This window comes from Malania oleifera, chromosome 13 (assembly GCF_029873635.1).
Source record: "Malania oleifera isolate guangnan ecotype guangnan chromosome 13, ASM2987363v1, whole genome shotgun sequence".
Taxonomy (NCBI): Eukaryota; Viridiplantae; Streptophyta; class Magnoliopsida; order Santalales; family Ximeniaceae; genus Malania; species Malania oleifera.
Window position 1 is genome coordinate 13,199,049 of NC_080429.1, and position 72,089 is coordinate 13,271,137.

At 36.7% G+C, this 72,089-nt stretch overlaps 1 long non-coding RNA gene across 1 annotated transcript; it reads left to right on the forward strand.

The window, feature by feature from the left end:
* Positions 1-25,386: 25,386 nt before the first annotated feature.
* On the forward strand, positions 25,387-31,032 carry LOC131145495 (uncharacterized). The gene is made up of 2 exons (XR_009134160.1): positions 25,387-25,511; positions 30,718-31,032. It is a non-coding gene; the product is annotated as an uncharacterized LOC131145495 (long non-coding RNA).
* Positions 31,033-72,089: the final 41,057 nt, after the last annotated feature.

Genomic DNA, 72,089 nt, shown 5'->3' on the forward strand with positions numbered 1-72,089 from the left:
ATATATGCTTTCTTGAAAATAAATTTACTGATAAATAATAATAATTTGCATGAAAAATAACTGCTTTAGTTTACTCCTATACGTGACACTGAAAGAAATCCCCTAAAATTTTTGGTCCTGCACTCACAGGGTTCCCCGTTCCACTCCCTGAAAACAATAACTCGCAGAACTAAACTTTGATATTTTCACGTGAATATCATTTTCTATAACTACAGTAAGACTAAATTTGGCATAAAAATTCTTACATTAACTCAGGGATGAATTTCAACTCGTTTCCACCAACGATCCGCTACGACAGATTTGGAGAGAATTTCCCAAGGAGCGTCGTGGTGGTCTTAGATCGTCGATCCGGCGAGTGACAGAGCCGAAATCGAAGAGAGAGGAGAGAGAAACCGAAGGAAGAGAGAAAAAGTGATTTTTTTCTTAATTTTCTGCGTTTAAATCCGAATTTTTGCTATTTATAGGGTCGGATTCGTCGACGAGACACGTCACCCCGTCGACGAGCCCTGTAGAAAGTTCGTCGACGAACTTACACCCTCGTCGATGAATTTCATACTTCCAAAAATCCTCTGCTAGTATCTTCTTGTCGACGAAACTTGTCTTCGTCAACGAGACCCTATGTTATCCTCATTGACGAATCCCCTGTATTCGTCGATGAGTCCTTAATTAAATTTCTCGGTTATTACTCTCAAAGTACGATGACGTCGACGAACGCTTCAGTCGACTACCTCCTTTTATTACTGTTTCCATTTCCCTTTCTCTCTATTTAAATACCATTATTATTATTCGGGTCATTACAAAATTTGTTGTATACGTATATGTAATAATCCAAGAAATTTTATCAAGGCCTCGTCGACGAACACAGGGGATTCATCGACGAGGGTACAAGAGGGCCTCATCAAGGAGGGCATGTTTCGTCGACGAGAAGATGTCAAGAGGCTATTTTTACAAGTTCTGAATTTCATCGATGAGGAGATTGTGTTCGTCGACGAACCTTCTTCTTGACATCATCAACAAGATGACGTGGCTCGTTGATAAAGTCCACAGTATAAATAATTCTAAACTCAGATTTTTATGCAAAAATTTTAGAGAAAACTTGTTCTTTCTCTCTCCTACGGTTCCTCCCTCTTCTCTCTTCGATTTCAGCTCCGTCGTTCTCCAGATCGACGATCTGAGGCCACCACGACGCTCCTTGGGAAGTTCTCCCTAAGTTTGCCGGAGTGGATCATTGGTAGGACAAAGTTGAATTTCATCCCAGATTCAGGGTAAGGTCTTTTTGTCAAAATTTGGCTTTCCAACAGTTATAGGAAATGTTGTAGGTGAGGAAATAGTAATATTCTATTTTGACAAATATTGTTTTCAGGGTATTGAGTGGGGAGCCCTGCGAGTGTAATGCTCATTATAGTAGGGGATTTTAGCAAGAATCAGGTAAGGGAAATATGCTATGTTAGGTAACTTCAGTATAATTTCAGTATAAATTATATGTTTTTATCAGGTTATTATTCAGAGCAGGAATTTATACATTTTATTAGTTATGTTTGAGATGTTCTAAATTATCATGTGACATGAGAATATGGATACAGTACAAAATCATGTTTACAATATTTATACGGAAACATGTTTTACAGTATTTTCAGGATTATGTTTTACAGAATATAAAGACAGGGAATAAGTTTTACAATATACCATGATTATACAGTTTTACAGTACCATAACATACAGATTTACGGTTAATCTTAGAAATACAGTTAATATAGTTACAGTTTACAACAACGTCATGGTTAATACAATTATTATAGAATCATGGTAAAACAAATAGTTGTATATAGAGATGTATTATATAGTATCAAACTCTGATCGACCATTACAGATACAATTTACAGAGTACGATACCGTAGCTATATACAATTCAGAGTGCAGCCACATATTCAGATAATACATGGTAGATAAGTCGATCGTGCCTATGTTGTGGACAGGCTCCCTATCATATATGGGTTGAGGAGGGTTGATATGACTGACGAAGTATAGTGGTTTATCCTGGTAGGCCAACTAGTGATAAATCCCGCCTATGGGCCGCACAACCCTGTCATAAGAGGTTAAGTCATGACATACAGCTATCCATCTAGGGAAGTTTTTCAGTTATTATTATATATATACAGTTTTACAGAAACAGAGAATATACTTATGTACATTAGAAGTATTATGAGTAGAAACCTTAAATACGAATATGTTAAGCAACATGGATATAGGTGGTGGTTTATATTATTTGTACCGTATTTACAGATTCAGTTATACATGATTATATAGAATCAGACATTTATAGAATTGTAACTCATTTGCCACACACTAGCAATAACAGGTTTCGTCTTACTGAGCGTTGTCACATCTAAATAAATTTACATTTCTCAGGTGATCCAGTTATTTGAGCAGATTAGGTTCGCAAATAGAAGGGGGTTATAGTGCAGGCTTGTCAGTAGGGTGAGTCTTATGGGGAAGGGAGTATTTTTGTACAGTCCTAGTTCAGTTGTATATGTATATTTTTAGAGCATTTTAGCGCTCTGGTATTGTGTATTCGTGATTATGATTATATGAACTCAGCTTCTCGCTGCTTAGGTTGATGGTTAAATTTAAACTAGAAGGGATCAGAGCAGTTTAAATTACAGTTTACTATATACGTAATTTTTTTAAAAAAAAAATTTTAACAAGTCGTTACAGTTTGGTATCCGAGCCTAGGTTGCTAGGTTCTATAAACTTTAGAGTGCAGCGGAAGCAATACCAGAGTATAGGAAATGATTTGAGGTTGTTCTGTAGTCTGGGTATAAGACTTTCCATGGTGGTTTTTGTGTTTTTCCTGGGGTGACGATTTCAGGAAAATCATAGTAAACTATCGTTAGGTCGTGTGTCTAGGTTGCAAACTGGATTTTGAATTAAGAGCAGGGAAGGTAGTTAGTTATGAATATAGGATTTGAGTGGAATAAAATATACTAGGTCTATGCAGGAGATAAGATTCTTAAAGTGTGTTCTTTGTCTTCGGGATGGACCCAAGAAGCACTGGCACGAATGCTAAGGGAGATAGGCCAGAACCTTCCAGCATGGGTGGCGGTGATACGGATGCAGTACTATGCAGCGTCACCCAGCAAGTGATGGCTGAGATGGCCAAGAGCTCAAAGGAGCGTAGCTGCACAATTGGGCAGTTTACGTGGATGAAGCCTCCATCCTTTGTTGGAGAAGATAACCCGATTGTAGTTGAGAATTGGGTCCAGGACATCGAGGAGATGTTGGCTGTGTTTCCTTGTACGGATGAGTATAAGATGGTATTTGTAGCATTTAAACTTATAGGAGAGGCGAAGTGCTAGTGGAGATAAGTGCAACTGATAGAAAAGCAGAGGTCGGTTCCGGTGCCAGTGACTTGGGACTGATTCAAGGAGCTATTCTTCGATCGATATTTCCCCTCGATTGTTCGGAGCGTGAAGGCAGCAAAGTTTATGCACCTGGTATAAAGGCAGATGGCTGTATCTCAGTATGCGGTTCGGTTTATCGAGTTGTCGCATTTTGCTCTAAATCTGGCACCTGATGAAGAGAAAAATGTAAGAAAGTTTGAAAAGGGACTGAGACAGAACTTGTTTAAGCAGGTTATTTGTTTCAAGGCTGAGACATTTACGGAGGTTGTAAACAGAATTGCGATCATTGAGAGTGGTATACATAGGGGTATAGCAGCATAGAGTCAGAGGCCTGCACCTCAGGGTTTTCAGGTTAGCTCTAGTAGGGGTTCATGAAGAGGAGGTTGTGATAGGGGAGATCAGTGGAAGACAACAGGACCTCGCAAGAATTAGGGTACGCCGACTTTCCCAGTATGTCAGATATATAGGAGATGGCATTTGGGGGAGTGCCGGGTAGAGAGAGATGTTTTCTATCGTTTTGGGAGACCCGACCACATGGCATGTGATTGCCCAGGACCGCCAAATTAGGTTCCAGTTTCCAGGCCTTATCGGGGACGATATCAGGCACCTCATGGAGGCCAGCAAAGGAATGTAGCCCCGGCGAGGGTTTACGCATTGACACCGGGTGATGCTGAGGCTACTATGGATGTGGTGACAGGTACATTTACTATTTTATCACATCTCGTTATTGTTTTATTTGATTCAGGTGCTACTCATTCCTTTGTCTCTATATCCTATGTAAAATTATTTGGAAATGAGACTCAGTTATTAGATAGAGAACTGTCAGTAGCTACACCGTCTAGGTCAATGATGAGGTGTAAAAGGGTACTCAGAGGCTATCCTATAGAAATTCAGGGAAGAGTACTACCAGCTGACCTGATCATGTTAAAGATGTGCGGGTTTGATGTATTACTAGGTATGAATTGGCTAGCAGTTAATTTCGCCAGTATGGATTGCCATCAGAAAGAAGTAGCTTTTAGACCCCCCTGGTGAGAAAGAATTTAGGTTTACTGGTTCACGTGTACGTGCGCCGTCGCAATTGGTATCTACTATGCAGGAGAGCAGATTGATCCTGGATGGAAGTCAAGGGTTTGTAGCTTTTGTAAAAGAAGTGACAGAAAATGAATCGAAATTTGGCAGTACACCAGTCGTGCGAGAACTTTTCGATGTATTTCTAGAGGAGCTACTTGGGTTGCCTCCCAAACGCAAGGTGGATTTTTCTATAGATTTGCCTCTATGGATAGCACTGATCTCTAAGGTTCCCTACCATATGGCTCCAGCTGAATTGGAAGAATTAAATGATCAATTGCAAGATTTGTTGGATAAGGGATTTATACGACCCAGTGTATCGTCGTAGGGAGCTCCAGTGTTGTTCGTAAAGAAGAAGGACAGGACTATGAGGATGTGTATTGATTACAGGGAGATGAACAAGGTTACTATTAAGAACAAGTATCCTCTACCCCGTATAGACGATTTGTTTAACCAGCTCCAGGGTACTCGGGTGTATTCCGAGATCGACCTCATATCAGGGTATCTTCAAATGACAGTAAAAGCAGAGGACGTCACGAAAACAGCCTTCAGGACCAGGTACGGGCACTATGAATTTCTCATTATACCTTTTGGTCTGACGAATGCCACAGTTGTGTTCATGGACTTAATGAATAGAGTTTTTCATCAGTACTTAGATAAGTTTATAGTGGTTTTTATTGATGATATACTGGTGTACTTAAAGAATTTTGAGGATCATAGGGTACACTTGGGGCTAATACTGCAGACACTCAAGGAGAAAAAGCTTTATGCCAAGTTTAGCAAGTATGAGTTTTGGCTTGAGAAAGTTGCATTTTTGGGTCATGTGATTTCAGGAGACGGTATTTCAGTGGATCCCAGTAAGATTGATATGGTGGTGAATTAGGTCAGGCCAAAAAATGTGCAAGAAGTCAGAAGTTTCTTGGGACTGGAAGGTTATTACCGTCAGTTTGTTGAGGGATTTTCAGCTTTGTCAAGGCCTCTCACACGTTTGACTAGGAATAATGTCAGATTTTTATAGGATGGAAAATGCGAGCAGAGTTTTCAAGAATTAAAGTAGTGACTCGTCACTGCACCAATACTGACGATTTCATCAGAAGGTGATGGGTGTGTGATTTACAGTGACACGTCTTTGAAATGGCTCAATTGTGTACTGATGCAGTATGGTAGGGTGGTAGCGTATGCTTTCAAGCAGTTGAAAGAGTTTAAAAAAAAACTACCCTAATCATGATTTGGAATTGGCTGTAGTGGTGCATGCACTAAAGATCTGGAGACATTACTTATATGGTGAGAGATGTGAAATATTTTCGGATCATAAAAGTCTAAAGTATTTCTTTACACCGAAAGAATTGAATATACGGCAAAGGAGGTGGTTAGAACTCATCAAGAATTATGATTGTACCATCAGTTACCACCCAAGTAAAGTAAATGTGGTGGCTGATGCATTAAGTCATAAATCAGAAGATGCAGCACAGCTAGCAGCAGTAGTTCAGCACCTAATTTAGATGGACTTGGAAAGGTTCGGTGTGGAATTAGTAGAGGATAATCCTCCGGTGCTTATTGCTAGTTTGGCTGTACAGCCTACACTATATGAAAGAATTAAAGCTACCCAGGAGGATGATCTAGTATTAGCAAAAGTAATAACCAGAATACAAGATGGTTAGGGAGAGGAATTCAACATTTCTGACGATAGGGCATTGAGATTTAGCACCAGACTGTGTGTACCTACGGATGACAGCATCAGGAGGACAATTCTAGAAGAAGCACATAGATCCTTGTACAATATTCATCCTGATAGTACGAAAATGTATAAGGATCTGTGGGAGTATTTCTAGTGGAGTGACATGAAGAGGGAAATAACATAATTTGTGCAGTAGTGCTTGACATGCCAGCAGGTTAAGGTTGAGCACCAGAGGGCGGCTGGTCAGTTGCAGCCACTTTTCATTCCTGAGTGGAAATGCAACCACGTATCCATGGATTTTGTTACTGGGTTACCATCGGCGCCGCATGATCAAAATGTCATCTAGGTAATTGTTGATAGGCTGACAAAGACAACTCATTTTCTACCCATTAGAGTTAGCTACCCTATGAACGAGTTAGTAGAGATTTACATACGGGAGATTGTTCGACCCCATGGAGTGCCGGTATCCATAGTCTCAGACCGTGATTCACGTTTTACATCGCAGGTCTAGAGGAGTTTGCAGAAGGCATTGGGGACTCAGCTAGCATTCGGCACCGCTTTCCATCTTCAGATAGACGGTCAAAAAGAGAGAACGATTCAGGTGCTTGAGGATATGTTGCAAGCATGTGTATGGGATTTTGGTGGTAGCTGGGCTCAGTATATGCCATTGGTAGAATTTACCTACAACAACAGCTACCAGGCTAGCATTGGTATGGTTCCTTATGAAGCACTCTATGGTAGGAGGTGTTGTTCCCCTTTATATTGGAGTGAGCTGGGTAAGAGGTGAATTTTGGGGCAAGAAATTATACACCAGGCGTACAATAAAGTTTGACTTATTCGAGATAAAATCAGTGCAACACAGAGTTGGCAAAAAAGTTATGCAGATACTTGTCGCCGGGAATTAGAATTTGAAGTGGGTGATCATGTATTTCTGAAAATAGCACCACTGAAGGGAATCATGAGGTTTGGGAATAAGGGTAAGTTGAGCCCTAGGTTTATTGGCTTATTTGAGATACTCGAGAAGATTGGACCGGTTGCCTATCGGCTAGTTTTACTACCATCTTTATTCAGAATTCATGACGTATTTCTTGTTTCTATATTAAGGAAATACGTCTCAGATCCTTCCCATATTATCAGCTACGCAGAATTGGAACTCAGTGATGTTTTAGCATACGAGGAAGCTCGAGTACAGATCTTAGATAGAAAAGAACGAGAATTGCGCAGCAAAAAAATACCAATAGTGAAAGTCTTGTGGAGGAATCACACGATAGAAGAAGCTTCTTAGGAGCTCAAAGATGAGATTAGATAGAAATACCCCCACTTGTTTAGTGGAATACAACAGTGATGTATATGTTAAGATAATAATTTTATTTTGTTTAATTCAGTGTAATTGTAATGTAGAGTATAGGATTGATAGTATTTTGGTTTTGGGGGAATTTTCTTTTATAGTTGTAATCTCCCAGAACTACCCATGTAACCACGGTATTCCTCTACCATAAGTGAAAGCAAGTAATAAAATAAGTAGACCGTTTTACTTTTAACGGATGATGAGTTGTATGAATAGTATATTTCAAGGACGAAATTTTATAAGGAGAAGAGAATGTAATAACCCAAGAAATTTTATCAGGGCCTCGTCGACGAACACAGGGGATTCGTCGATGAGGGTACAAGAGGGCCTCGTCGACAAGAAGATGTCAAGAAGCTATTTTTACAAGTTCTGAATTTCATCGATGAGGAGATGGTGTTCGTCGACGAACCTTCTTCTTAACGTCGCCGATGAGATGACGTGGCTCGTCGATGAAGTCCACAGTATAAATAGTGCTAAACTCGGATTTTTACACAAAAATTTCAGCAAAAACTTGTTCTTTCTCTCTCCTACGGTTCCTCCCTCTTCTCTCTTCGATTTCAGCTCTGTCGTTCGCCGGATTGATGATCTAAGGCCACCACGATGCTCCTGGGGAAGTTCTCCCTAAGTCTACCAGAGTAGTTCATTGGTGGGACGAAGTTGGATTTCTTCCCAAATTCAAGGTAAAGTCTTTTGTCAAAATTTGGCTTTCCAGCAGTTGTAGGAAATGTAGTAGGCGAGGAAATAGTAATATTCTGTTTTGGAAAATATTATTTTCAAGGTACTGAGTGGGGAGCCCTGCGGGTGTAAGCCCGTTATAGTAAGGGATTTTAGCAGGAATGAGGTAAAGGAAATATGCTATGCTAGGTAACTTCAATATGATTTCAGTATAAATTATATGTTTTTACTAGGTTATTATTCAGAGCAAGAATTTATACATTTTATCAGTTATGTTTGAGACGTTCTAAATTACCGTGTGGCATAAGAATATGGATACTGTTAACTTTGGTGTATTCCCAAGAGTGGGGGTGAATTGGAATTTTAAAAATTATTCCTAGGTTAAAATAGACATTAGTAGAATATCACAATCTAGGGTCTTTCTATGTAGTCCCGAATGCGCAGATAAATATAATATGCGAAAATTCAAATCATGTGCATCATTCACACTCTAACATACAAGTAAGGTAAATATAAACTACAGAAATATAAACAAACACACGATATGTTATCGGGGTTCGGCCAACTGTGCATACGTCCCCGCCTCTAGCTCGCAAGCCTGAGGATTTCATTAAAGGCTCACTTAACGAGTGGAGCGGCACCTAATACAACCAGGTCAATTAGCACAGGGTTGACCTCAACCTTTACAAACTCTCCTTACGGGGCAAAGAAGGTCCTATGTAACACCCCGACCCCGAGGGGCCTGGGATATTAACTTTTTACTACTAATTTACAGCGGAAGCAAATAAACTCAATTTTTATTAAACCAGAGCACTAATATTCCATATTACAATCATTTATTTCAAAAAAAAAAAGGAAAAATACACAAACATAAATATCTGAAACCATACTAATATTTCTAATCAATCTTTATTTTTCTAATCCCCACCCGCATGCTTGTTAAGCCTGATTCCCGACATGTCCTTCAGAGTTATCTGAAATAAAATATGATTAGGATGAGACGACGCTCAGTAAGTAAATAAGATTATTATTAGTGTGTGGCCAAAATGAGTTTTTAAAGAATTTCGTAAAACAATAATGAATATTATAACTTCAAGACTGCTTCTAGAATAAACATAAATTTAAAAATTTCTGCATAAAACTTTTGTCATCAATTTCAACAATAAATTTTTAAATCATATACTATAACTGCTAAATTAAACTTTTAACTTTAAAACTGTAAAAATATTTAATGATAAACATACATATACTTTTCCTTATACGTGTTCCTTAGATCGTCATTTAAGTACCAAAATGATCCTTTTCACGTAAACTTACACTTTTCCTTCAAATCATCAGTAACTTTGTACACATAATTAAATATGTATAAACATATATTATAAAAACCCACCCTTAGGCCTGTTTGCCGTAAGTCATGTTTACCCCCATGACTGGGTTGTGCGGTCCGAAGACTGGACTTAGCTGGCTGGCCGACCAAACTAAATCAACGTACGTAAACTTTAAGTGAGATTTTCCTTATTAAGTCCTGGACTTAAACCAGGTGTGCACTCAGGAGAAATCCACTAACATAAATAACCACTCTGTAAACAGTGTGGGTGCACTCTGATCCGTATAAACTTTAAGCTGCGGTACCGAGCATCTGTAACTTTGAACTTTCGTTGCCATAAGGGGTTTGAAAATCATCTTATTATAATTTATGCAATTTAAAATAATATCGTGAAAATCTCATCTTTACTCATATTTACATAAAAAAATATAACGTACAAATAAACTCATGCCACACAATTTTTGTGTTATAAATATATATAATTTTATTTTTAATAGAAAGAAATGCTGAAAATTTACCCGAGGGGATTGGAACATTTCTTAACCCAAAAATAGATGCAAGTATATTAAAGATAGAACTGGTATAATTAAATATGCGTAAAAATAAACTCATGGAAATTTTGTGGAACTAAGTAACATAATTAAAATTTACGTACAAAATAAACTCGGGTATGAATTTAAAATAAAAAGAAACTAACATAATCAAAATTTTACTTACCTTCTTCTTTTACCGTGTGCTACGAACACAATAATTATCTTTAAGAAATGAGATCGGAAAAAGTGGGTGATTGAGAATTTATTCAAAAATTCTCTCTCCACCACAAATTCTTTCACTCACTAATCCTTCTCTTCCTTGGAAAATTGTTGTGAAAAATGAAGGTTGAGAGCTCCCTATTTATAGGAAAATTTTGGGGAAGAAATAGAATTTGTAAAAGTGTGGGGAGATGGGTGAAATTATAATTTTAAAAATTAAAGAATGGGCAAAGGATGGGCAAGGTATGGGTTGAGTATGGGATGGGGATGGAGGCCATGTGGGAGTGCTTGCCACCATTCCCATTAAATAAATTCTTAATTAATTACTTACCTAATTAATTAATCAATTAGTTAATTAATTATTTTATTATTTTATTATTTTTCTTAATCATTATTATCATTGTTATTACTTTTAAACTATTTTTAGTATTTATTTATTTTATTATTTATTTTTGAACAAGAATTTAATTTGAATTTTGAAAACTCATGTGGGCCCCACACGGTCTTGTGGGCCCCACACAACTTCGAGACCCGAATGGATCCTACGTAACTCGAATAATTCTTATACGATTTTATGCATCCTAAATAGCTTCGAGACTCGTGTAAACCTCCATACGGCTTCGGGACTCATGTGGGCCCCACACAGTCTTGTGGGCCCCGCATATGATACTTACATTATTATTATTTTATCATATATTTCTACAAATTATGTCAGTCAAAACATTATTTTATGTACATATTTACGTATATAAACAGTGTCTACCCTGTTTATCCTATGAAATTCCATTTTGACCAGGCCGACCTCCAGGGAGCGACTGAGCCGCAATGGTCTCTGAGCACTCGCTTAGACAAGGTCTTTCTTAGGCATCAAACATGGAATCAAGGATCCTAACAGAGAAACACTTTTTTTTTTTTTTTAAATACTAACTATTATTATTATTATTCATTTTTTTTTTCTTGGGTTATTACATCCTCCCCTCCTTATAAAAATTTCGTCCTCGAAATTTACAAAGATTTAAATGAGTACCTTGTATAATGTTGTGCTTTTACCCGATCCTGCTATCGTCGAAAAGATGTGGGTATTTCTGGCGTATTTCTGCTTCTAGCTCCCATGATGCTTCTTCAATGTCGTGGTTGTGCCAGAGCACTTTTACCAATGAAATCTTCTTTGTGCGCAACTCCTGATCCTTCTTGTCTAAAATCTGGATTGGTACTTCTTCATATGATAGAGTGTCACTAACTTCTAACAACTCATAACTTATCACATGAGAAGGGTCTGGGACGTATTTCTTTAACATTGAGACATGAAATACATCATGAATTCTCGATAGTGCAGGAGGTAAGGCAATTTTGTAAGCGACTGGACCAATCTTCTCCAATACCTCGAATGGTCCAATATACCTGGGGCTTAGTTTGCCCTTCTTCCCAAACCTCATGATTCTTTTCATTGGAGCTACTTTTAAAAATATTTTATCCCCCACCTCAAACTCCAACTCACGTCGACGGGTATTCGCATAGCTCCTTTGCCAACTTTGAGCGGTTTTTATTTTGTCTCGGATGAGCTTAATTTTCTCAGAGGTTCTTTGTATAATCTCGGGACCTAAAATTCGTCGTTCGCCAACCTCATCCCAATATAATGGGGATCGACACTTTCGGCCATATAACGCTTCATACGGTGCCATCTCTATGCTGGACTGATAACTGTTGTTATAGGCGAACTCAACTAACGGTAGATACTGAATCCAACTTCCTTTGAAATCCAGTACACAAGCTCTCAACATATCCTCCAATATCTGAATGGTTCTCTCTGACTGTCCATCAGTTTGAGGATGAAATGCTGTGCTGAAGGTAAGTTGTGATCCCAAGGCTCTTTGCAAACTCTTCCAAAATTGTGATGTGAATCGTGGATCTCGATCTGATACGATAGAAACGGGCACGCCATGTAGTCTAACTATCTCTTGAACATATAATTCTGCAAGCTTGGTCATAGAGTAGTTAACTTTGATTGGAATAAAGTGAGCGGTCTTTGTTAGACGATCAACAACCACCCAGATGGCGTTCTGTCCATGGAGTGCTGGAGGTAGCCCAGTTACAAAATCCATGGAGATGTGCTCCCATTTCCATTCAGGAATGTGGAGTGGTTGCAGTGGTCCTGCTGGTCTCTGGTGCTCAGCCTTTACTTGCTGACAAGTAAGACACTGTTCCACAAATTGTGCAATCTCCCTCTTCATGTTATTCCACCAGAAAGACTCTCTCAAGTCCCTATACATCTTCGTGCTTCCCGGATGCACTGTATAAAGAGATCGATGAGCTTCTTCCAAGATTGTTCTTTTGATATCTTTGTCATTGGGCACACACAATCTAGTTTGGAATCTCAAAACTCCATCGTCAGAGATGTTAAAGTCTCCCTTCAGTCCACTCTGTACCTTACCCATAATCTTTACTAGCTCTGCATCTTCCATCTGTGTAGCCTTAATCTTTTCTTGTAAGGTCTGTTGGATTACCAGATTAGCAATAAGAGCTTGATGATTTCCTTCTACTATTTCCACACCAAATCTTTCCAGGTCCATCATAATTTGATGTTGTGTCACCATTGCCGAGACTGACGCATTCATTGACTTTCGACTTAATGCATCTGCTACCACGTTGGCTTTTCCTGGGTGATAGTTGATGGCGCAATCATAATCTTTGATTAATTCTAACCATCTTCTCTGTCTCATGTTTAATTCCTTTTGTGTGAAAAAGTATTTGAGACTTTTATGGTCTGTGAAAATCTCACACCTTTCACCATAGAGATAGTGTCTCCAGATCTTTAATGCAAATACCACAGCTGCTAGCTCCAAATCGTGTGTGGGATAATTCTTCTCGTAGTCCTTGAGTTGTCGAGAAGCATATGCAATGACCTTCCCCTGTTGCATTAATACACACCCGAGCCCTTTCCGAGATGCATCACTGTAGATCACAAAACCATCTTCTCCTGATGGAATTGTCAGCACCGGGGCAGTGATGAGTCGTTGTTTTAATTCTTGAAAGCTTTGCTCACATTCATTAGTCCATTCATACTTCACATTCTTTCTTGTCAATCTCGTCAGAGGTCCAGATATTTTAGAAAACCCTTCCACAAATCGACGATAATATCCTGCCAGACCTAAGAAACTCCTGATCTCATGAACATTCTTTGGTCTCGCCCAATCCACTACTGCCTCTATTTTACTTGGGTCCACAGAAATACCATCCTTAGATATCACGTGCCCTAAGAATGCAACTCTTTCTAGCCAGAACTCACATTTCGTAAGTTTGGCATAGAGTTTCTTTTCTCTTAGTATTTTGAGTACTAGCCTCAAATGGTTCTCATGTTCCTGGGGGCTTTTTGAATAAATCAAAATATCATCAATGAAGACCACCACAAATTGATCTAGATATTCATGAAAAACCCTATTCATAAGGTCCATAAAAGCAGCAGGAGCATTGGTCAGTCCAAATGGCATGACTAAGAATTCATAGTGACCATATCTCGTTCGGAATGCGGTCTTTGGAACATCTTCTGATTTGATTTTCACTTGATGGTACCCTGATCGGAGGTCAATTTTAGAGAAGACTTGTGTTCCTTGGAGTTGATCAAACAAGTCATCTATGCGAGGTATTGGGTACTTGTTCTTAATGGTCACTTTATTTATTTCCCGATAATCAATACACATTCTCATTGATCCATCTTTCTTTTTAACAAACAGTACTGGTGCTCCCCATGGTGACACGCTGGGTCTGATGAATCCTTTGTCCAGCAACTCTTGTAATTGTTCCTTCAGTTCTTTCAATTCTACTGGTGCCATTCTGTATGGAGCTTTAGATATCGGTGTCGTCCCTGGTAGTAGGTCGATAACAAACTCGATTTCGCGATCAGGAGGTAGCCCAGGTAAATCCTCGGGGAATACATCCGAGAATTCCCTTACTATTGGGATATCCTCGAGCTTCAACTCTTCCTTTGGTGCCTCCACCACGCATGCTAGGTACCCTTGACATCCATTCAAGAGTAATCTCTTTGCCTGGATTGCCGACAATATTTGTGGTGAAGGGTATACACGAGTTCCATTGAACTTGTATTCTTGTTCTCCAGGAGGTCTAAACACCACCTCCTTATTATAGCAATTTATACTAGCATAACTAGAAGTTAGCCAGTCCATCCCAAGAATTACGTCAAACCCGTGCATATTAAATACTACCAAGTTAGCCGGTAGTATTCTTTCCTCAATACAAATTGGATAGCCTTTAAGTATTTTTTTACATACTACCGACGTTCCCATTGGTGTACCCACCGATAACTCAGTCTCTAATGGCTGAGTCTCTACCCCGCATATTTTAACATAAGCTGTAGATATAAAGGAGTGTGTGGCTCCAGAATCAAATAATACTACTGCTTTCTTGGAGAATATGGGAATAATACCTGTCACCACATCACTAGTATTTTCGGCATCTCCTGGAGTGAGGGCATAGACACGTGCCTGAGTGGTGTTCTGTTGATTGTTGCTTCGAGGTGCCTGGTTGCCTCCTCTTTGTTGATTTTGTGGGCATTCTCGTTGCATGTGACCAGGTTCACCGCACCGATAACATACCCCTAGTCCGGCTCGACACTCTCCCCCATGTAATTTTTTGCATTTTGGACAAGGGGTGCCTTGTGCATTGTTTGGGTTTCTCGCTGTTTGTCCTCGCCCCACATTGCTGCTGCTACTATTGCTGTTGTTGTTGTTGCTCCTTTTCCAAGGTCCTTGATTTCTACCAGGGTGAGACCCTTGTGGCATGGGCCTCTTTCTCTGCTCGGATATCTCCGCACTCCTTTGTAGACTTTCTTCTGCCTTCGTTGCTTTGTTCACCAATTGGGAGAAGTCTTCGAGCTCGAATACTGTTACCATCTCATAAATCCTTGAGGTCAATCCTTCTTCAAATTTTCGAGCTTTCTTTGATTCGTCTGGAACCAAATAAGATGCAAAACGAGATAATTCAATGAACTTTGCTGCGTATTGTTGTACATTCATATTTCCTTGTTTCAACTCCAAAAATTCCCTGGCTTTAGCATCTCTGGTGGTTTTGGGGAAAAATCGTTCAAAGAAGACTTCCTTAAAACGCTCCCACGTAAGGACGGTTGGATTTGGTCCTTCCTCCAAGAGTAACTTTTTCGAGTTCCACCATCGTTTGGCTTCACCAATCATTTTATAGGCTGCATATAGCACCTTCTGTTCGTCCGTACAATGAAGGACTCGTAGTATTTCTTCCATTGCTTGCATCCAATCTTCTGCAGCAATTGGATCGGCTTTTCCCTCAAAGGTCGGAGGGTGCATTCGATTGAACTGTTCAACCGTACAACCTCCATGGGTTGGTGTATCATTCCGATCCTTGGAGTTCCGCAGAAGTTCCTTCATGACTTGTGCCACGTCACGCAACACTGTAGTAGCATTGATGTCTTCTCCATTGCGAGTACTCGTATTATTCTCGTTTCCTTCAACACTTACGTTGTTGTTCCTTGGGTCCATTCTGAGGGAAAGGACTAGAGTTATTTTAAAATCATAACCTCATTTTTTTAAAATTTTATCAAATTTATAGGCAAAAGAAAAACATCCTAATTTACCCGTTCTTACCCACATCATGGTTATGCCTATGCTCTGGTAAAATTATTTCTTAAAGTCTACAGAACCTATAACCTATTGCTCTGATACCAAATGTAACACCCCGACCCCGAGGGGCCTGGGATATTAACTTTTTACTACTAATTTACAGCGGAAGCAAATAAACTCAATTTTTATTAAACCAGAGCACTAATATTCCATATTACAATCATTTATTTCAAAAAAAAAAAGGAAAAATACACAAACATAAATATCTGAAACCATACTAATATTTCTAATCAATCTTTATTTTTCTAATCCCCACCCGCATGCTTGTTAAGCCTGATTCCCGACATGTCCTTCAGAGTTATCTGAAATAAAATATGATTAGGATGAGACGACGCTCAGTAAGTAAATAAGATTATTATTAGTGTGTGGCCAAAATGAGTTTTTAAAGAATTTCGTAAAACAATAATGAATATTATAACTTCAAGACTGCTTCTAGAATAAACATAAATTTAAAAATTTCTGCATAAAACTTTTGTCATCAATTTCAACAATAAATTTTTAAATCATATACTATAACTGCTAAATTAAACTTTTAACTTTAAAACTGTAAAAATATTTAATGATAAACATACATATACTTTTCCTTATACGTGTTCCTTAGATCGTCATTTAAGTACCAAAATGATCCTTTTCACGTAAACTTACACTTTTCCTTCAAATCATCAGTAACTTTGTACACATAATTAAATATGTATAAACATATATTATAAAAACCCACCCTTAGGCCTGTTTGCCGTAAGTCATGTTTACCCCCATGACTGGGTTGTGCGGTCCGAAGACTGGACTTAGCTGGCTGGCCGACCAAACTAAATCAACGTACGTAAACTTTAAGTGAGATTTTCCTTATTAAGTCCTGGACTTAAACCAGGTGTGCACTCAGGAGAAATCCACTAACATAAATAACCACTCTGTAAACAGTGTGGGTGCACTCTGATCCGTATAAACTTTAAGCTGCGGTACCGAGCATCTGTAACTTTGAACTTTCGTTGCCATAAGGGGTTTGAAAATCATCTTATTATAATTTATGCAATTTAAAATAATATCGTGAAAATCTCATCTTTACTCATATTTACATAAAAAAATATAACGTACAAATAAACTCATGCCACACAATTTTTGTGTTATAAATATATATAATTTTATTTTTAATAGAAAGAAATGCTGAAAATTTACCCGAGGGGATTGGAACATTTCTTAACCCAAAAATAGATGCAAGTATATTAAAGATAGAACTGGTATAATTAAATATGCGTAAAAATAAACTCATGGAAATTTTGTGGAACTAAGTAACATAATTAAAATTTACGTACAAAATAAACTCGGGTATGAATTTAAAATAAAAAGAAACTAACATAATCAAAATTTTACTTACCTTCTTCTTTTACCGTGTGCTACGAACACAATAATTATCTTTAAGAAATGAGATCGGAAAAAGTGGGTGATTGAGAATTTATTCAAAAATTCTCTCTCCACCACAAATTCTTTCACTCACTAATCCTTCTCTTCCTTGGAAAATTGTTGTGAAAAATGAAGGTTGAGAGCTCCCTATTTATAGGAAAATTTTGGGGAAGAAATAGAATTTGTAAAAGTGTGGGGAGATGGGTGAAATTATAATTTTAAAAATTAAAGAATGGGCAAAGGATGGGCAAGGTATGGGTTGAGTATGGGATGGGGATGGAGGCCATGTGGGAGTGCTTGCCACCATTCCCATTAAATAAATTCTTAATTAATTACTTACCTAATTAATTAATCAATTAGTTAATTAATTATTTATTATTTTATTATTTTTCTTAATCATTATTATCATTGTTATTACTTTTAAACTATTTTTAGTATTTATTTATTTTATTATTTATTTTTGAACAAGAATTTAATTTGAATTTTGAAAACTCATGTGGGCCCCACACGGTCTTGTGGGCCCCACACAACTTCGAGACCCGAATGGATCCTACGTAACTCGAATAATTCTTATACGATTTTATGCATCCTAAATAGCTTCGAGACTCGTGTAAACCTCCATACGGCTTCGGGACTCATGTGGGCCCCACACAGTCTTGTGGGCCCCGCATATGATACTTACATTATTATTATTTTATCATATATTTCTACAAATTATGTCAGTCAAAACATTATTTTATGTACATATTTACGTATATAAACAGTGTCTACCCTGTTTATCCTATGAAATTCCATTTTGACCAGGCCGACCTCCAGGGAGCGACTGAGCCGCAATGGTCTCTGAGCACTCGCTTAGACAAGGTCTTTCTTAGGCATCAAACATGGAATCAAGGATCCTAACAGAGAAACACTTTTTTTTTTTTTTTTAAATACTAACTATTATTATTATTATTCATTTTTTTTTTCTTGGGTTATTACACCCTAGGTCAAATTTATAAGGCTGGCCCCAACCTAATCCTTTTGGGCTAGATCGAACCCCCTCAGGCCACTCCTGGAAATACAATAGTATTTTTCACAATCAAATGGTACAGTGATTATGCTTTCATGTAAAGTAGATATGTACCCAATACGCGCAATCACATACACATCAACAATGTAGGAAATGTAAGCTCAGTGATGTATATTTTTGTGCAAGCTACACTCAACAAGATATGATCGCTAATATGCTAAAGAGTGTTCTAATCAAGTTATTTCTTTGAAACTAGATATATCAAATCTCAATACTAGATTAGGGTTTCAAAGATGCTGCAAACAATAATCAAACCAACTCAAAAATATTTTCCTCAATAAAATAGGCACAAGAGTTGTTTGAAAAATTATTGCTTGTAAAATCCTTTGCACACAAAAATATAGCTATAGGTGATGGAAGATCCATATGTTGTGTTACATAGTGTCACTCAGTAGGTGATAATTTATTCCATCACCTATTGAGTGACACTACTCAGGGTATCGACTCCCCTCTTCCTCAGAGCTTTATCACCAGGTCTATCTCGATTTCCTGAAATATTTAAATGATTGGGTGAGACACATCTTAATAAAACGAAATAAATTATCTATAGTGTGTGGCAGTATGAGATTCATTATATCATATCATATATTTGTTTCAATAATAATAATATCTCCTGAGAAAAATAAACCATTTCCACAATCATAATCATATAGGTATAAAACACAAGCTTTCAAAAGCTTTTATTTCCATTTCCAAAATCATTCGTTCGTAGCCCAAGTTTACCGGCGAAGTTCCTGAGAATAGGGAAGCTTACCCGCCCATACAAGTAGTTTCCCTCTGCCCTGATATCGTTTGTAGCCTAACCCGATTAACTTAAGTTCAGCTACAACCGATACTTATCAGAGCACTTATCTTACTCAATAAGCCCTCAGGCAGTTTGTTTTACTTCGCTTTAATTAAAATTCAACTCACACTATTTCATTTCTCCTTTCCTTTTCATTTCCATTCTCATTTCATTTCCATTTTCATTTCATTTCCATTCTCATTTTCTTTCCATTTCCAATTCCATATCTAGCTCTTAAGTGTCACTAGTTACCAATACATCTGTGTATGTACTCATGGGTTCCCTGAGGATATCTTTCCATATTATGCTTCCCACTAGGAATAGGGTTGTGTGGCCCGAAGGCTGAACCTAACCGCGATTGGCTGACCCGATTAGGTCAAATATCATTATATATCTCATGTCTGTAGTACGACTAGCCGGCCAAAAGCCTTGATCCGGACTTAGGGGGCACAACAACTCTCCTATACAACTTAGTCTACTATCACGCCACACATTCCACAAGCCCGTAAGGCTGCACTAACTCCACTAGCAACGGTATTGTGCTCTATATCACAACCCATCATTAGGGTTTCCATATCCATTCATCAAGGTTATCACTGCCACATACCAACAATCATTATGTGGTATTGGCTTTTCATCAATCACATGTCTGCATTCCTATTTCAGAATTTCATATTTCAATTCTTGTAATTCAGTATTCATATTGCAGAATTTTACATTGCAATAGTACATTTCCCTCATTCTCATGTTTCATAATCATATTTCCCATATTCACATTTCTCATTTTCATATTGCAAAATTAACATTGCAATATTTACATTTCATATATTCACATTTCTCATAATCATATTTCTTATATTCACATTTCAATATCAATATTGTAGTATTCACATTACAATACTCACATTCTCACATTCTCAATTTCATATTCTCATACCAATATTCACATATCATTATTCTCATTGCAGCATTATCATTGCAATGTTCACATTTTCATTATTCACAATTCATTTCATCATTTCAATGGTATTTCATCAATTCAATACTCATGCCATCTCATAAATACATGTACATATCTCATTTCACATAATTCACATTTCTCAGAAGATATGTATATCAGTACATTTCACTTTCATCATTTTTCCACATTTCAAATCTCATATATCAATACACATTTCATAAACTCATATTTCTCAGGGTAATTCATTTAACCCAATTTTAAACATTTCCTAATATAAATCATGTGTCACACAAATTTCATCTGATATTTATGTTATAATAAATTTAAGGTAAAATAACATACACCATTTTCACATATTTCTCAACCCATAATTTCCATAAAAAGACCACTATAATTTATTCCCCTTACTTGACTTACTGAGATTTCACAAAAACACCCAATTCCTACGCCTTTTCGTGTTCACAACCCAAAAAACTACAATTCACATTTTACCCAAATTATTCAACACAACTCATAGAATAACCTCCATTTAACATTTCCTAGATTTCATATACTCCAAATTAACTTAAAAACTCCAAAATATACTATTTACCCTAGTTTTGGGATGGTGTTCTGGAACCTCAAACTGAAAATCTGCTCTGCGTAGATTGCAGAGAATCTTCCTAGGAACCCCGTGGTGGTTCTTGATTGTCAATTGGGGCTGAAATGAAGTTGGAATCATAAAGAGAGAGTGAAGAGTTTCGTAGGGTTTAAGAAGAGAAAGAAAGAAAATTTATTTTGTTAAAGGAAGATGGCTCGCGGGATCCCTTATAGGACTCACTGCACTCTGACCCTCAAAAAACTGTCGCTGGTTTTTCTATTTAACCGGCCTAGAAATTACCGTTTACCCTTTACCGACCCACGGTAAAACCCCGAAACCGTCGCCAGTTATCTTCCTCCTTTATAAAATCATCGCCGATTTTGTCCTTCCTCAGCCAAAAATCTCTTTTTCCCAATTTTTTTATTATTTTATTTTTCAGGTCTCTACATGACCCGATTTTTGCCTTTGATCCAATACCTTCACGTATTTATCAATTATACCTCTACTTAATGTGATATGCAAAGATAGGATACACTTGGAACTATAAATAGGTTAATATCATGAGAACATATTAAATTATCTAAAACCACTAATGGGTTGTTATCATGAAAACATGACAATTAGGATCATGTAGCCGCCAAGGCTAACAGAGCCACATACCGAAACAGAGGTTATGAGCTTGATAATGTGTGCGCATGTGCTTGTGAGGTCATGTGGGTGCAACGTGAGTGGTGAGAGTGAAATGCGATGAAATTGTGTGATATGCAATATGGGGTAATGTGAGTGTAAGGTGAATAATATGTGTGTTGAGTAAATTCTAAACTGTATGTAAAATTTCAGTTGTATGATTTGAAGAGTGTGTACGTGAAATTATGTGTGGATAATTAGGTGAAATGTACAATTGAGCTTAATTTAACTAAATCGAGTTTTAATTTTTGAAATTGAAATTCAATTTTGCCTTAATTTAAAAATTAAAAGTTAATCCGGCTCAACTTTTGAAAATTGAGGTTTAAATTTGAAATTAAATTTCAATTACGCCTTGATTTGAAGATTCAAGAGGATCCTATTTGATTGATGAATCATCAGGATCTTCAGATCGGGATCCTACTTGGGATCTTATCGGTCCTACCGGAGTAACGGAATATGGATTTTTCCTGTCAAGGATTTTAAAGAAGAATGCCTAGTATATATTTTCAGTGACCCAAACACTTTACTTTTGAAATTGACACAAATTTTATCAAAATATTCCCCTAACAAGTTAGTAATCTCAACCTTCGATACATGGCCGTCATTGGTAATGTTGGACTCGAAGCAGTTGAGTATTGGGTCAGGTGCGCTATTAATCCTGTTTGGCTTCTTAGTTAAGTCTCAGTTGTCAAAGCAATTATGGTCTCCAGACTGCTCCGTGATTTTCTAAGAGCAGGAAGTGGTAGAATGCTGCTGTGTATTACCATACATGCTGTTGATAGCATGTAGAGTCACTGGTGAAAGCAGGTACGATGGCCTGGTGGGGATATTGAACTTTATATTGAAGCTAGAGCTAGACTTACTATTCACTAATCCCAGCCCAAGGCCAAATTGGTTCATTTGCTAGCAAGATTCTTTGAAATATGTTACCAACTGACTACGGCCAGTTTATCTTCATTTCTTTAGCATTTGAGGGTGCGGATGATGGACCCTTACCATGTGTCCGGATTGTAGTGGACATGGAGCCTTGCTATCTGTAGTGGTGAGTAATTTGTGTTGAGTAAATTTTAAATTTTATGTAAAATTTTAACTGTAGATTTGAAGAGTGTGTATGTGAAATTATGTGTGAAAAAATTAAGTGAAATGTACAATTGAGCTTAATTTAACAAAATCGAGTCTCAATTTTTGAAATTGAAACTCAATTTGGCCTTAATTTCAAAATTAAAGGTCAGTTGAGCTCTACTTCAAAAATTGAGGTTCAAATTGGATATTAAATTTCAATTAGGCCTTAATTTGGAGATTCGGGTTGAATTTGGTGGGATTGAGATTCGAGTTTGAATTTGAATTTTGTGAAGAATTGTTTTGTTCTCAATTTTTGTGTGAATTTCGGGTTTAAAATTTGATGGTTTTTCTGTGCTTGTTTGTGTTTTATAGGTGAGGGGTCGTAGAGATAGAAGCTTGAAAACGGAGTCTGCAAATTTGGTGATCAATTGTTGTTATTTTTGTGTTTGTTAATGATTTGATTTCTAATGCAAATGGATGTGATTGTGTATTTGTGAAGTTCACATTTTGAAGATGAGGATCAATACATGCACATAGTGAAAAAGAACAACCCTCCCAAAAACAATACCTACAACCAATCAAATCAGAACTACAAATCCAAACAATGCTAAATAAGAAATAAATCTAAACATACATATCAAAAAATATAATAAAATAAAATAAAATCAAACAATAAAAAAAATCAAAAAATCTAAACCTACCAAACAAAAATCGAGAGGTTGAACTAATGACGAAAGGAGTGAGACCCAACTTATGAACATGGTAAAAGACGTTGTTCTTCGTAGATGACATTATTTCCCATTTCTTCATATCTAGTAAGAAAATCAGCCGCACTATTACCTTCCCTATATTGAAGGATCACCATGGAGAAATATGATATTTAAAGCACAATGAGGTATAAAAAATTAGGGAAAAACAAATAATAAGCAAGTATACTCTTAAGTGATTTTTCTCATCTTTTACAAGTGTCTGGGATTAATATTTATAGGCTAAAACCAAAACTAACTGTTTTATGGCCGTTGGGGGAAGATATAATATTATATTTTGAAAAATTAGCCATTTTTGCCCTTTGAGGCGCTTTCTGTGTGAACACCCTTCAATTTTTTTGACATAACTTTTATTATAGAACTCCAAATTGGACGTCCTTGATATCAACAGAAAGCTAAGAAAACAATCCCATAACTTGTATGTTGAACACTTGCTAAGATAAGAAGTTATGGATTGAGAAACATGCCCATCAATGAGACGGAAGAAACATGAAGAGAATTTTTCTACTACTTACACCTTTCAGTGTTTTGACCATAACTGTTTCTATATAATTCCAAATTGGACGTTCTTAGTATCAACATAAAGCCAAGAGAAAATCGCACAACTTTTATGTTGAACAATTGTTAAGATAAAAAGTTACGGATTAAGAAAAAGACTCATTTCTACTGTCTAGTCAACTGCCCGATCAACTGACCCATTTGTAAAAGTTAGTTTTTGCCTTCTTTTAATTTCAAAATCATTTTAAATCATTTGTATAAGTTAGACATTTTATGAAAAAAAGGTTTTTCATGTTACTTGGAGGTCCTATGGTCAAACCAAGGTCATTGTTTGAGTTTCAAATAAAATCATATGATATGCATGCACATTCAAACTTGATTACTATTACAACACAAAAAAAAAAAGTAAACAAAAATCTTCATGCTTTACTCCTTCATACACCATGGAATACGTCAGGATCTATTCATTTAGGTGCTCTTATGACTTCCATATGACATTCGTCATTCGTGCTTCTAGAAACATAAACCTGTTCACACTTATTGTACAAATAAGATGATATGGTTTGTCATGATGAAAATAGGGATTAGACTAAAAAATCAACAACATATACGCGCAAATACGCACATAAATATTTATTAGTTCATAAAAAATAAATAAAAATAATTATTCTTAAAGATCACTATAAGAATATGTATATATGTATTATATCCTATTGATTGTTGCAAGAAATGATGTAAAGTTTTGTATAAGTGATTTTTTTTAAATTATCTATTCTTATTAAATTTTTATTTGGCTTTTATCTTATTCAATTTGTACTATTATGAATAAAAATTTTTACAAAGGAAACATATTGGTATTATTTCAAATATGAAATTAAAAATAAAAAATTTAAATTTAAAAAAAAATAAAAAGTAAAAATTTAAAACTAGAAATCTACTTGGTTAACATTCTAATTAAAACAAATTTGAAAGTTGATTGAACAAATAATCGATTTTATACTTGAATCAAGTAATAATTAAAAGTATAATAAAAAAATAAAAAATAAAAAATATTTAAATGTTGTAATAAAAATGATCATAATGATTTTATTATCAAAATTTGAGCTTTTACTTGCAAGAACAATCTTATTATATGTGAGAAATGAAATTAAAATAGTAAAAACATTAAATGATTTTAATTAGTTTTAAATTTTTTTGAAAGTTATAAATGTGTTTATTTTAATTATATTTCAAATTTATGGCTATTTTATGTTAATTTAATTAAAATTTATCCATAAAATAACTGAATCTAAAAAATTTGACTATACATATCAACCTATTTTGGCAACAAATTATCAAAATAATTTAAAATGATAAAAAATATTTTTAATTTTTTAGAATATCAGAAAAATGATTACAAAAGTAAAACATTAGTTAAAATGTGCTTTTATAGTCTAATTTCACAAAAGAATAAGATAAAAAGCATAAAAGAATGATAAAAATTAGTTTTAATTTAAAATAACAGAAAAATTATTACAGAAATTGAACATTAGTAAATTTCGCTTTTATAATCTATTTCTCATTAAAGAATAAAATAGAAAAAATAGAAAAAACATAAATTATACAAATCTAGTAAAGATTGAAAAAACGATGACGTTTAAGATGTGTGAAATCCCTTATTCCCCCACTGCCACCAGTCCTTCATCTTTCTCTCACCTCGCTCTCTCGCACGTGCGCTCTCTACATACCGTCGTCCACCCGCGTCGTCCTCCCAAGTTCCGGCGACGCATAACTTTCTCCGGCATCCTCAGGTAACATGTCCATTCATCTCTTCCCTCTCTCTCTTTTCACTGTTATTGTTTCTCTCTGTGCATTTTGCATTTATCTTTTTATTATTATATTATTATTTTGAATTTTCTTGTTCAAATTTTGAATTATCCACATCTTCATTAGAGCCCAGGTTAGCTCTGGTTTTACTGAGTTTTCTCGGAGGGCGTTGCTTTGCTGCTCTGATCTAGGGTTTTGGTGCCATTTTAAAGATATTTGTATCTGTAGACCATTTAGGGGACCTTCTGTTTTGATCAGAACTTACCCTCTTCTGCTCCTGTGATTACCCAGTTCCATTTCCACATTTTATATTGTTTGTTTAATGCATGACTAATTTTCTGGTTCACATGCGAGAAAAGTAGGGAAAAAATGAACCTGGAATATTTTGAATGATTTGTCATTGCGAACTTCATTTCTAAGATGACGCATTCCCTTTCGTTTTCATTTTTGTCAAGTTCCCACAGGAATATTATTAAGGGGTTGTTTACTATTATTTTTTATTTTCTGTGTTTTTTTTTGGTTTCTAATTAGTGAACAGACAATTTATGACTACGAATTTGTTTACATTGTTAATTTTTTATTCTTTAATTTTGGAAAAACATTAAATTTTTTATGAACTTTTGTTAATTAAATCATTCATTCTATACAATTAAAATTAACTAAAATAACCATTTAAAATATGTCTAAAATAAAATATCCATGGCATGTCTAAAAATTTGAAAAAATAATAAAAATTATTCAAAAAACCATTGTGGCCCTTTTTCGACTGTTATGTTTAATAGGATTGTTCTTGCGGCATCCGAAATTGTGTTTAAAAAATATGATAATATGTAAATAATTACGGCTATTGCTATTAGATATTTCTAGTTTGTATTCAACTGCATTTTTATTATTTTAATCACCATCTTCGATTATTATTTGATTCAAGGACAGCAATGAATGTGAGTTCAATTAGGTTTTTAATTTGCTTTATTTTTTTGAAAATGGCAAGCAAACAAATTTCTAGTTTCCTAGTTTTCACTTGGCTTTTCATTTTGGTCTCTGTTTCCATGATTTTTTACAGTGATACCAAATGGTCCCCAACTTATTATTGCTGTTATCATTTTAATGCACTTTGGATATTTTTTATTTTGTTTTATGTGTGACTTGCAAAGTTTACCACATTCTGTCTCGTGTGACATCTCAAAAGATTATGGTTTGTTTATTCTATGTATGAATAATTTTGGAAATGAAGTTTAGTTGGATGTGATTTTCATCTATCCAAAGATTCAGTGGGCCAAACTTAAATAATTGAGGTATAAGGGATTTGCCCATGATTACACTCTTTAATTGATTGACCTAATGATATGGTTGTAATTTGAAACCAATCTTCCTTTAAAAATAAAAGATAAGAACATTGTAAGTAAAGTCATTGCGACACACATCAAAGGAGTAGTTCCCCATTCAGGAGCTACTTTACCATATTCTGAATTCAATGGTTTTAATAAATTCCCTATGCTTGTTCGTCTTGGACCAAATTTAAGTGGATTAATTCCTACCTCACTGTTCACTTCTTTGAGCAGCAACCATGCACTTTTTGACTAATGTATAAAAGCTTTCTTTAAGTGGCATCCATACTTTTGAAATGATTCCTCCTCACTGCTCACAACCTAATGTTACTCAGGTATCTTTCAAGCTTATTTTTGATAAATGATTACTGTAAAAATGGATTAGGAACTTAGATGCATAAAATAACTATATTTATATATTAAACTATCGTACATAAAATTAAATAAATTTTAATTAGGATTCAAGGGTGGTGCCAAAGTATTAGATTGTTTTAAGAATGAAAATTTAGTTTTTTTTTTTGAAGTCTCATCTTCAAACAATAAAGTAGGCAGATAACATGTATTTTAAGTATATTTTGAATGAAAATGTTATTGTTTAATGAAAAATATTATTTAAATGAAAAATCTAAGCAGACCAATTGATTCAATTTCAGCCTGGTTGTTTATGATCAAACCTAATTCTGGATGTTAAATCGAGTTGGAGGCCATCTGCCGTCTGGTTCCTAAAATGGCCTGCTCGTTCATCTAGTTTTCAAAGAAAAATGCATCACAATTTAATTTTTTTTACTGTTAATGAATGTGCTGAAAATAGAAGGAAGCTTTTGGTTTATGCACTGGAAATAGAAATCAAATATTTGAGTTTGATATTTTAGCCACTAATGCAGACCTTTTCAGTTGCATGTGAAACGTGAGTCATGTGACTAATAAAATGAAGTTCAAATGATGTGCATAAAGTGAATTCGTTTTGAATTTTGTTGACTACAGGGAGAGCAAGGTTTCTATAAACTCTTTAACTTTTACTAGGAATATAAATGATCCTTGATGTTAAGAAATTTCACACCTATTTTTTAATTAATTTTTATTTACTAAAGAATGCATACACTAGACAAGATATAACTAAGATTTGCTTCAAATCCAAGTAACGTAAAACAATTGTGTGTGAGCATGTTAAAGCTTGATATGTATTGTTGGCTCAAAATCTAATAGCTTAAGCTTTTAGGCAAAGTGGTAATCTAACATGGTATTAGAACTTTGGTTACCGGGAGGTCCTGGGTTCTAGTCTTGTCGCCTGCATTTATTCTGTGGTGTTATTTATCATTTGTTTATCTCTCCACGTGCAGGAGAGTGTTAAAATTTGATATACATTGTTGACCCACAACCTAATAGCTTAAGCCTTTAGGTAAAGTGGTAATTTAACAAAGCAATGTGTCACGGACCCCCAAAATGGGACTCAAGTAAGGGCCGTGTGGCACTCGTTGAGAGCTCTCTCTCGACAAGTCAGCCAAGTCTCACACGTTCAAGCCTGCAATCATGAGCACCTGGTGAGTCTCAATACTTAAGACAACCAAGGAACAATAGGATATCACACGAGCAATATATTCTTATACACCGAATAAGACTATAACCATCAGAGACATCACAATCCAAGGCAACAAAATACCACAATCAAAGGGACTACTTATATTATTCAATTACAAGAGAATAATCATACATACGATCACACAGATAATCATATATTCATTCCAAATCTCTGAAGAATACAATTATAGCAGTATCTCACTCCCCCTTTTCCCCATTACATTGTCACACCCTAACACAATGCTTATTAATTAAGAGGATAATTTTGAAAAGGTTTTGAAAAATTCTAGAGAATTTATTGCAAATTTGGTTCTTTGCTTTTAATGTGCCAGCTTGTTTTCTATCAAAATAGGAACAAAAAAGAAAAACAATAAAGTAAAACCAGATTGTTATAAGCTAGGGTTTGTGTGTGCACGTGTGATTCCACTGGAGACTGACTGGGCCTGGGTTACATAGGGAAAGTAGTCCAACTCCCATCTGATACCCCTTCCCACCCTCTCCCAAGCTTAGAACATGAGACCTAACATGGAATTCTTCCAAGTTGTTTTATTTGAGGATAATGTCTAAAGGACGAGAATGATAATGTTTTAATTAGAGAAGAATATATAAAAGAGAGGTGGTGGAGAAACTTTGATAAGTTTTTAATGAAAACCAAAATGAAAGATTGAACTTGGAACTTACAAATGAGGAGAAGACTAAAAATAGGAGATTTATTCGCAAAATTAGAGTCCTTGAAATTAAGATGACATTAAAAAAATGAAGAGGGGGAAATCTATAGGACTAGATAAAATACTAATTAAAGTTCGGAAATGTTTAGGGGATAAAGGAATTATTTGGTTAACTAATCTATTCAACACTACTATAAAAATCAAGAAAATGTCAGGAGAATGGCGGAAAAGTATGTTAGTACCTTTGTACAAAAACAAAGACGATATTCAAAACTATAATAATTATCTTGGAATTAAAATTATGAGTCATATGATTAAATTATGGGAAAGGGTAATTGAACATAGAATAAGATTAGAAACAAAAATTTTAGAAAATCAATTTGGTTTTATGCCTAAGAGATCACAACAAAAGCTATTTATCTTTTAAGAAATTTAATGGAAAAGTTTAGGGAAAAGAAGGACTTGCATATGACTTTTATTGACCTAGAGAAAGCTTATGATAGAGTACTTAGGGAAGTTCTTTGGTGAATATTAGAAAAGAAAGGAGCTTGCAGTAGATATATGGAGGTCATTAAGGATATGTATGATAGAGTAGTGACTAGCGTTAGTATTGTGGGAGGTGATTGTGGAGAGTTTTCAATCACAATAGGTGTACATCAAGGTTCTACTTTAAGTCCTTATCTTTTTTACTTTAGTAATTGATGAACTAACCAAGAATATCCAAATTGAGATCCCTTGGTGTATGTTGTTTGGAGATGATATCGTGTTGATTGTTGATAGTAGAAGCAGAGTGGAATCTAAGTTAGAAATTTGGAAAGCCACATTAGAGTCTAAAGGGTTTAGGATAAGTAGGAATAAGACAAAATATATGAAATTTAATTTTAGTAATGTAAGGAGTAGCAATAGAGAGATGATCAAATTGAATAATCAAGAGATTAATAGCATTGATAAATTTAGATATCTTGGATCTATTATGCAAGCTGAAGGGGAAATTGAAGAAGATGTAGTATATAGAATTAAGATAGGTTGGTTAAAATGGAGGAGTGTGTCAGGTGTGTTGTGTGATTTTAGAATACTCTCAAAATTAAAAGGAAATTTTTATATACGGCTATAAGGCCAGCTATGCTTTATGGTTCACAATGTTGGGCAACTAAGAAACAACATGTATAAAAAATGATAGTTGTTGAGATGCGTATGTTAAGGTGGATTAGTGGGTTAACATTAAAAGATAAAGTAAAAATGAGCATATATGCAATAATTTAGGTATAGCACCGGTTGGAAACAAGATAAGGGAGGGGCGGCTAAGATGGTTTAGGCATTTGAAACGCAGACCCAGTAAAGCACTTGTGAGAAGGAGTGAGTTATTATTTCTGGCATGAAAAGCAGTGGAGGTATGCCTAACATAACTTTGAATGAGATAGTGAGGAAGGATTTAATAGCTCTTAAATAAAAACGTTTTGGATCAGGTGAATTGGTGGGAAAGGATTCATGAAGCCGACCCACCTAGTGGGACTTAATGCTTCTTGTCGTTGTTGTTATATTTGAGTATAGATAGTACAGGCTATACAATTTTTTATTGGTTTAGTTTCTTATTGTGACTTTTTCCTTTGATACAGGTTGGAAGTTGTTACAAGATTAACCCGATGATTCGATGAAATAATATATTTTTAAAGCCATCTTTGAGTAGTTAAATTTAGCAGGGAATATATTGAAGAAGAGGTTGGTTGTTATTGACTTATGCACTAGAAATGACTACAAATTTATAATGAGTTATATTGATGGTCATGGAAGATAAAGGGCTTATCTTTTTTATTTATGTCTTGCCATTGTCCATTTAGATTGAAGTTATAAAAACATTAACTCAACTTGAATGTAATGTGGGTCCTCGTTCTTGAGATAATCTTTTCAGTTGCAGGGTCTTTTTAAACTTATCCAATTACTTCTTGATTGTTGTTGGTGCACTTTTAGCCACCAATTGGGCTATCTGTCAAAGCTCGAGGACCGCTCTGTTTTGTTTGTTGGTTCTTTGGTTCTCCCTTTCTTTCATTTTTTTTTTTTTTGGGTGATACTTTCTTGCTTAGCATATTACTGCTTGATTGCTGCATATGGGGGGACTGGTTGAGATGACAAATTTTATTCTAAATGATAAATTCTTATAACTATTTTAATTTAAACTTTCTTTTTAAAAATTAAAGCATTATGATGATTTAATGATTCTTATTTTGTATCTCTAATTGCGTATCAATAGGGAACCTAACTGTTGAAGGGGTTTGCAAAGACTAAGGGGTGGAACTACGCTTTGCAAGTATATCTAAATTAATATATTTCCTTTTCTTTGGAATGTTGAAAAATTTTATTTTAGCAAATCATTAGCATACAAAGAGGGTGAAACAAGACCCTTACAGAAATCAGAACTAATATACATGAACTAATCTGAACCGAGAGCTCCTGAAAATTGAGAAACTCAGAACAGGATGCAAGCTTGAATTCATGTGCCACCCATAACCAAAGAGGTTCTTCATGATGGATGAGTAGACTTTAGGCTTGCTTCTTTCTTGTCCTTTAAAAGCCCTCTGATTTCTTTTCTTCCAAATTTTCCAGAATGTTGAGCAAGTAATTGATTTCCATAGGATTTTCCTGCCTTGTTGTATCTTGGGGTTTTGTCTAGTGTGTAAAAAAACCACTGCTGAGTATGGAATGACTCATATGATTTAGCATTCTTTACCAAAATTATGAAACAAAGGAGCAATGAAGGAGTAAGTGGTTGACTGATTTTGAAGTAGCTTTGCATGAGTAGCATCTGCCCGTGTACACCATCCTCTCCTCTGTAAGTGGGCAATAGTCAATCGTCTTTCCCAAGTAATCAGCCAGGTGAAGAAGCTTATATTCATAGGTGCACCCTTCACCCATATTAATTCTGTTGGGAAATTGTGCTGCAATTTGCAACAGCTAATGGGTGTAGACTGATCTCATTGAGAAGCACCCTGAACCGACATAGGCCAGAGCAATATATTAACACCTCTTACTCTGTCTTTGCTGAATACTGCAGCCTGATTAGGGTTGCAACTTCAGCTTCCTTCATGCCTCTGGGAATCTAGTGAACATTGTGTTCCAGAAAATGGTTCCTGTGGTGCCTTATTTTTCTGAAAAAGTTCAGTTCCCCCTAATCAGGGATCTTTCCAAAAAGAAACAGAGTTGCCTTAACCAATTATAATTGAGGCTACCTGACAGAAGTATTCTTGTGCTGGGAGAATCCCCTTCCATAAACCAAATCCCTGAGGCAAAACCAGTTGTTGGTGAAAGCAAGCTTCAGCTCTATTCTCATATTTTCAATGTGCCTTCTTTTTTCTTGAGAAATTCAGTGGAGATTTGGTGAATGACTGCATAAAATTCTCCATCCCCCAACCCCCCCTCCCCCCAACTAGGGATCTTTCCAAAAAGATATAGATTTGCCTGAACCAATTATAATTTAGGCAACCTGACAGAAGGATTCTTGTGCTGAGAGAATCCCCTTCCATAAACGACATCCATGGGCAAAAGCACCTGTTGGGGAAAGCAATCATCAGCTCTATGCCCATAAATGGTTCTTCTTCTCTTTGAAACACCATAACCATTTTCTAAGAACGAATTGGTTCATTTAGGGGAATGACTGCATAAACTTCTTCCCCCCTGACCTTTCCAAAAAGAAATGGAGTTGCCTGAACCGATTATAATTTAGGCCACCTGACAGAAGTATTCTTGCGCTAAGAGAATCCCCTTCCATAAACGACATCCATGGGGAAAAAATACCTGTTGGGGAATGAAAGCCTCAGCTGTATGCCCATAAATGGTTCTTCTCCTCTTTGAAACACCATAACCATTTGCTAAGAATGTATTGGTTCATCAAATGTAGAGACTTAATGCCTAGCCTCCAAGTCCTTCGGCAACAAGACCTTAGACCAGTTAAGTGTGTCTCTCTCCACATGACAAGTAGACAATGTGTTTTTTATCAGTGTGAGCCTTAAATCAATGAGGCATAGAAGTCAATACGGGGGTATGTGGGTAACACAAGTTAGACAATGTGCTTTTTATCACTGTGAGCCTCCCTTTGCAAGACAAGTTGTTGGCTTTCCAAGAAGCCAATCTTCTTTCGAACCTTTCCACTGCCAATTTCCACAAGATTTTGTATTTAGAAGTTGCAATGATGCAGTATGAGCTTCAAGGCCTGTGATGGAAATGTTTGACATTTTTAGGATTTTTGGGCAATTTTTATTTATTTATTTTCTAGATTCTTCAGGTTACGCTATTTCTAAAATAGTATTCTTTTATTCATCTTCCATTGTTTGGGTTTGAATTCATTCGACTTCGACGACTTTCAGAGGAATCATGAAAACTAAGGTGTAGTCCCAAGAGGGGGGGAGGGGGTGAATTGGGTAATTTAAATTTTCTTTTAATTCTTTTTAAGATTCTTAACCTTTTGTTGATTTAACAATCACACAGCAAAGTGTTTACTTATTCAATCCTCAAACCAAAACACAATTTATTAAAACTTAATCACCCAATCAAATAATTGATTTACCAAGTATAAGTCAATATATGCATCGCAGTACTATCAAGATTAATTTAACCTTTAATACTTGGTTAGCTTAACCATAACTTTGGAATATCAACACACCCTAATCAATATCAAACTTTAAACCATTCAACCACAATATATTCAATCAATATATGAGCTTCAGCTCTTAGATAAGTTTCAGCCTTTGTAGCCCTGTGTATATGAAATTTGATTTAAGTCCTGCAGAGAATGAATTTGATCTTTTTTTATGATAATCAATATAACATTCACACTCTTCCCAAAATTCAGATTTCGAATAAACCTTCCGTTAATAGGTTTTGAGTTGTTAACCAATTAACGTACTCCCTTAAGGTTTCTGCAAATTATTGATCAACCAACGTACTCCCTTTCGGTTTCTACAATCCCAAAAACAAATTAAATTTCAGCTTATTTAAAATCCAATTCACGTAGTTTTTATGATTAAGAAATATAAATCATCCACGCAGTTAATTTATGTTGAAAATAAAGAGAGTAAGGAAAAGAGAGTGATACTGCATTTTTTACGAGGTTCGGTTTATCCCCAGCCTATGTCCTCGCCTTAGGCAAACTACCTAAGGATTCCACTATACCAGTTCCTTTCCGGGCGGAACAAGACCGTTATACACTCCTTTCAGTAGGCTAGAGTAATGACCTCTCCAAGTGATACCTCACGCTTGGTCAACGATCCAACAACCTGGAATCGTCTAGCTTAACCATAACTTTGGAATATCAACACACCCTAATCAATATCAAACTTTAAACCATTCAACCACAATATATTCAATTAATATATGAGCTTCAGCTCTTAGATAAGTTTAAGCCTTTGTAGCCCTATGTATATGAAATTTGATTTAAGTCCCGCAGAGAATGAATTTGATCTTTTTTTATGATAATCAATATAACATTCACACTCTTCCCAAAATTTAGATTTCGAATAAACCTTCCGTTAATAGGTTTTGAGTTGTTAACCAATCAACGTACTCCTTTAAGGTTTCTGCAAATTATTGATCAACCAACGTACTCCCTTTCGGTTTCTGCAATCCCAAAAATAAATTAAATTTCAGCTTATTTAAAATCCAATTCACGTAGTTTTTATGATTAAGAAATATAAATCATCCACGCAGTTAATCTATGCTGAAAATAAAGAGAGTAAGGGAAAGAGAGTGATACTGCATTTTTTACGAGGTTCGGTTTATCCCCAGCCTACGTCCTCGCCTTAGGCAAACTACCTAAGGATTCCACTATACCAGTTCCTTTCCGGGCGGAACAAGACCGTTATACACTCCTTTCAGTAGGCTAGAGTAATGACCTCTCCAAGCGATACCCCACGCTTGGTCAACGATCCAACAACCTGGAATCGTCTAAGAACTACAAGAAATACGAAATAAATGCTGCGTACAAGAACACTTTCCAACAAAGAAGATTAGTACAAATTCAAAACTATATACTTCAAAGTAATACAATACGAAATTGAAATTGAAGTTCAAGGAATTTTATCACCTGCTATTTCTTTCAATGAGTGAAAGATTCAGACTTTGAGCGCACAATCAGTGATTGAGAGTCAGCAAATCTCAGTGGATTTTGTAAGCTATATGTGAGCAGGAGAGCCTTTGAAAGATGAGAGCAATTTAGAGAGTTTGAGAGCTGAAATTGATGCTTGGTGAATAAAATCAATGATCTTGAGGCTATTTATAGACTTGAGAAAAGGAATTTACTTGATCCCCAAGTTTACTTGGAGTAGTGCCCGAGTTTTAGATAAGTTTGAGCCCCAAGCAATCAAATTTTAAAAACTTTCCCGTTATAAAAATTTGAATTTTACCGCGTGGTAGCAGCCTGTCACTTTAGGTTAGGCGCCTGTCATTTTAAAACTCAGTTTAATTTCAAAGTCAGAAGGGTGACAGTCGCCTGGCAAAACCCAGTCAGGCTTCTCATTTTACCACGTCAGGTGCCTGTCAAGGTCTGGTCAGTAGCCTGATGACCTTCTGTCTGTCCATCTTAGAAACATTAAATATGTCAGCCTACTGAGGGTTTTTAGTCAGGCTTTTGTCTAGTTCAAAAAATGTCGTTTTTAAGATTTCTTTGTAAAAACTCTATTTGTTTCTCAAATCTTGAATTTTTGATTTGTTTACTTAAACAATAATTTCCAAGATTAAAAATTAGGTCTCTAGGTCTCTTATCTAATGAGTTTCAAACAATCTCATATTGGTGTATACTTGAAGTACTTACATAACATGTCCTATAGACTCTTTCAACTTTTCAATTCTTGAATTCCTTGAAGTCTTCACATATGAATTTGTTTGCTTTGAGTCCTTTAGGTCCTGAACTTCATCTTTCTTTGAGCTTTCATTCTAGATCACTTGAATTGATGTAAGCTTTCAAAATATTCCTTGTGATCATTTGTTGTATGCTTAGATCTCCTGAATTTGAGCTTCCAAGATCTGTTTTCTTGAAACATCATAACTTTGAAGCATATTAAATTTCCTTGCTTTGTTATCATCAAAATAAGAGTTGTAAGCCTTGTTAGGCCAACAAATCATATTCAATTGTGGCATGCAATGGATTGAGAGATCAATAACGAAGCAATAAAGATTTTATGGGTTGAGGTATCTTGTTTTTTCAATATTCTTGAATTTGAATCTTGAATTTAGATCGAAGAATTCTTGTAACCTCTCGTTGCTTAAATATTATTTGATTGATTTCATTAGTATCAAATTATTAGTGTATACGCTCCCCAAATATGCTTAGCAGAAAATCATAGAAGACAATATTGAGAAGATATGGATAGTATTGTACAAGAGATATCAATGTCTGAAAAAGACATTTATAGGAGCTGATTTAAATGGTCACATTGGAAAGGATAATATAGGATATGAGAGGATACATGGAGGCCATGGATACAGAGATAAAAATGAGGCCAGTAATACAATCTTAGATTTTACCATGCCTTACGATTTGGTTATATCAATACTTGCTTTATAAAAAGAGAACACTTAACAACCTTCAAGATTGGGTATAATAAAAGCCAAACAGACTTTTTCATAACTAAGAATGAGGATCATCTATCTTGTAACGATTGTAAAATTATTCTAGGTGAAAGTTTGTCTACTTAGCATAGTCTTAATATTAGACATACGTATCAAAAATTGGAAGAGAAGGAGTAGCATAAATCGACACAAGAGAACTAGATGATGGAACTTGAAGGGAGAGATAATATTAATAAAATTCAAAGATAAAATGAGCAAAGAGTGTGATTAGATTGTAGGGGGTAAGGTTGATGCAAATACTCTTTGGAATAAAATGGCAAATTCTATGGTAAGGGTAGTAAAAGGGGTTTTAGGTGAGTCCAAAGGAAGATACTTGGGTTGTAAAGAAAGTTGGTGGTGGAATCAAAAGTCCAAAAAGCCGTTAAGGCATAAAGAAATTGGTATAAAATATGGCAAAATTGTAGAAATATAGAAAATTTTGAAAAATATAAAGAAGCGAGAAAAAAGAAAAAGAAAAAATGACTATTAGTGAAGCTAAACATAGAGCTTATGATACTTTATATTCTTGATACAAAAGAAGGAGAAAAAAAACATTTATAAACTTGCTAGAGTTAGAGAAAGAAAATGCAAAGATTTAGGTGATGTAAAATGTATAAAGGACGAGAATGATAATGTCTTAATTAGAGAAGAAGACATAAAAGAGAGGTGATAGAGATACTTTGGTAAGTTGTCTAATGAAAACCAAAATGAAAGATTGAACTTGGAAGTGACAGATGAGGAGAAGATTAAAATTAGAGATTTATTCTCAAAATTAAGGTCCTTGAAGTTAAGATGACATTAAGAAAAATGAAAAGTGGGGAATTTATAGGACCAGATAAAATACTAGTTAAAGTTTGGAAATGTTAAGGGGATAAAGGAATTATTTGGTTAACAAATCTATTTAACACTATTACAAAACCAAGAAAATGCTAGAAGAATGGAGGAAAAGTACTCTAGTACCTTTGTACAACAATAAAGGCAATATTCAAAACTGTAATAATTATTGTGGAATTAAGATTATGAGCCATATAATGAAATTATGGGAAAGGGTAATTGAACATTGAATAAAATTAGAAATGAAGATTTCAGAAAATAAATTTGGTTTTATGCTTGTGTGATCAACAACAGAAGCTATTTATGTTTTAAGAAGTTTAATGGAAAAGTTTAGGGAAAAGAAGAGGGATTTGCATATGGTTTCTATTGACCTAGAGAAAGCTTATGATAGAGTACCTAAGGAGGTTCTTTGGTAGTTCCTAGAAAGGAAAGGAGTGTGCAGTAGATATACAAAGGTCATTAAGGATATGTATGATAGAGTAGTGACTAGCGTTAGGACTATAGGAGGAGAATCTAGAGATTTTCTAATTATAGTAGGTGTACGTCAAGGTTCTTCTTTGAGTCCTTATCTTTTTACTTTAGTAATTGATGAACTAACTAAAAATATCCAAAATGAGATTCCTTGAATCCTTGGTGTATGTAGTTTGCAGATGATATTGTGTTGAATGATAATAGTAGGAGTGGAGTGGAATGTAAGATAGAACTTTGGAGAGCCACATTAGAGTCTAAAGGGTTTAGGAGAAGTAGGTATAAGACAGAATATATGAAATGTAATTTCAGTAATGCAAGGAGTAGAAATAGAGAAAAGATTGAAAGTGGAATAGTGATCCCAAAAGGGTGGGTGAATTGGGTTATTAAAATCTTTAAGTTCCTTTAACAAATTTTTACTTACTTGTTTAATACACACGATAAAACTTAAGTAAACCAATCAATTCACAATTAAAACTCAAACAATCCACAAATTAACTGAAAACTTAAACAACCAATCAATTTACGAGTAACCAATCACAAATACCAAACCAATCACAATTTGAAGACCTTTGTGGAATTTCAGCTTTTTTTGTAAGCAGCCTTGTAAGTAAATTGCAACCCTGTTTTTGAATTGATTTTATTGTGTTCTCTTAATTAAGATTTCCGCAAATTAACCAACGTACTCCTTTGTGGGTTTCCGCAAACGGTTAATTGAAACGTACTTTCTTTAAATTAAGAGTCTTCTTTTTAATTCAACATTTGAGCCCTGCAACCTGCACTTAACATATACACACACACACACTATATGAAGTTTTGAAATTTAAAAGAATAGGGAAAGAAGAACACCACGTTTTTTATGAGGTTCGGCTTATCCCCATCCTACGTCCTCGCCTTTGGCCATACTACCAAAGGATTCCACTATGAGCGCTCCTTTTCGGGTGGAGCAAACCTTTTACAAAAATCCCTCTTTTTCAAGAAGAGAAATCTCTCCAAGAGATCAACCCACGCTTGGTTCAACGATCCAAATCAGCCTTGAACCGTCAAAGTACAACAAGAAAGGTACAAGAATCTGTGTACAAGATAACTCTCAAAATAGAACAAATTTGTAGAGTTAGAGCACTTAAATATACTTCAATCAAATATAAAGATAGAAAGTATGAAGCTCAAGATTAGAGATCACTAAGGGTTCTTTAGGGATTGAGAAAACTCAGTATTAGAACCGTAGGCTTATGAATCGGCAGCAATTCAGATGAATTCTCCCAGATGGAGTGTGAGCAAGAAAGAGCTTTGTGAGAGATTGAGAGTTGAATGCTTGAATGCTGTGTGATTGCTTGGTGATTTGATTTCTTGGGTTTAAATGAGTATTTATAGACTTTTTAGGATGAGTTTCCTTGTTTCCCAAGTTACTTGGAGTGTCCACCAAGTTTTTATAACGTTCATATTTGAAAAACTAATTTTTAGAATTTTCCCGTTAAAGCTCAAAATTTAAAATCTCGTAGAGTCAGTCGGTTGGACAGGCGACTGGGTAGGTATTTCTACAAGGTCAGTCGGCTGGACAAGCGGCTGAGACCCTTCTGTCTGCTAGAAATAAATTCCAGGAAATTGTCAGTCGACTGATTGAACACAGTTCAAAAAGAGTTAGTTAGCTGGGCTTGTCAGTCAGTTGATTGATCTTAGTTCAAAATGGTCAGTCAGTCGGGCAGTTATTCAACAGGTATGTTTGTCAGTCGGTTGGGAAAATTCAGTGTATTTTGGTCAGTTGGCAAACTAGTCAATTTTGTGAAAAACTTTCATTTTTTTATTTTTAAACCCTTGTTATTTGAAAGACTCAATGTAATTTTTCAAAACCATTTTCTAGGGTTTTTAAAAGTTGGTCTCTAAGTCTATGATGCATCCTAATGAGCTTCATAGGTCTAAATTATATTTGAACTGAAGTACTTTCAAACGACTTTCTAAATATAAACTCTTTAAGCACTAAGTCTTCAAGCTTTTTGTCCATCTCTCGAGGTTCAGCTTGACTTCAAGTCCTAATTGCCTTTAAGCTTTAAGTTTGACATGTACTACTTCTATACTCCGGTAAGCTTTCATTTGGCTTTAATTGCTAAGCTTCCTTCCATGATAACTTTGTTTAAACCTGAAATATTATCACTTAACAACACATGTTAATATATCCTTAATTTGTTATCATTAAAATAAGATTGAAAAGCCTAGTTAGGCCAACAAAGATTAAACTTGATAATCAAGAGATTAATAGCATTGGTAGATTTAAATATCTTGGATCTATTAGGCAAGCTAAAGGGGAAATTGAAGAAGATATAGTACATAGAATTAAAATAGATTGGGTAAAATGGAGGAGTGCGTCAGGTGTGTTGTTTGTTAATAGAATACCCTTAAAACTAGAAGGAAAGTTTTATAAACGACTATAAGGTCAGCTATGCTTAATGGTTTAGAATGTTGGGCAACTAAAAAACAACATGTACAAAAGATTAAAATTGCTGAGATGTGAATGTTAAGGTCGGTGAATGGTTTAACATTAAAAGATAAAGTAAGAAATGAGCATAGGTATAACACCGATTGAAAACAGATAAGGGAGAGGTGGATGAGATGGTTTGAGCATTTGTAATGCAAATCTAGTAGAGCACCTGTGAGAAGGAGTAAGTTAGTTATTGTTTTTGACATGAAAAGGGGTAGGGGTAGGCCTAAAATAACTTGGAATAAGGTAGTGAGGAAGGATTTAACAGGCCTTAATCTAATAGAGGAAAACACTTTTGATTGCGTGAATTGGCGGAAAAGAATTCATGTAGCCGACCCCACCTAGTGGGACTTAAGGCTTGTTGTTGTTGTATTATTCAATATTCATAAAATTTTACTATTTTCACAGAATTTTTATAGTAAGATTTTATAAGCTAACAATTTAGTACATTAGGGTTTTTATGATTATCTAGGGTCTTTATGAATCTATGATTTAAAGATTTTTACATTTATGTGTTGTTTTGATTTTTATGGATTTGATATTATTTTCCATTAATTATGGATTCCTAGAGATTGTTTACTTGTTTTAGGGGAAACAATTATAGATGTTTTGATGTGTAAGTGTGTAACCATGAGGGGCAGATTTGAATATTGAGCATTCAGCCTATGGAGTTCTATCTTCTTTTTTGTTCTCTCTTTTAATCCCCTGTTAGTTTTCCTGTTGTTTTCTCTATTTTCCTGCATCCCTCTCTTATGCCAATAGGTCTTGCATAATTTGGTACCAAAGCCTCATCTCAACCCTCCAAGAGAGCTTTTAAAAAGTCACTAGTCACAGTCACCAGCCACCTCTGCCTTCCAGTATCTCAGCCCTGCTACCATACAACTACATTGAAAACAGTAATCATCAAACAATCCAACACATACAGAGAAACCAATTGATTTGCAGCATTGTGAGTGAAGATAAACGGAGTAAAGAGAGAGGTTTAAAAAATAAAAAGGAAAAAGACTGTTGTCACTCTTGGCCATTGTCAGAACTCAGAACTGAGCAGAGGTAGCAGAGAGCAAGGAAAAAAAAAAATCTGCTGCTGTTGCTGCATCACCACCATCTTCATCCTCAGTTGAGAAACTCAACCAGCAAATCTTCTGTGCTGAATCCCAAAATAATTCACTGGACTCTCCTTGCCCTTCAATCACAGGCTCTCAACCGGAGCACCAGGGTCTTTGAAGCTTTGCAAGAACAGTCACAGCACTGCAAGCTGCCTGATGCGCTTCTCCAATATCACAGGTTTGTGGCCCATCCATCTTCCATGTTTTTGTGCTATTATATGTAATAACTTTCCAAACCCCTAACCCCCAACCCCAATTCGATCCTCAATGCTGTCCTCACTCCTCATCACCCATGGCCAATCCTTGCCAATAACCATTGTGACCAAGGACCGATTTGAGCTGATTCAGCTAGATGCCCTTTTTGAACGGAGAAATCTGGATCTCCAATATTTCAAGGACATCATAGACATTGGCAGTCAACTGTCGCACGAAAATGGCTTGTATAGATATGGGGATAAAAGGGCCGTAGTTATGACAACTTCTCTGACACTTACCGAGTTACGCAGTCAACTTGATATTGTTAAAGCTAGGAACATGGTTGACCAAAAAGAGTTTATTGTTGAAGAAGAAAAGGAGAGGTCTATGGAGATGCTTAGTGAGCCCCATGTGAAGACCAGTTGTATAAGGATTTGAGGATGTGAGTGAGATCACATGTGGAATATATCATTCTCAATAAGTTTATTTTCGATGCTCCCCACTTGCATTCATGTTTATTTATGAAGCATGGAGAATATGACATTACCATTGAATAATTGGATAAAATGGAAGACCTAACATCAATGATAGGTCTCTTCCTCTATTTATATATACACAGTGTTTTAAAAGGTGTTTTTGAGGCGCGCCTTGAGGCATTTTGCTGCTAGACGGCACTGGGGCATAGTTCAAAAGGTGAAAATCCTGCTATGCGTATGCTTTCTGGGTCAGAGTGTACGCCTCCACTGAAAAAATGCATTTTTTATGCCTCAAAGAGGAAGGCGCACGCATTCTGGGACCAGCCCTTAACTTACTTTTATAATATAAAAAAATTAAAGAAACTGCAAAATAGGCCAGAAAGGCCCTTTCTTTCGTGCGTCTATCAACGAATGGATGAAGAATTGTTGAAGACTCCTCCCTTTGACAAGCGCTCCATCACTTCGACAAAGAGCCACTGTCATCTTCTTCGATGAGCTCCTCCGACGGGATGACTGCGCTGCCACCTCTATCTAGCTGTTCATCTCTTTCGCTCTCTCATTCTCTCTCTACGACGAGATAATTGGGTTGTCTTTGAGTGTCTCTTACTCTCGTCTCGTGTGTCTCTTTCTCGGCTCGAGACCCTTATCGATGGAGGTAGTGGACTCTGGAGAGAAGATGGTGTGAGAGAGGCAACTAGAAAAGCAAGATTTCTTTACTGGTTGGGAAGGCAACATGCAAGGAGGGCATGTGGCTGTAGCATTACACTTACAAGTATACAGTGTATAGGCAATAAAGACGGAATTAGTTAATGTGTTTTGACTTTTGTTGAACTATTTTTTTATTTTAAAATTCAGACAAAAAAATTTATAATTTATCTTAATAAATTTCATAATATTTTTTGTATATATAATTTATTTTATATTTTTAAAATAAAAAAAGAAAAATCTCAAAACTCTTATGCCTCAACTCCTTTAGGCTTACGTCTTGCCTCAATAGGGATAAAATGACTCGCCTTACGTCTTCGCCTTTTAAAACACTGGTAATACATGTCATGTACAATACCAATGACCATAATACCCTTACTAATTCAGACTTATTAACACATAATAATAATGCTAAATGACTAAATAAGCACTAATACTCCCCCTCAAGCTGGAACGTATGTATCATATGCTCCTAGCTTATTACAAATGAATTTCACACAAGTACCTCCCAAGGCTTTAGTGAATAAATCAACTAGCTGAAACTCAAACTTCACATAAGTAGTTGTAAATGAGCGTCTGTACAAGTTTCTCCTGAATAAAATGACAATCAACTTCAATGCGCTTTGTCCACTCATGGAAGACCGGTTTGGAAACAATATGAATAGTAGTTCGATTATCACACATTAACTCCAGAGGCTGAGAATATGGAAAACCTAGTTCTTTCAACATGTTCTACAACCAAACAAGTTCACATGTAGTGTGCACCATAGCCCTATACTCTGACTTAGTACTTGACTTGGCCACCACAATTTGTTTCTTACTTTTCCAAGACACCTGATTACCACCGACAAAGATACAATAGCCGATTGTGGATCTTTGATTGGGAGGCATCCCAACCCAATTCGCATTTGTATATCCTTAAATATGATTGTGGCCCCAATCTTGATATAAGAGGCCTCTCCTTGGTGCACGTTTGAGATATCTCAAAATGTGAATTATTGCATCCCCGTGACTTTTTCTTGGGGAATCAAGAAACTGACTCACAATACTTGTTGCGAAGGATATATCTGGTCGAGTGACTGGAAAATAATTCAACTTTCCAATAAGTCTCCGGTAGTGTCCTAGTTTGGGCAACAAATCACTCATATTTGGAAGTAACTTACTATTGGGATCCATGGGTGTATCGATAAGTTTGGATCCCAATAGCCCTTCTTATCTAAAAGATCAAGAACATACTTTCTCCTAGACAAGACAATTCTTGTACAAGATCTTTATACTTCTATACCGAAGACATACTTCAATAGTCCCAAATACTTTGTCTGAAACTTAGTCCCAAATGCTTTTGGCTTCAAATACCTTGATCATCATCTCCAGTAATCACAATCTCATCCACACACACTAAGCAAAATCCTTCCAGATGGTGTATGGAGATAAAATACGAAATGATCTATTGCACACCGTTGAAGGCCAAACTCAAGTATTATAGTACTGAAGTGATTAAACCATGCCCTTGGAGATTGTTTTAAGCCATATAGTGACTTCTTGAGCCGACACACTAAGCTTGACTCCCCTAGGCATCAAACCCAAGGGCCAGTGATAGGTGGTGCCTAAGGAGATGAACAAACGTACTGAGGCAAGTTTGGCTACAAGGGAGAATGTGTTTGAATAGTCTAGGCTATACACCTGAGTATATCCCTTAGCAACAAGGCAAGCCTTCAATTGAGCCGAGGAACCATCTAGATGAACCTTCACAATGTACACCCAACGACAACCAACCATATACTTATCAATAAGAAGATGTACCAAGTTCCAAGTATCATTACCCTGTAGAGCACACATTCCTTCTATCATTGCATTCCTCCACCCATAGTGGACAGGGCTTTAGAAATAGATTTTGGTAGAGCAATAGAAGACAAAGTACTAACAAAACAGTAATATGAGGGTGACAAGAAATCATAACAAACAAATTAAAGATTGAGTGTTGGGTACGACTACATTTACCTTTTCGAACAGCAATGGGTGAGTTAACATCTTGGGAAATAGGATCATCTGACGAGGGAACTAAAGGCATAGAAGTGGAAGCTAGAGGAGGCTCCCCTCCCTTGATTTGTCGTGTGTATACCTGAAAATTGGGATAATCCGGGAGATGAGAAAGATTTAAACGGAATGAAGGTATTGGAGGATTGGGCTGATGCTAGGTTAGGATCTGGCAGACAAGGTAGAGGAAGAGACTCATTAAGGTCAATAGAACTTGAGAAACTAGAGTAGTATGGTGTAAACTCAAAAGAGGTGACATTAGCAGAGATAAAGAATCAATGTAAAGTAGGGCTATAACATTGGTATCCCTTTTGAGTATAGGAATATCCTAGAAAAATGCATTTGATAGCGCGAGGATACAATTTATCTTTTGTTGGAGTTAATTGATGGACAAAAGACACAACCAAATATACGAGGAGGAAGGGAGAACAAAGGAGTCTTAGTGAAGATAACCGAATATGGGATTTTACCATTAAGGACCGAGGATTGCATTTTATTAATGAGCGAGCAAGCAATGAGCACGAAATCACCCCAAAAAAAAGGACATTTTTTTGATACATAGGGTACGAGTGAGAATATGTATCTTTTTCCATTTTGCAACTCCATTTTGTTGTGGAAAGTGGGCACAAGACGACTGATCGATCATACTAGAATTAGTCATGTAGGTATTGAATTGGGTACTGAAGTATTCCTTAGCATTATCACTACGAAGTATCTTGACTGGCATATGAAACTGAGTCTTTATTCGAGAACAGAAGGCACAAAAGACATTAAACAACTCAAAACGATCATTCATTAAATACAACTATGTCATCATGTAGTAGTCATCGAAAAATGTAAGAAAGTACTGAAACCCCAATTTCGATGTGACACGTCTCGGACCCCAAACATAAGAATGGACGAGCATGAAAGGACTATATGCCCGTTTGTTGACTTGGGAAGCAAAGGGAACGTGATGATGTTTTTCCAACTGACAAGACTTGCACTCAATACTAGAGACAGAACTCAAGGTAGGAACTAGCTGTTTTAATTTTGTCCAAGGACAGATGGCAAGGCGACAATGGATTTGAAGCAGTGTAGGAATGACTGTGCAGGCAATAGGAGAAGAGAGTGACACAAAGTAGTAGAGTCTACAAGCCTCACGTCCTGTGCCAATTTTCTTCCTCATCTTCAGATCCTGAATAATCATAGAATCAGGAAAGAAGGTTATAAAGCAATTTAGTGCCTTTGTAAGCTTACTAACTTACATAAGATTGAAAGGGGACTTAGGAATGTATAAAACAGAAGAAAAAAGATGGAGTAGGATTTGCTATTTCTATCCCTTTAACTGCAGTTATGTACCCATCAACAAGGGTGCCTTGAGGTAGATTTTTAGTATATTGGAGGGCAGAAAAGAAGTTGCTTACACCTGTCACATGGTCAACAGCAGCAGAGCTGATAATCCAAGGAATAGTGGGAGAGATACCAGATGACATACAAACTGTAGGATTGCCATTCTAAGCAAAAGATGCATTGTGATGAGATGCTTGTTGGAATGTTTGATACTGTAGGAACCTTGAATACTCTTCCTCTGAAATAGTTATCGTATTCTGTTCACTTGAACAAATGCCTGACGATGTCAGAAATGCACAGCAAACAAAAAGCTCTTGGGATTCCCAAACTGAACTTCTGGACCAACCAAAACAACCACAAGTGAATTTTCAGACCTCAAACACAAATGATTCAACTGTTGATTTAACCATGAACGAGTAACCAACAAGTGGAAATAGCACTGTCACAACCCTACAAAATCAATGTATAAATGCTGCCACTGCTCCAAGAGACTTAAAACAACTGGACATAGCACTGGCACAACCGTTCAAATCAATGTATAAATACTGGCCCCCGCTCCAAGAGACTTAAACACATCCCCAAGAAACCAACATGCAGCTCTAACAGTACCAAACAACCTCTGTACTGTAGAAAATCTGAATTACACAGCAAACAACATCCTCCTGGATTTCATAGAAACCATCCCAACAAACAATGTTCGACTGCGAGAGCAAACCACAAGCACACAACGAACATGAAAGACAGAAAAAAAAAGAATCAAGAACACAGCAACATCACTGTTTCAGGCCTCAATGAACTATATAATCATTGATCAGCAGCTTCAGGCATTAGCAAGCAATCATTCACAGACTGCTGCAAATGAACAACTAAAAAAGGTGATACATTTGGACAAAAAAATGACAAACAACTTGCTATTATGGTGTGAGGAAGGATTCAAGACATTTGGGAGGAAATCGGAGCAAAATGGCTGCTAAAAAATATCTCACATGCCGATGTGTGGGGTTGGCGTTGGGGGCTGCATGGAGGATCCTCTGGCTATAAAATTTGAGAGCTGGCAGATTGGCAGGTTCTGTGGCTTGCTATGTGGCTAGTTTTGCAAAATATGAGGTATTTCTTGAAGTGTTGAAGAGGGCAGCAGCATCCAAGATTTTTCTGGCAACTGCAGTTTTTTTTTTCTGGCAACTGCTGAAGCTGCTCTTGGACTTTGGTGATACTGATGACCCTTCTACTGCAGAAGGTTGCGTGGTATTATGATGTTTAGGGTTTGATTTAGCAACAGTCATGTAATTAAGATTTAAGTCGAGTCTTGCTCTGATACTATATTGAATAATTGGGTAAAATGGAAGACCTAACATCAATGATAGGTCTCTCCCTCTATTTAAAATATATGTCAAGTGCAATTCCAATGACCATAATACCCTTACTAACTCATAGTTTTAACATAACTCTTGCACATAATAATAATGCTAAATGACTAAAAAACCACTAGCAGTTACAATGCAAGTTTTCTTGGTTGGTCAGTTCTTCATCCTTCAAGTATTTTAAATTTGTGGTCAAATTTTTACAAACTGGGGAAGAATGATGCAATATGAGCTTCAAGACATGCGATGGAAATGTTTGACATTTTTAGGATTTTTGGGCAATCTTGTAGTTTTTTATTTTAGATTTTTTTCTTACTATATTTGAATCATTTCTTGGTATGATTTTATAAGTGAATAATTTAGTAGATTATCCAGGGTTTTATAATTTTAAGATTTTAAATTTATGTGTTGTTTTAATTTTTAGGGATTTATATTATGTTCCAATGTTTTAAAAGGCTCAATTGAGGCTTACCTCAAGGCAAGGCATTCCAAAAATGTTATAAGGCTCAATCTAAAATACCAATTTCCAAAAAGGCTATCGCATTACATGCTAAGGCTAACGCGTTTTTACTAAAAAACACGCTTTTTGCGCTTTTTAGTTGAGGCTTACGCATTTTGAGTGTGTGATTCTCAAGTTAGAATTGGTTAGAAAATTTTAACTACACGTTTGAATAAAAGGATGCCATAATATGAATTTATTTCTAACACTCTTGAACCTCAACCTTTCCAAAATAACCAAGAGTTGTATCTTACATCACGAAAATAGTTTGAACTTTATAATGGTATAACTATCTCTTGTCATGATTTAAGTCATGTATTCAAGTTAGCAATTTTTGAATGACCAACAAGTAGTTTGCAAAGTATATCTAGTTTTTATTTTTACATTATATTTGTCATTTTCTTAAATTTTAATTTATTTTAAATATATATAATTTATTTAATGATTTTTTATCTTAAAAAAAAAAAAATTCTTCAGAGGCCTATGCTTCAATGACTTGAGGCTTACACTTTGCCTCAAGGGTTAAAACGCCCCACCTTATGCCTTCGCCTTTTAAAACATTGTTGTGTTCCATTAATTGGGAATTGATGTTAATTCTTAGAGATTGTTAACTTATTTGAGGGGAAAGCCTATATAAAGGTTTGATATGTAACTACAAGGGGCAGATTTGAATATTGGGCATTCAGCCTATGGAGTTTTATCTTCATTTTTATTTTCTCTTTTAATTTCCTGCTTATTTTCCTATTGTTTCCTCTATTTTCCTGCATCCTTCTGTCGTACCAATCAGTGCACAGTGGCAATCCTAAATAGCTGGTATGGACAAAGAAGTCCACTGTGCAATTCAAGTAAGCTACCAATGGATCCAAGTTGAGTATTGTCCCAATTGGAATCATCTTACTCTTTGAGAGTTTGATTTTAAAACCCGAGACTGACTCACTCAAAGCACAGCAAGATTGACCTTTTAAGGATTTTTGATTGAGAATTCTTGTATAAAATCAGAGTGTTATTTGCAAAAAAAAAAAAAAAAAAAAAAAAGTGTAACCTCAGAATGTAAGTAGGTTAATGAGGCCTGAAACCATACCTGTGACAGTAGCTTTGTCAAGCCTTAAACTGAATGCCTCCATAACAATAAAAGGAACTGATGCAATGTGCTATCCATTGTTTACCCATTTTCTTTAGAGTCAGCGATAGAAACTTCCAGTTAATGTGGTCGAAAGCCTTCTCCAAATCTAGTTTGCAAAATACCCCAACTTCTCCTTTCTTAAGCTATGAGTCAATAGTGATGCAACAAAGATTTGTCATCCCTTGACAAAGGCACATTGGCTATTTGAAATGATCAAGTGCAACACACTTTTTTAAGTGATTGGCCAGGAATTTTCCTATAATTTTGTAGATCAATTACAACAGAGTGAACAGACTGGTAGACCTATCGTCTTTGATGTCTTCCACTCTCCCTTTCTCAGGAATCAGTGTAACAAAGGCAAGTATTTAGTCTCTTCTCAAGGGTTGCTGATATGTAGAACTCCTGCATTGTTCACACTATGTCCCTTCACGACACCAAAATTTTTGGAAGAGTGCAAGTGCAGAACCACCGGGCCTCTTATTTTTTCATCATTTAAGGATGATAAGGCAACATGAATTTCAGGATGATCTCAGGTCATGCAGTTCAGACTACAAAGCATGGTTTTAAATTGCGGTAGCGGGTAGCGTAACGTAACGGTAACGGGTGTAACGGGAAGCGGGAGTAGCGGATGTTACATAATGGGAAACTGGTGTAACGGCTGTGAATTTTTTTGAAGCACGCACAAACTTGTGCATATTAGCGTACTTGCATGTTTTAAGCTTTTAGCCCATCTTAGAAAGAGTTTTAGTGTATTTTGGATCCTTTAGTTTGAGTAACTAAGTTATTTGGTAAGGGCAACAAATTTACATTTGTTTTAAACCACCATTGATAGAAAAATTACATGTGTGTGTGCATTTATACTTCTCATTGTTCTTATCTGTGATAAATTCTTATGTGTGCTAAATTAATTAATAAAACAAAATACATTATACACTCCATTAAGCTATTAGACACATAAGACATACGAATAATACAAATATAAAATAGTTAGAAAAGAAAGAAGGTTGAAGTTGAAAAATATAGAACATAAATATCACATTACTAATATTATCAAAATAAAATATTTTCCTAACAAATTAGTATTTTCAAATTGTTAATTAATGCATCTATTGTGAGTATTTAAAGAAATAGTGAATTTTGTACCATTGTCATTCTCATTATAATCATTTCCCCCTCTTGCCGCTAGGTATATTGAGAATGATATATGAAAGAGAGGGAAAAGTGAGAAGAAAAAGTAAAAAATAAAATAATTTTTTGGTGTTGGTGTAACAGTCCTGTAGCGATTATGTGACGGCTGTAGCGGCCTTTGCGTAACAGTCGCGGTCCGTAACGGCTGCTACGGCCATGATTTTTCTTCCCACATCTCACCAACAGATTCACCTTCATGTGAGTTTTGTGATGTAATTGTGCCTACTGTGAGCTGTTGGCATTCGATAAAGACGATTTTTATGTTCCTGCCAGGTAGTTCTAGCCAAATCTCCTGATTTTTGCCTCCATTTTACTTCCTCGTTATCCATGATGGTTGTCTATTTTTTCTCTGAGTTCACTTGCCTTTCAGTCTCTGCATTTGTTAGATCTCTTCTTCTTTTCAAGTTGACAAGGGACTTAATACTTTGGAATACTTGTTCCTTTCTTCTATTCGTTTCATCAAACTGGTTCAATTTTCATTCCTTGATATGCAATTTCAGGTTTTTAAGCTCTGGTCCGTTCTTGTCTTTCGTTTATCCCCTTGTATTACTTATTCCTTTTTAGAATCCTGGTGCGCAAACCTAGTGTGATTGAAGTCAAGCACCTGATATGTCCGGCTTTGGTGATTAGAGAATTTAATTAGAGATTTTTTTTTGTGGTTTAGATCATAAGTGGTGTTTGGTTGCACTTAAAGATAAGCGGGATTTGGATATTCACTTTTACTGTAGGTGCCATATGAATTTATATTGTTATGTTTCATTAATAGTTAATATGTTATAATATATAATCAACAGTATATGATTATTTTTAAATATATTTTAAATTAAAAATATAAATATTTTATAATTAAAAAATTAGTTTTTAATTATGTTAATTAGTTTTAACTATTAAATATTTTCTATTGAGTAAATAGTATGTGATTATTATATTTAATTAGCAATAATCTTGTTGTTAGTATATATTTGTAGCATATGACTCATTAATTTATGTTAAAATAATATTATATATTAGATTACAAATTTTAATTTGTTTAATGTTAAATAAATTAATAGATGGTTTTTTTCATTCCAAAATTAAATTATATTTCATTAACAATTAATGTCATAATACATAATAAAGTAATATATGATTATTTTTCACTATATTTTTAAATAAAACAATTAATTTTTTCTAATTAAAAATTAATTGATAGTTATTTTTAAATGTCTTTTATTAATTAAAATAAAATATATTATTTTTAACTAACAATATTCTTCTTATTAATGTATATTTATAACATTAATTTACATTAAAAATAGTATTAACAACTAAATTAAAAAATTTAACTTATTTAATGTTAATTTAAATTAATAAATGGTTGTTTTTATTCATTCCAAAATTGAATTATAATCATAAATTATTAATAAGTTATAGTACATAATGAAAAAATATATGACTATTTTCTAATATATTTAAATTTAAAATATTAATATTTTATAATTAACATTTTAATTAATATAATGTTATTATTATTTTAATTAAATTGTAAATATTTTATGAATTTAAAATAATATAATATTATTATTTTTTAATCAACAATAATCATGTTCTTAATGTATATTTGGAACATATGATTCTCATATTAATTTATGTTGGAATGATATTAATTAAATTTAAAATTTTAACTTATTTAATGTTAATTTAAATTATTAGATGATTCTTCTTCTTCATTCCAGAGTTAAATTCAGTTTCATCAATAAAAAATACATAATAAAATAATATATGACAATTATTTTCTAATATATTTTTTAAAATTCCAAAATTGCCTCTAAAATTAATTATATTTACAAAATTGACCCCGCCTATGAACATTAACACTTATAAGTGACCAAAAAGCTATCTTTCACTTAAAGAGTTCTTATATAGTTGTCTTGGAAAAGCACTTTTTGTAATAAGTACTTGTTACAATACAAGCCAAACATCACTTTTTTGTAAAAGTGTTTTTTTTTTTAATTGATAAGTGCTATAAGCACTTTTTTTAAGTGCTCCCGTACGGAGTCTTAGTGGGGTGGACCATTGCCAGTTGTTTTAAAAGAGAGTGAGGTCTAGGTCTTGATAATTTGGTGTCTAAAAACATTTTTTTTTTTGGTGGGAAGTCATAGCGTTTTCCTTTAGAAGCTAACTCTATTTGGCACAAGGTATTTTGTAGTGCATTTGAACTTACACGAAATGGGCGGAATGCTGATGCTGGAGTTAATATTTACTCTAATGCTGGAGTTAATATTAGTAGGGTGGACCATTGTCAGTTGTTTTAAAAGGGAGGGAGGTCTCGGTCTTGGTAATTTGGTGTCTAAAAACATGTTTTTGGTGGGAAGTGGTCACAACATTTTCCTTTAGAAGCTAACTCTAGTTGGCACAAGGTATTTTTTTTTTTAATACATTTGGACTTTTAAAAATGTATGAATGCTAATGCTGGAGTTAATATTTACTCTAATGTTGGAGTTAATATTACTTGAGTCCTTGGAAATTAGTGTCGCCGGTCTACTTGTACTCTCTTTCCTAACATTCGTTGTAAAGTTGGTGATGGGGAGAGAATCTGCTTTTGGGAGGATCATAGGATTGGAGTTGTGCCTATGGCCATTGGTTTCCCTCATTTTTCACTCATCTACTCTTCACGAGTCTCTATTTCCGCCTTCCTCATTTTGCAAGAGGATTGCCATTCATGGGATATTTCATTCAGGAGAGGAATCTTAGTGAGAGAGAAACTAATGAGCTTGCCTCTTTGACTATTATGTTTGATTCTTTTCATCTCGCGTAGTTCTCTCTTTTCTCATTTGATCCATGACCATTATGTTATCAATTTTGCCTTTTTTCTTTAATTTGGAAATCTGAAGCTTCTTCAAAGATCAAGGCCTTTTCTTGGAATGCAAATCTTGAGAAAATCAATATTGATACTTTATTTTAGAAGTGAAGACCTAACAAGGTCTTGCCTCATGATGCGTACACCCTTTGTTTTAGGATGGGAAAACTGCTCTCACTTCTTTTTACATTATCCCTTCTTTTGCGTTTTATGGAATAACTTGTTTGGGATTTTTGGTGCAAAAGTTGGGTGTGCCTTGCTTCTTTGGAGATTTTTGCACTATTATATATGGGGGTCTTCGTAGGAGAAAAGAGAGGAAAGATTTGTGATACAGTATTGTTTTTGGCTATTATTTGGTGCATTTGATTGGAAAGACGTGCTAAAATCTTTAAAAGTGCTGCCACTTCCAGTAGAGTGGAGCAGAGTGGTCTTCCTTGCGTTGCTTTGATTCTTGGCAAATGGATTCTTTTGTCATGAATAAGGTCGGAGATGATGACCAGGGGGGAATCTGAGCAGATAGAGGGGCTCAGACAAGATAACTCATCACCAAGGAGCTCAAACAGACGGGCTCCGAGCTGATTGTCAGATAGAAGAGGCTGAGCAAGTTGAGGGACTCAGACGGGGTGACTCGTTGCAGGGGAGCTTGAACAGAGGGCTCGAGGCGCTTGGACGGAAGGGCTGGTCGCTAGGGAGCTCGAATAGAGGGCTTGAGGGGCTCGGACGGAAGGGCTGGTCGCAGGGGAGCTCGAACAGATGGTTTTGAGTTGAGGTCATTAGAAGAGGCCGAACAGAGCGAGGGGCCTGGAGCTGGTCGGCCATTCACAGGTCAGCTCTTCGTAGCCCTAGTCGTCGTGGGCCGAGGCGTGGATCATGTGGCAGTTGGGCTAGGTGCTGGGCCGAACTCCTTAACGACTTACTATTATCTTACGTGTTAAAGGGCCAACTATAGTAGAGCGCAGGGGGTGTTCTAGAGTAGTTAGTTAGAGTTTGCTATGTATAAAGCTAGGGGTCAGCGGGAATAGGGGGCAGTTAGAAAATTGGAATCAATTGTTTTCTGTTTCAGGAGAGTGGCTCTCTCGAACCAGCCAACCTGTTCTTCCTTATTTCAATTTCCATTGTATGCATTGCAGTATTAAATTCAGTTTATCCCTGTAATTTCATTCTCTTGCAAGTAATTCATTCAGTCAGGTATTACCACTTGCTGGAGTTCATTACAAATTGTGTTGAGTTCATCACCCCTTCGAGTGGATTCATTACAATTGGTATCAGAGACAAACTCCTACCACCATGGGAGAGGGAACTCGCATGAACCAGATGTTGGAGTCCATTGCTGCCCTGAAGAGATCACAAGAAGAGCATCAGAAAGCTCAACAGGAGATGCAAATCACTCGAGCAGAATAGCAGAAACTATTCATCACCATGACTCAACAGTTGGGAGCTCTCTCCAATGCTGTGAAGCTTCTCGACAAGCAGAAACTCGACTAGGAAGGGCCAAGAGAGACATCAAGCCACAAGTTCGGGTACCAACACTGTGAGAGCTTCAATGGGGAGCAACACATAATAGACAGAGCAGGTATTCAAACTAAAACGGTGAGAGTTGATTTTCCTAAATTCAATGGTTTGGATCCAGCAGGTTGGCTCTATAGGGTCAATCATTTCTTCCTATTTCATGAAACTCCACCCCATCAAAGGGTTTTGTTGGCCTCTTTCCGCATGGAGGACAAGGCCTTAATCTGGTTTCAAGACTTGGAGAGGTTTGGTCTATTAACAAGCTGGGAGACATTCGAAAGAGCCTTGCATACCCGATTTGGGGTCGCTCCTTATGACGACTCGTTGGAGCAATTATCAAACATAAAACAAACCTCAACTGTAACCTTGTTCAAGGAACAGTTCGAGGAATTGTCCAATAGAGTCAGAGACCTTGATGAGGGCCATCGGCTTAGTTTGTTCATGGGGGGATTGAAGGAGGAGATCAGGTGGGTAGTGAAACTCTTGAACCCAATCAATGTGCATATGATTTATGGCAAGGCCCGGATACAAGAGGAAAACCTCCTAGCAACTAAGAGGTATATCATACCCAAGCACTTTACCCCATCTCATCACCTGGCTATGACCAAGCCAGCAGCCAAACCCAACACCCAAGTACACAAATACTCACCCGAACAGATAAGAGAAAAGAAAAGCAAGGGGTTATGTTTTAATTGTGATGCCAAATGGCATCGAGGGCATAAATGTGGGGCTGCTAAACTTTTCTTGTTGGAAGGAAATGAGCTCAACTGTTTTAACGAGAAGGAGGAACCCCTTGAGGTTGTATGGCATGATTGTCTGGGGGAAGGAGGGGTGGAGCAACAACCAAGAGAGCACAAAGTGGAAATTACCCTACATGCCCTGACGGGATCCCCTCACTCTAAAACAATGAGAGTGGTTGGTTGTTTTAGGGGACAATCCTTTGTGATATTGATAAACACAGGCAGCACTCACAACTTCATTGATCCAGCTCTGGTCAGGAGACTTAAGCTGACCTTGGACAGTGGTGAGAAGGTGAAGGTGAAAGTAGTTAATGGAGAAGAGATACAGTGTGAGGGAAGATGCCCAGCAGTGAGCTTTGTGGTGCAAGGGACTAAATTTGAACCTAATATGTACTCCTTGATTTTGGGGGGCTGTGATATTGTACTGGGAATTCAGTGGCTCAGTACGTTGGGCGAAATCATGTGGAATTTTGTAGAAGTTACTATGAAGTTCCATCATAATGGCAGAACTGTTTGTTTGGAAGGCCTCACTTCCCAGGGGTTAGTGGAAGAAGAAGTGGAGGGAAAACTCTCTCACTTGGAGAGGAAGGGAATCCTGCTAAAACCATTGGAAGGGGTAAAAGAAAAGGCAATAGACAGCATCTCCCTACCTTTAACCTCCTTATTGGACGAATTTCAGCAAGTCTTTGCAGAGCCTAGGGGATTACCGCCCATTAGGTCATGTGACCATGGGATCACTCTTAAGGAGGGAACTCTCCCATTAGTGTAAGACCCTACAGATACCCTTATTTTCAAAAGGAGGAGATAAAGAGGATTATTTGGGAGCTATTGGAGTTAGGGACCATAAGATCGAGCCATAGTCCTTATTCCTCTCCTGTTTTGTTGGTAAGAAAGGCCGATGGCACCTGGAGAGTGTGTGTGGACTATCGTGTTCTAAACCAGGTTACCATTAAGAATAAATTCCCTATGCCTGTGATTGAAGAGTTGCTGGATGAGTTACATGGGGCTGAGGTCTTCTCAAAATTGGATCTGAGATCCGGGTACCACCAGATAAGGGTAATGGAAGAGGACATCCCTAAGATTGCTTTCCGGACACACGAAGGACACTATGAGTTCCTTGTGATGCCCTTTGGGCTGACCAATGCACCATTAACCTTTCAAGGCTTGATGAATGAGGTATTCCGGCCACACCTTAGAAAATTTATTTTGGTTTTCTTTGACGACATTCTGGTGTACAGCAAATCTATGGAAGAACATCTCAAACACCTAAGAATGGCCCTACAAATTCTACTCGATCAACAACTGTTTGCCAAAAGGAGTAAATGCAAATTTGGTTGTCGAGAGGTGGAGTATCTAGGACATTTGGTATCGGGTAAGGGGGTGAGAACAGATCCCTCCAAATTACAAGCTATGATTGATTGGGCTTTGCCTAAGACTCTTAAAGCTCTAAGAGGGGTCCTAGGTCTTACCGGGTATTACAGGAGATTTATCAAGGGGTACGGAGCCATAGCCGCACCCCTGACTAGTTTACTTAAGAAAAACGGGTTCCACTGGAATGAGGAAGCTGAGAAGGCTTTTAGGGAATTAAAGGAGGCAATGTCTACTCCCCCTGTTCTAGCCCTACCAGACTTCATGAAGAGATTCACAATTGAATGTGATGCATCAGGCAAGGGGATTAGGGCAGCACTCATGCAACAAGGGCCACCAATAGCATACTTCAGTCAAGCCCTGAAGGGGAGAACCCTTCTCATGTCAACCTATGAGAAAGAATTGGTAGCTTTAGTGACAGGAGTTAAGAAGTGGAGACCCTATATCTTAGGGCAGCCATTCATTATCAAAACAGATCAGCAGAGTTTAAAATTCATGTTGGAACAAAGAATGGGTACTCCAGTGCAACAGAAGTGGATCACTAAACTATTGGGATATGATTTTATAGTACAGTACAAAAGGGGACAAGAGAATCGAGTAGCAGATGATATGTCTAGAAAGGATTCAGAAGGTGACACTCTCAGCCTAACAGATGATCATGCAACAAACAATGAGGCAAGTATAATGGTTATTTATTTCCCCACTCTTGGGTGGATTGAAGATTTAAAAGCCTCGTATGCCGATGACGCTGAAATACAAAGTATCCGGCAACAAATTCATTCGGGCACACCAGCAGAAGGGTTCACTTTGAGGGATGGGTCATTATTTTACAAAGGCAAGCTGTTTATAGGCCGAAACAAACGGATCAAGCAACAAGTATTACAAACAGTTCATGGCAATGCAGTAGCAGGGCATGAGGGATATGAAAAAACAATTTAGAGAGCCAGAAGAGATTTCTATTGGCGTGGCATGAAGAGAGAAGTTAAGCTGTTCATCAAGGAATGCCCCATTTGCCAGCAAATGAAAGGGGAAAATACTTACCCGGTGGGCCAACTACAACCACTTTCCATCCCAGGAGAGGTGTGGACAGATCTTAGCATGGATTTCATAGAAGGTTTACCCCATTCACACGGGAAAGACGTCATCTTAGTGGTGGTGGACCGTCTCTCTAAATATGCTCATTTCCTACCCCTAAGTCATCCATACACGGCAAGTCAAGTAGCACAGAGTTTCATGCATAACATTTTTAAGTTACATGGCATGCCAAGATCAATTGTCTTCGATAGGGGAACCACATTTTTAAGTAAATTTTGGCAAGAACTCTTTAGTTTACAAGGAGTCCAACTGAAATTCAGTACGACTTACCATCCACAGACCAACGGCCAAACAGAGGTGGTGAACAAGTGCTTGGAAGGTTACCTTAGGTGTTTTGTGGGAGACACGCCAAAAAATTGGGTGAAGCACTTACCATTAGCTGAATATTGGTATAATACATCTTACCACACCTCGGCGAAAACTACCCCCTTCCAGATTGTGTATGGCGTACCACCACCACAACTCCTCAACTATATTCCGAGGACCACCAGGGTGGCGATGGTAGACGAGTACCTCAGGGATAAGGAGGTCACCCTAAATCTCCTTAAACATAACTTGCAACAAGCGGAACAGCGAATGAAAAAGTATGTTGATCTAAAGAGAAGGGAATGAAAATTTTCAGTAGGCGACTGGGTTTACCTTCAACTCCAACCTTACCGGAAAACAACCGTGGTAGTTTGGTGGAGTCTGAAATTGTCACCAAGATTCTACGAATCCTTTTGGGTGGTACAAAAAATCAGAGAAGTAGCATATTGACTCGAACTCCCAAAGGAAACCCAGATCCATCCGGTTTTTCATGTATCTCAGCTCAAGCCACATCTTGGGGCATCCGCTCGGATAAACCCACGGCTGCCCCCCACAGATTCCCATGGAATCCTCAGCCTAGAGCCGGAAAAGATCTTAGAGCGGCGTATGAAAAAAAGGGGGAACCTTTCGGCAACTGAGATATTGGTTCGGTGGGAGGGACAGGAGAAGGAAGAGGCGACATAAGAGTGGTACCACATGATGAAGGAGAAATTCCCTCACCTTGTGGGCAAGGTGCTCTGAAAGGGAGGGTATTGTCATGAATAAGGTCGGAGACGATGACCAGGGGGGAATTCGAGCAGATCGAGGGGCTCGGACAAGATAACTCGTCACCAGGGAGCTCAAACAGAAGGGCTCTGAGCTGATTGTCAGATAGAAGAGGCCGAGCAGGTTGAGGGACTCGAACGAGGTGACTCGTTGCAGGGGAGCTCGAATAGAGGGCTCGAGGCGCTCAGACGGAAGGGCTGGTCACAGGGGAGCTCGAACAGAGTGCTTGAGGGGCTCGGACGGAAGGGCCGGTAGCAGGGGAGCTTGAACAAATGGTTCTGAGCTGAGGTCGTCAGAAGAGGCCGAACAGAGCGCGGGGCCTGGAGTGGGTCGGCCATTCGCAAGTCGGCTCTTTGCAGCCCTAGTCGTCGTGGGCCGAGGCATGGATCATGTGGCAGTTGGGCTGGGTGCTGGGCCGAACTCCTTAACGACTTACTATTATCTTACGTGTTAAGGGACCAACTGTAGTAGAGCGCAGGGGGTGTTCCAGAGTAGTTAGTTAGAGTTTGCTATGTATAAAGCTAGGGGTCAGCGGGAATAGGGGGCGGTTAGAAAATTGGAATCAATTGTTTTTTGTTTTTGGAGAGTGGCTCTTTCGAACCAGAGAACCTGTTCTTTCTTATTTCAATTTCCATTGTATGCATTGCAGTATTAAATTCAGTTCATCCCTGTAATTTCATTCTCTTGAAAGTAATTCATTCAGTCAGGTATTACCACTCACTAGAGTTCATTACAAGTTGTGTTGAGTTCATCACCCCTTCGAGTGGATTCATTACATAATGGGAGGATATCTTCTTCTCCCTAGTTTTCCTTTTCTTTGTTGTACTCATCCTTTCTTTAATATAAATTTTTATAAAAAAAAAATTTTAAAGATTTTTTGCCAGTATAAAAGATGGAGAACCCACAAAGTTGGATCTATGATGTTTCTTGAGGACAATTTTGAGAAATTCAGAATGGCAATTATGTTAAAAATCTTTGAAAGGATTTTGAGGTTAAGAGTCAACTTGTCTAAGAGTAGGGTGGCGGGCATTAATGTGGGAGGTTGGTATCTTAAGGCTATATGGTGGGTTATGCTATTGTAGAATGCCCACCATACTCTCTAGGCCTCCCTGTTGGAGGACTCCCTACTTTTGTGGCTTTTTGCAATCCTATAGTCTAGAGGGTTCGTAGTAGGCTGAGGGGTGGAAAGGGGGGTGGGTACTTTTCCTTGGAGGGTTGTACCACCCTTGTTAGTGCTACCCTCTTGGCATCCCTATTAATTTTCCATCTCTTTATAGAGTGTGGCTTGAAGTCTTGATGGGATGACTTGTAACTTTCTTTGGTTAGGTTCTGAGGAGAATAGGAGAGATCACCTTGTTTTCTAGGAGATTGTTAGTAGACATAAATTGTGGGGGAAGGGGGGGAGCTATGGAGATGTTGGGCTGGGACTTGGGAATGTGGTTTCGGAAAACCTCTTTAATTGGAAAATTATTGTAAGGGTTCCCTTTAGAGGTAAACTCCTTATGGCACAAAGAGCAAAACTAAGTACAAAATTCATTGGAGTGCGTGGGACTCTAGAGGAAGTGGCTTTGTTTCTTATGCTAGCCCTAAAAGTTCATGTCTCAGGTTGCTACTCTTTTCTCCCTTCGCACCCATTTCTTGGGGGCTCTCTTCCTTGAGGTTCTTGTTTTTTCAGGAAACTCGATTAAACAGAGGTTGATGAGCTTGCCACTTAATTCCTTGAAGTTTTTTGTACTGTCTAGTAGGGGAGATTAGAGGTTATGGAAGGGCAATTCGTCAAGATTGTTTTTCCACCAAATCTTTCTCTCTTCACCTCCAAAAATCTCTTGCACTCATTTTTTTTTTCTTTGGTCCAAATGATTTTGGAAGGCAAGGGTTCCTTTTAGAGTTTCAAACTTTTAGCTGGACTATGACTTTAAGCCGGACTAACATGCACAATTTGTTTTAGCTTAGAAGGCCTTTCAAGGGTCTCAATCTTGACATGTTTGTGGTGCGTCACGAGTCTGATGAAAGGAATGCTCTTCTTTTCTTTTTTTTCTTACTTTGCAAGCTTGCTACCCATCTTGACGTGTTTGCGACGTCCCATGAGTCCAATGAAATGAATGCTCTTCTTTTCTTACTTTGCAAGGTTGCCACCCATCTTTGGAGTGCCCTCCTTTTTTGTATTGGAGAAGCTTGGCACCGCCTTTGGCGGTGGGGTCGAGTTTTTGATGTTGAAATATTGGGTTTTGGTGAGAGCAGGAAGGGAGAAGTGTTATGGCATAGTACGGTTTTTGATATTTTGTGGACCTTATGGATTGAAAGCAATGCAAGAATCTTCGATGATCGAACAACCTCACTGGGGCTGTTGTGGGGTAGACCAGTGTTCTTAGCCTCTCTCTCAGTCTATTCCTTTGTCTTTTTAGGGGTTTGCTGCTGGCGGATCTCGTTAGGGATTGGTAGGCAGAACTTTTGTATATTTTTTGGGTTGTTTGATTTTCATCTTCGGAGGATATCTGGTTCATATCTTATTGTACTTTTTGATCAATTTTAATATATTTCTTTTTGTGCTCCATAGTCTAACTATTAGGATATCATGGGATATGAAATCTGGCAAGTCTTTTTGGAACAATTGTGTAAGCATATCTCATTCTTGAGGGACTAGAAATCTGTCTAGCCTAGAGAGAAAAAGTTCTCATCCACTTGACCCAGTACGACAAGATTCACTTAATAGTAAAATCTAAGAAATTTTCAATTGCATTTGTGATTCTTTGAGCCTCTGAGTTCATAAGGGAATCTGATAAAGTTGAAGTCACCACAATTGCATGAAGGCACTTGAAACTTTTGATGTACTCCTTTTTATTTCTGATCACATTTCCTCTCTCTCTCTCTCTCTCTCTCTCCCTCTCCCTCTCCCTATGGTTATGAGGGGAATAAACTGCAGAGAAATCCCACTCCCAGTGATTCTCCAATGCTTTAGAAAGGGCTTCAGATTGAATATTTATTGATGGTTTCATCTACATTTGTAAGACATTGATGATTGCATAGGGTTATTATTCCACCCTGAGCTCCATATTATTCAGAGCTGCCCATTCCACCGCATTCAAGCTCCATATGGATTTAGCTATGAAATTGTCCATTGCAGCCAGCTTTGTTTCTTTTATGCATGCTGCATCCATCTTCTAATGTTTTAATGCTGATTTTAGGTTGGACCTTTTTTCAGGTCCATTGGGCCTTTGCACATTCCATGAGAGAATTTTGGTATGATTTTTCATTTGAGAAAGCCCTCTATGATGATGTGAATGCTTGTTTGCAGTTGAGTTTCTCCTTTGTTCATAATCAACAAGCATGAAAGTCATTTAAGCTCTTTTGATTTCTTTCCTTCCTTGGTAACTTTTGTCTGGTTCAATCTGTATTCAATGCCTCAAAATGATCTCATTGCTTCTTTATGCCCACCATGCTTTATCACATCAGAGAACTTAGTCCCTCTGTTATGTTGAGAACTCATTCTGATATGTCCATGGTTATCAAAATCTCAATCTGGATCATGTGATCATGTGATATCTAAACTTGCCTAAATCAATTCACATTTTAAGAAAGATCTTAATCAGGTAGGATCCCAGGAGGATCCTATTTGAATGATGAATCATCAGGATCTTAGGATCAGGATCCTACTTGGGATCCTACTGGTCCTACCGGAGCAATGGAATATGGATTTTTCCTGTTCAGGATTTTAAAGAAAAAGTCCTAGTATATATTTTTAGTGGCCCAAACACTTTACTTTTGAACTAGACACAAATTATGGTCTAGTTGGCCCAAATGCATCAAAATTAGTGCAATATAACAAGCAATCTAGGCACATTCCTGAAATTTGTTTTAATTTCTTAAATTTACAACCAAGTATTTAGTCTTATTTTGTTGAGAGTTGTCATAAAATGCCAAATTCATAATTTTTTAATTTATTTTACATTTTAAGTAGAATCTTACAATCCAATACCCCCCACCAAAAAGGGCCCCCCCCCCCCCCCCACCCCGGCGTGGCCAAAATGATCCTATGTAGGATCACAATTCTAACAACCTTGGATGCATCGCCGTCATCTGGTAATGTTGGACTCGAAGCAGTTGAGTATTGGCTCAGGTGCACTATTATTCCTGCTTGGCTTCTTAGTGAAATCTCAGTTGTTAAAGCAATTATGGTCTCCAGAGTGCTCCATGATTTTCTAAGAGCAGGAAGTGGTAGAATGCAGCTGTGTATTACCATACATGCAGTTGATAGCATGTAGAGTCACTGGTGAAAGCACGTATGATGACCTGATCGGGATATTGAACTTTATATTGAAGCTAGAGCTAGACTTACTATTGACTGGTCCCAGCCCAAGGCCAAATTGGTTCATTTGCAAGCAAGATTTTTTGAAATATGTTACCATGACTACAGCTAGTTTATCTTCATTTCTTTGGGTGCGGATGATGGGCTCTTACCATGTGTCCGGGTGTAGTAGATATGGAGCCTTGCTATCTGTAGAGGGGCCTTTTTCAAATGCAAGTGAGACAGGGTTATTATAGTTAGATTATCACTTTTACCTAAAAGCTTAAGCTGTTAGGTTGTGGGCCAATAATATAGTTATGCCTTCACAATTATTAAACAAAGGAGAGGGTTTATTATTCTTGTTTTTTAACCCAAATTTGAATCTCTTTGAAATTAAATTTGAATTTAAAATTGGAACACAACTATTGTAGGATTGGTTCCTCGGCCTTACCTGCTGCTGCATGGTGTTCGAGATTCTTAATGGGTTAGCTGTTGCTTCCCCATGCTTACTCTCCACACCTTCTCCTTCCTCCCCCTCATGCAATTTCAGAGCAAACATGGTGTTTTTGGTCTGTAGGGAAGAGCTGTACACATGTGTATGCTGGTCTCACACATGTTAACTCCTTTTTGTTTGAGTGTCTTCTCTTAGGTTGTAGTCAGCTGTCAAAACATTGTATAAGAGTTGGTAACCCTTGCATCTTTCTGCCTGCTCCCCATTCATATAGTAGTCCTCTAGAATGGCTCTGTATTTGAGTTTCTCCTCCCCTGCAATATGCACCTTGTATGCCAGAGTGTCATCTGTGAGGTATACAAAGTCTGCTGTTTCTTTTACCCAAATTTTTGTGGGGTCCAAAATAAGGTTTAAATTTTAGGCACATGTGCAAATCCTCGACAAGGCATAAGGTGAGGTGAGGTGTTTTAACCGTTATGAGGAAAGGTGTAAGCATTTTAGGCATTGAGGCATAAGCCTTTTGAAAAAATATATATATTTTTTAGATAAAAATATGTAAGTATATAATAAATAATTTTTTGGAAAATAAAGAAATAGTTAGGAAAAAATACAATTGAATTTTAAAAATCAAGCATAATTTGTAAACTACTTGGCCATTAAAAAAGAAAACAATACTAACTTGAATACATTTAAGTAAATTATGCCAAGAGATAGTTATGGAAGTACAAGGTTTAGATTATTTCATGGTCTATGATGCAACTCCATTATATTGGAAAGGTTGAGGTTCCAGGGTCTTAGAGGTCTACTCATATTAGGGCATTCCTTTCATATAAATATGGGCTAATTTTCTAGTTAAATCTTGTTAATGGTTATTTTTGTCTTTTCTATTATTATTAAGTGTGTTAGTGTTATGCTAATTAGTGAGAGTAAGGGTATTATGGTCATTAGAATGTATTTGATTTGTATTATAAATAGAGGAAGAGACCTATCTTTGAGTTAGGTTATTTCTTTAATAAAAAATCTCAATATTGTATTACAGCATGATCCAACCTAAACCCTATCACTAACCCACACTCAGCTGCTGCTGGAAAAACACCTTCCCTTTGTTGCCCTTCTTAGAGCCACCACAACTTGTCATTATTTCACAAAACCAACCACATAGCCAAAAACAAAACCCTCTGAACCAACCCTACAAAATGCCATCGCCAAAACTCCCCATGTGCTAGCCGACTGCCAGCAGTCCTGACCCCACTCACTGGCACATGAGGGTAATTCCCACCCCTTTTCTTTTGATTTTTTCCTCCAGCATGTTTTGATTCCTTTTGTACACCATATTATCAAGCTATTGGGCATGTTTTTTGCTCAAAGATCCAACTTTTTTTGGACATGCACTCGTGGTAATTTGTTAGTTGTTATTTGGTGTTTGTAGAGGCTTTTTGTGTGTCTCTTGGAGTAGTGGCACTGTTCATAATTTGATTCGTGAAGTTGTGGTGGTGTTATATCAGTTCGTAGGTGGTTCACCTTGTTTTTGGTTGTTTTGGTGGTTCACCTTGTTTGTGGTTGCCTCAGTTAGTTTTTATTGTTCTCCTTGTTTGACAGTGGTGTGGCTATTGGTTTGTGAGTGTTGAGATGGAGTCTATGAATCCCAAAAACATGCTTCCTTCATTGTTGCCACAAATAACAATTGAAAAGTTGGACGGAAAGAATTATGTTCAATGGTGAAGGCTGTTTTTACTTGCAGGATTTAGACAATCTGACCACTTGCTTCAATTTGGTCCTTCAAGGAGAAAGAAAATGTGGATGTGGGGAGATCCCTTGCTTGTTTCCTCTTGTGGAATTTGATGGTGTCCTAGATTGCAGGGATGTGCATTCATCTAGATACATATAAGGTGTTTTGGGATTATGCCAAGCTTTTGTACTCTAGTAACATTATATGCCATCCTTTGTTCGTTGTGGTAAAATTCACAACGCATTCTCTTTCCTAATTCACCTCTTTTCTCTCTACCTCCTTGTATGTTCATGTGTGTCTTTGTTCGTCAACTAACTCCTAGGGTGAATAAGTTGGATCCTTGTGTTATAAGATATGTCTTTCTGGGCTACTCATATGCTCAAAAGGGATATCGCTATTATAGTCCTACTCTGCATCACTTCTTTGTTTCTGCAAATGTTACCTTCTTTGAGTGTACACCTTACTACACTCAGTCCCCGAGTGCTTCTGATCTCAATGAGTCTCTTTCTCTGCCTAATCTTCTAGATTCTACTTTGTTGTTCTTACCCAATCGACCACCTGCGTCTCTATGTAGTTTGAGTCCTTCTCATTGTCTTAATTGTCCTGATTTGCAGTTGTTTTCATGATGGAAGCTCCAAGGAAGAGAGTCCTCTCTAACTTCTGCGACCATGAATTTGGTTTCCTCGTCTAATGATAACATTTCACATGATGTTGAACCTCCATTGCTAGTGGGAAAGGCAAATGCACATGCACACAACATCCCATCTCCAACTATGTTTGCTATAACTTCTTATCTCTCTTATATTATTGTTTTGTTACTAGTTTATCACCTACTGCCTTTTCTAAATATATTTTGAAAGCCTTAGCCACTTTGGGTTGAGGAATGCCATAGTTGAAAGCTTTAGCCACTTTAGTAGTTGACGACGGTTTCCTCACTTTTTATTTATTTGTTGGGTAACTAAATACTATAGCTCTTGTAGCTCTGGTGTTAGTGAGTGCACACAAAACTGAGCTCACTTGGGACTTGGCATCTCTTACTCTTGAAAAGTCTATGGTTGATTGTCACTGGTTATATATTGTGAAAGTCAACCTTGATGGTCTTGTGACTCGTCTAGAGGCACGTCTTGTTGCTAAGGGTGTACTCAGGTGTATGGTTGGGATTATTACAACACTTTCTTCCCAGCTACCAAACTTACATCAATATATCTATTCATCTCCTTGACTACCGAGGAAGTATGTTCTTGATTTGTTGGATAAGACTGGGCTGTTGGGATCCAAATTGATTGATACACCCATGGATCCTAATAGCTAGTTAGTGTCGGATATGATGATTTGTTGCCTAATCCTAGACAATACCGAAGACTTGTTGTAAAGTTGAATTATCTCACATTCACTCGGCCGGACATATTTTTCACAACAAGTGTTGTAGATTCTCCGAGGATAAGTCACTAGGATGTGGTAATGCGCATCTTGATATATCTTAAAGGTGCACTAGGGAGAAGCCTTTTATATCAATCACCTAAGAGGGGTCTTTTATATTGAATCAAGGTCACACTTATATTCAGGGACATATTGATGCAGATTGGGCCAAGTCACCTTTGATCGAAGATCCACAACTGGGTATTGTATCTTGATTGGTGGTAATTTGGTTTCTTGGAAGAGTAACAAACTATGGTGGCTAGGTCAAGTGCTGAGTCAGAGTATAGAGCTATGACTTACACTACATGTGAACTTGTTTGGTTGAAGAATATGTTGGAAGAATTGGGTTTTCCACGTTTTCAGTCTATGTAGTTGATATGTGATAATCAAGCTACTCTTTATATTGCCTCCAAGCCGATCTCATGAGTGGGATTGTTGATGATTATTCTAGTCTTTTAGTGTTATCATTAGGTGTATTAGTGTTATGTTAATTAGTGAGAGTTAGTACTATGTATTTGATTTGTATTATAAATGAAGGGAGAGACCTATCGAGTTAGATCATTCATTTAACCAAAAATTTCAACAAATCTGACTAGTGATCACAAACCCAAAATGCATGAGGCTTAACTAGAAAGGCACAAAAGGCATGCCTTTTGTAAAAATGCTTAAGCTTTAGAGAATAACATGTTGGCCTTTTTTGGGATTTTGGTATTTTAGACCGAGTGTCAAGGCATTTTGGGCATGCTTCATCTTGAGGTGAGCCTCTTAAGATATTAGATGGGTCCAACTATGAAGGCGGAGGGAACGGTCCCTTTGTTGTCCCTCCTAGAAGAAGGCATTTTTTCTACTTGAGGGGTTTTTTCTATTTGAGGGGGTGGAAAGGTGAATAGCCAATAACCATTTTCCAATTATTTGAGTAGCACCTTGAATGGACTTTGCCATACCTTTTTTGCCATTCTTTAATCTCAGCCAAGCTTCCTTCCCAGTTCCCAATCCTTGAATTTTCCCACCAAACACCTTCTACGAAAAGTTTTCCTCAGCAGTTTGTGTTGGTAACGTTTCAAATTTTCTAGGTAGTTTTTTTTGTTACAAACTTAATTTCAGGAAGAAGTTTTTTAAGTTAATGCTGTTTTTTATTTTCAGTTTTCATGTGAATTCAATTGATTTTTATAGGAATGAAATTAGGATAGCTTCCCAAGAGGGGGGGGGGGGGGGTGAATTGAAATTTTAAAATTATTTCAATTTTAATTCTTTTTTTTATATCAACAATCACAACAAGTAAATATAAAAACAATTCAACCACAACCAATCAAGATAATCAAAAACTCGATGTTTGTATCAATAGCCCTATAAGAAATTGTAAAGCACGCTGAATTTATGTAAGCCCTGGGTTTATTCCAAACTCACAATTCTTCTTTGTGTTTAGCTTTTAAATAAACTTTCAGATTAATAAGTTTAGGTTGATCAACCAACGTAGTCCCTTTCGGTTTCCGCAATCAATGCTGATCAAGCCAAAAACAAATTATCCTCTGGGCTATTTAACAACTATACACTCAGAATCAACAATTTTAAACATACACGCAGGTTATATGTATTGCTGAAAAAGTAAAGAGTAAGGAAGAAGAGAGACACAAGATTTTACGAGGTTCGGCTTATACCCAGCCTACGTCCTCGCCTTTGGCAAGCCACCAAAGGATTCACTAATTCAGTTCCATTGACGGGTGGAACAAATACCGATTACAAACACTCCTTCCGTTAGGCTAGAGCCCGCCTCTCCAAACGATATTCCTTCGTTTGGTCCAACAATTCTACAGCCCTAAATCGTTTATGAATAAGAACCAAGATAGAGAAGAGTTTGTATACAAGAAAACACTCTCACAGCAGAGTAGACTAGTACAACATTCAGCACAATAATACTTCAAAGTAATTCAGATATAAAAGAATTTGAAGCTCAATACTCAATATAAATCACCAAGTATCTTCCAAAACTTGAAAGATTCTGACTTTGAAAGCTTTACTTCGAAGTTTGAATCAGTAGCAATTCAGTAGTTGAAGATGAATGAACACAAGAGAGTTTAAGAGCCTTTTTGAGAACTTTGATTGCTGAAAATTTCTTAGTGTAAAAATCGTTGAAGTTTGGGACTATTTTTAGATGTTTAAAAGTAATTCCTTATCCCCAAAGTTTCCTTGAAGTAGTTTCCAAGTTTTTCAAAATAATAGTGTCAAAAAACTTCATTTAAAAAATCTTTCCGTTGAGAGTTTTTAAACCAACGTTCGAGTGGCAGTCGCCTGTCATAGAACAAACTCACAACACAGAACACTGGCAGTCGCCTTCCAGAACCAAGGCAGTTGCCTGGCATGACCACCCAGGTGCTTGGCATGTTCAGGCAGTCGCCTGGCATGCTACTGTCTCTTTGAAAAAAATTTCACTTAATTTGGCAGTCACCTGCTAGAATGAGGCAGGCGCCTAACCCTTCTTTTTTTCAAAAACTTTTCTTTTTCAGAAACCTTTCTTTTCATTGATTTTAAAAATATCCTTTAGAGTTTTCTTAAAAATATATTTCTGAGTTTCTTGAGAGCTTCAAATTCAGTTTATACTTGAAATTAACTTGAAGTACTTACATTCAAAACATCCTTAAAAATTTAACCCTTTGATCTTCAATCTTGTTCTTCCATCATCTTTGGGTTTTCCTTTGAACTTTCATCAAGTTATCTTTAATCCTCATGCTCTTCAAAATCTCCTTTTAATCCATAAGCTTCCCCATGCTCTTCAAGATCTCTTTTTTAATCCATAAGCCTTATCATCCTCTTGAGTTTTGTCACTTCCTTTAAGCTTTGTCTTTTTCCTGAAAAACTTTCACTTGAACCACATTAAACATATCATGATTTGTTATCATCAAAATAAGAATTGTAAGCCTTATTAGGCCAACAATCTCCCCCTTTTTGATGATGACAAATTGAGAGCAAAAATAATACGAATTAATACTCATGGCTCCCCCTTTCAACAAGCATGATACATTTTCATAGGTATATACAAGATATGATCCATGCAAGATAATCCATAAATGATCCATCCATACATATTCATAGTTTTACATAGGTATATACAAGATATGATCCATACAAGAGATGATCCATACAAGTTTTACAAACCATGGCATCACACTCTTTTTTTGCACTCCTTTCTCTCAAACATCTCCCCCTTTGGACATCAATCAAAAAAGGAGAAGAGATAATACAAAAATAGAGAAGTGCTGCAATACATATTACTTATAGAGCATAAAGAACATACTATCCGGTAAAGCATTAAAACTTGAAAAATAATACATAGATGAAACACATCAATCATAGACCCACTTCCATCCTCTTCTTCTTCTTCTTCTTCACCAGATTCATCATCACTTGATGTAGCAAAGCTGATATTCATTGGAGATTTGCCTTTAGAGGAGCTAGCGAAATGTTGTTCAATCTTGTCAACTCGTTGAACAAGACTTGAACAATGAGTTTCTACATTAGAAATCTTCTCCCTTAGAGTACCAAGTCCAGATTGCATTCCATCACTGAAGCTCATATAGTGATTAAAAAATGGAATAAACCAAGAAGGAGTTTCAGGGTCAAGTTGAACTGAAGATGCTAGTATGGAAGACTGAGGTGGTGGAGCAAATGATACATAACGATGTCCCTTATGAAACCACCCTTGAGGAGAGTTCTTATATCCCATACGTTTAAGAATAGTATCAGAAAAGATATCGTAATGAGTTTTGCTAGTGAAGTTAAATGATGGTGTAAGAACATTGAAATGAGCAAATACCATATTTAACATTCCAGCATATGGTAGAACAACACGAGAGACATCAACTTTCATAATAATCCACTTGATAAGTAAGCTTGGAAGGTCCAACTTTATCCCTTTAAGAATACACCACATTACAAAACAATCTAAGAATGAAATATGATCATGAGAACCAGAACGTGGTAGGATATTGTATGTAATGAGTTTGTGTAGAATTAGGGCTTGTAGATTGAGCTATTTGTAAAGAGGTGGATGTCCAAAATTAACAGGTGTATCAGTCATAACTAGAGGCAAAAATTCCTTTGGAGTGAATCCCTGGGACATAATCCATTGTTTCTCAATAATGTGGACCTCAAAATCTCCTGACTTGACTCGAAGAATTTTTCCTAAAGGTATGGGAGTAAGATGAATATTTTGCCTAAGAAGATTTGTTTTGATCCCGTTTTCACATCTTTCCATATTTGCATAGAAAATTCGAACCACGTTGGGATAGTATCCTTTAGCTTGATATGTAATAAACCGATCCCATCCAATCTCCTTAAAAAGTTCCATAATTTCAGGAAAATTCGTATTGAAGAATGTAACATCAAGAACTTTACCTAAAATGGGTTCGGCTGAAGCGATTTGGTTCTGATAAAGTTGCTTAGCATGTGGTGTTACTAACCATTTCTCCACTTCATCATTATTGATCCTTGTCGAAGAGGAAGATCCCTTGTTACCAACTGATTTTGCCCGTGGCATGTTTTTATGGAAGAGAAAAATAGAGAAACCCTAAATTATTATCACAATTTGGTGAGGAGGGAAGGTTAGAGGCTCGGTTTCAAGCTGATTTGGACGAGGTGGTTGTATGGAAAGGAGTAGGAAAGAATAATTTCAGAGAGAAAGATGAAGGAGCAGACGCCTGGTGGAAGTTAAAATGACTTAAGACAGGGTTTTAAAACCTACCTGCCGCGAGGCAGTCGCCTGCTAGAATGGGGCAAGCGCCTGTCAATGTAGAATTTGAAAAGTCAGTAGCCTGACACTTTGGTGGCAGTCTCCTGCCAAGCAGAAAAACAATTAGCTGACTTCACGACTATGTAATATACCCAATTCTCTTCTAATGAATATGAATCGCTCTTCAGATAGAGGTTTTGTGAATATATCCGCTAATTGGTCATTTGTATTTACAAATTCTAGCATTATATCTTCGTTTTGCACATGATCTCTCAAGAAATGATGTCTTATGTCAATATGTTTTGTTCTTCAGTGAGATACCGGATTTTTTGAAATATTTATGGCACTTGTGTTGTCACA